The 67,580-nt window shown below is 44.6% G+C and overlaps 1 protein-coding gene across 2 annotated transcripts; it reads left to right on the top strand.

Annotated features, from left to right (window-relative positions):
* The first annotated feature begins 7,136 nt into the window (after positions 1–7,136).
* BANF2 (BANF family member 2) lies at positions 7,137–47,703 on the top strand. Of its 2 annotated transcripts, none has more exons than XM_059707548.1 (3): positions 7,137–7,217; positions 41,785–41,913; positions 46,636–47,703. In XM_059707548.1, exons 2-3 carry the CDS (start codon positions 41,788–41,790, stop codon positions 46,780–46,782), a joined length of 273 nt encoding a protein of 90 aa, XP_059563531.1. In that variant the 5' UTR covers positions 7,137–7,217; positions 41,785–41,787; the 3' UTR covers positions 46,783–47,703. The 2 variants fall into 2 exon arrangements, with proteins under 2 accessions (XP_059563531.1, XP_059563533.1); XM_059707550.1 differs by having other exon boundaries at positions 7,205–7,304.
* The last annotated feature ends 19,877 nt before the right edge of the window (positions 47,704–67,580 follow it).

Genomic DNA, 67,580 nt, shown 5'->3' with positions numbered 1-67,580 from the left:
ATAGTTAGGGTGGTGTAATGGAGGCTCCTGGGATCAGTTAGTAGGCTTTTGCAAAATTCCAGGCAAGATATGTTTGATGTGCTAGTAAATATTTAGCAATTGGCTATTGGAGGTGGGAGATTGCGGGGGGGGGGGGGGGGGATTCCTAATTTGTAGCATTTGCCAATTTCTGTGGTGTAAACACTTCCATCATAGTTGATTTCAAACACTAAGGTAAAGAGAAATTTGTAGGAATATAACATTATATACCATATAGATAATCTTACAAGTATTCTCAAGGGATATATGACAGTAAAATGTATTCAAATAACTTGGGGTGATAGGTTGAGTATTTATTATTTTTGTTTTTAACATAATCTATTTCATTGTAAATTTATATCATTAAATTTTAATTGAATTTAATACTCTTCTGAACCAGAGTGGAGAGAGAGAGAGAGAGAGAGAGAGAGAGAGAGAGAGAGAGAGAGAGAGAAGGGGGCAGGAGCACAACAGGGTTACAAAAATGAAATATTATACATGTTCATGTTGACATTTCTGCACACGTCTCAGCCTGTCTGACTTTGGACTTGGGGGTCAGTGGCTCTATCTGATGCATCATTATGTTCCCTGAACACATAGCTCAATGCCTTGATTCTGGTAAAAATTCACCTTAGGTTGGATCTCCTCCGATAAAGACCTTGAGAGAAAGATTTAAGTGAAGCCAGTTTATTTGGAAGGTGATCCCTGGAACCACCAGGAAAGAAGTCAAGACATGAGACAAGGAAGGAAAGACAGCCAACGAACAGTGCTGTTGGGGTCCAGCCCCAGCAGGTCCAAGGGTTCCCAAAGGTGTGGACAGAGTCGGCGAAGAATGAAGGACATGGAGACAGCGTTCAGTTGATCAGCAGCCTAGCCAGGTTCTCTAGCCAGGATCTCCAGTCAAGTTCTGTGTTTATTGTCTTGTTACATCTGTATTTATACCAGTTGATTTTAATCCTATCAATTTCTATTCCAAAGGTTAGGGCATTTCTTATCTCCATTCCAGGGAGTAAAGATTATGTAGCTTAAGCATGATTGTTTGTAGTTAAAATGATTAACTACCCGCCTGGCACTTAGTTAAGGGGTTTTATTCCCTCCCTAACTTCAGGGAAAAATCCCTACCTGGGGAAACAACCTTTCCCGGAGAGGTGACCTTGGTTAAAACACATAGTGCCAAGAAGGGGAGCAAACATATTAAGAACAGTATGCCATATACGCTAGGTCCCTTAAAACATATGCTGTGCAGATGTTTCTTTCCTGCAGCAACTGTGTCAAGCAGCAAGGATGGACCGGCTTCTGGCACAGTGCATCATCAACAAGTTCCACCGTGGACAGCTGAAGCCCAATCCATTGAGGAACTCTGGGAAACAGTGTCAAGTATGCCTCAGGGTTACCCAAACTGAGAAAAGAGGACGCCAGAGTACTTATTCACCAACTCGTATCCATCACTGGTCAAAGGCTGCTCCTGGCATTTCCAGCCCACACCCCAGAGAAAGCCGTAGGGAAGAAGGTTACTGGTAATTAAAATCAGAGGCTGCTGATATGCACAGGGATGGCAGAGGAGATGTGAGCAGAGCAACAACAGTATTGGTCCAAAACTCAGACATATTTCCTGAATGAATGAACAAATGAGTGCATGAATTCAAGGCCCTTTGAGCTCCTTTGAACACTAATTTATGGTTTAAAGGTTTTAAACAGAAATGCAGATCATTCTACTCTACAGCCAGCACATTTCTTGTATGCTTTTGAAAAATCTAGAGCAGAGGACCTATGATTTTCCAGACAATTTAAATTCTGCAGTATTGTTACTCAAAATCAGAGTAATGTTGTTATACACTTAAAGAAAAATCACTCTTTCAACATATGCAAATCGATCAATATAATATACCATATTAACAAAACAAAGGATAAAATCATATGATCTTATCAATAGATGCATAAAAAGTATTTGATATGATACAACATCTATTTATGATTAAAACACTCAACAAAAAGGATTTAGAAGGGAAGTACCACCTTAGCTGGTTTGGCTCAGTGGATAGCATGTCAGCCCATGGACTGAAGGGTCCTGGATTCAATTGCAGTCAAAGGCACATACCTCAGTTACAGGCTCAATCTCCAGCCCTCATCGGGGTTCTTGCAGGAGGCAACCAATCAATGTGTCTTTGTCACATCGATGTTTCTCTCTCTGTGTCTCTTCTCCTCCCTTCCACTCTCTCTAAAAATCAATGGGAAAATATCCTCAGGTGAGTATTAACAAAAAAATAAAAACATTTAAAAATAACTAACTACATAAATAAATAAAATGTCCATATTACCCAAAACATTATATAGATTTAATGCAATCCCCACCAAAATCCTAATGTCATTTTTTAAAGAACTAGAACCAAAAAATAATCAGATTTTCTTGGAACCACAAAAGACCCTAAATAACCAAAACAATCCTGAGAAAAAAGAATGAAGCCAGGGATATCACACTACTTGACTTCAAATTATACTACAGAACTACAATAATCAAAACAGCATGGTATTGGCAAAATAAACAGACACACAGACCAATGGAACAGAATTGAGAGCCCAGAAATAAAACCACATATATATGGGCAAATAATTTTTGACAAAGGAACCAAAAACACACAATGGAGAAAAGAAAGCCTGTTCAGTACATGTGCTAGGAAAACTGGAAAGCCACATGCAAAAGAATAAAACTAGATTACAGTTTGTCCTCATGTACAAAATTAGTTCAATAGATTTAGGATCAAAGACCTAAATATAAGATCTAAAATAATAAATTACATAGAGGAAAACATAGGTACTAAACTTATGGACGTTGGTAGTGAAGAACATTTTATGAATTTGACCCCAAAGACAAGGGAAGTAAAGGCAAAAATAAATGAACTATAAATAGGACTATATCAAACTAAAAGGCTTCTTCACAGCAAAAGGAACTGACAAGAAAACAAAAAGGCAACCAACCAAATGGGAGATGATATTTGCAAACAACAGCTCTAGCAGGGGTTTATATCCAAAATATATAAAGAACTCAAACAATTCAACACCAAATAAACAATCCAATTAAAAAATGGGCAAAGGGCATGAGCAGACACTTCTCTGAAGAAGACATACAAATGGACAACAGATATCTGAAAAGATGCTCAACTTACCTAGCTATTAGAGAAATGAATATCAAAACCACAAGGAGCTACCACCTCACACCTATTAGAATGGCTATTAGCAACAAGACAGGTAACAACAAATGTTGGAGAGGTTGTGGAGAGAAAAGGAAATTTCATTGACTGCTGGTGAGAATGCAAACTGGTACAGCCACTATGGAAACAGTATGGAGGTTCCTCAAAAGATTAAGAATAGAGTTACTATATGACCCAGCAATCCCTCTTCTGGGTATCTAGCTGAAAAACTCAACAACGTTTATTCGCAAGGATATATGCACCCTGTGTTCATTACAGCATTATTCACAGTGGTCAAGACAAGGAGACAGTCAAGTGTCCTTAAAATAGAGGATTGGATAAAGAAGATGTGGAACATATTTACTATGAAATACTACTCAGCCATAAGAAAAGATGAAATACTGCCACTTGTGACAACATGGATGGACCCTGAGAATAATACGCTAAGTGAAATCAGTCAGAAAAAGCTAAGAACCATATGATTTCCTCATATGGGATATAAAACTAAAACATATAGACACAGAAAACAGTATGGTGGTTACCAGATGGTAGGGGTAGTATAGGGTAAAAGGGGCCAAATTTGTGGTGACAGAAGATGATTTGACTTTGGGTGGTGGGCACACAATGCAATATACAGATCATGTATCATAGAAATATACACTTGAAACCTATATGATCTTATTAACCAATGTCTCCACAATAAGTTTAATTTAAAAAAAATAGGCCCAACAAAACTTTTTAAAAAATCTCTATAGATAGGTTATAGTAATTGCCAAAAGAAAAATAAAACTTACACAAAGAAGATTGGTGAACCCAAATTACCAATTGTTATGGTTGCTTGCTAATGGCAGCTCACTTTTAGCAAACCTAACATTTTAAAACCACTATTTCCATTTCATCTTGCCTCCCCTTCAGGAGCTTGAAATGATTTCCCGTCACATCAAATCTTCATTTCTCCCCCTGACTTTTGTGGCATTCATAGCCTGGTACTCCCCCTCCCCCTACAGTTTCCACCTATTCCCACCCATGCCCACTGTGTGCTTCTGCCCAAAGCACACTCTCCCCTACTGTGAGCCATCTCCCAAGGCCTGCCTTGGGTCATTCGTTCTGGAACCGAGCACTAAGTTTGCCAGGCACCCTCTTGCTGGTGGGGGCACAATGTTGGATTGAACTTGCTTTTTCTCTGTCCTTGAAGAACCCACAGAACTGCTTCCTCCACCAAGTCTCTGAATACATTTTCTCCCCATCACCTCATTCCTTTAGCAGTGGTTCTCAACCTTCTGGCCCTTTAAATCCAGTTCCTCATGTTGTGACCCAACCATAAAATTATTTTCGTTGCTACTTCATAACTGTAATGTTGCCACTGTTATGAATCGTCATGTAAATATCTGATATGCAGGATGGTCGTAGGCGACCCCTGTGAAAGGGTCATTCGACTGCCAAAGGGATCGCGACCCACAGGTTGAGAACCGCTGCTTTAGAGGCTGCTGCGACACAACTGGGCACCAGAGTTTGCTGGTAGATTCTGTGAGCAGGAATTGTAACCCCTCAATAATGATACACATTTGTAAAAGGTCTGAGTCTTGTGTTTTTCTTCTGAATTCCTTGTGATTTCCAGTTTCGCAATGAGCTGCTTTTAGCTTCAGGAACTCCTTTCTTGCGTCTGTCCTAAATCACTCCTACCTCACTGTGTACTCTGCTAAGTGTTCACAGAGTGTGTTAGTAAGTGCCTGGCTCTTCAAAATCATTATTCTACCCCCTCCTCTGGGTTCTTTCCTCCAGACTTAAAAACTGCAGCTCCTTAAAACTTTCTTTCTTTCTTTTTTTTTTAAACCTTTCTTCCATGTCTTTTCCTCAACCACTTAATCATCCTGTGCTCTTCTCAAACCCTGTTAATCGGCTTGAAAACATCATTAGTGAGAGTTTTTGAAGAGAATCTTTAAACCAGAAGCAAAAAAGAAAGTATAATAAAATCCGGAAAGGACTGGTGGGCGATTGAGTCCAGCTTTCTGCCTTTGGCCTGGCAGGCCCTACAACCAGCTAATAGATCAAGCAGACTGTCTCGGCTCACAAAACCCTCCAATCTCCAATCCGAATGTGTGCTGCAGAAAATTTCTATTTGGAGAGATTGAAAACTTAGTGGTAATCCCATTGACACTCTTCAGATTGCTGTTGGTCACTATGGTCAGAAAAATCCAGTCCTGCCCTGGCCAATTTGGCTCCACACTTAGAGTGTCGCCCTGAGGACTGAGGGGTGCTGGGTTCTATTCCCAGTCAAGGACATGTCCCTCAGTTGCAGCCTCTATCCCCAGCCTGGGTAGAGGGCGCAGGCAGGAGACAACCAATTGATACGTCTCTCTCACATTGATGTTTCCCTCTCTTCACCCCCCATAACTCCACTCTCTCTAAAAAAATCAATGGCGCCGAAACCGGTTTGGCTCAGTGGATAGAGCGTCGGCTTGCGGACTGAAGGGTCCCGGGTTCGATTCTGGTCAAGGGCATGTACGTGGGTTGCGGGCACATCCCCAGTAGGAGATGTGCAGGAGGCAGCTGATCGATGTTTCTCTCTCATCGATGTTTCTAACTGTCTATCTCTCTCCCTTCCTCTCTGTAAAATATCAATAAAATATATTTTAAAAAAATCAATGGGAAAACAATCAATGGAAAAAATATCATCAGGTGAGGATAAAAAAAAAAAAAAAAAAAAAGGAAAATCCAGGCCTGGGCAGAATTCAGTTAGCCAGCTTAATTTAGGCAACTTTCCTGCCTTCTTACAGTGCCATTTCATTGTGAGTTTACAGACATACAGAGTTGTTCTAGGAGTTATCTCAGGGGTGTGCACGTGTGTGTGTGTGTGTGTGTGTGTGTACATGCTTGTGTATGCATATGAGAGAGAGAGAGAGAGAGAGAGAGAGAGAGAGAGAGAGAGAGAGAGGGAGAGAGAGAGAAAGAGAGAGAGAGAGAGAGAGAGAGAGAGGTGGTGAAGTAGACTAATTCACACTCAAGTTTTACTGACTTAACATGCTATGCTCCTTAAACATTTTCACCAAAATGCCTCTAATGATAGGGGAGAGTGAAAGTGGATAATGAGGATGGAGATCTCTGGCTTCAACACCATCTGTATCAGGAAGGCATTAGGTATAAATTAAAGATCCATGTGAATTTTGCATTCTTCTCCAAAATATATCCACAAAGGCAGATTTTCTAAAAGCGGAAACCATTTCCTTGTTATTTTTATGACATAAGAGTGATGTATATGAACACATAACACAGATAATACAGGAAAATGTATCAAGGAAAATGTAGACAATCACCTGAAGTCCCAACTGCCCCATGGGATATATTTCACTTTTTCCTTTCTACATTAGTTCCTATTAATAAATACACATTGTTTGTTTTAATAGAAAATAAAGTGTGACCTTATTTCCCACTGTGTAAAAAGGTTCTGGCTATTTACCTGGTGGTGTCAGGTCCAGGCACTGGGGGTGGCCCACCTGATGACCAGTTCGAAAGCAGGGCCTCCGGTGTGACCCGCTCCAGAAGTCATGCACACTTCAACAGAGGAAGGAAGGGAGAAGGAAGGCAGAAGAACTTTCTGGAAATGTACTGGGTAGACACTTGAAGAGGAGATGGAGGTGCATTCCTGCCTCTGCTCAAGCTCTGAGCAGCCCCACCCTGGCCCTCAGCCCAGGGGCAGCCCTGGGCCCGGGATGTGAATAATGCTCAGGGGCCTCAAAGGCCTTTGAGCCCTTTGCAATGTGCTGGGTTTTCCCTGAATGACCCACCTAAAAACCTAGATTAATCTTCCTCGCAGAGAGGCCTCACTCTCCTTCAGCAGAGCACTGAGCACGCCAGGTCCTAAAAAGAAGTGTTTTCTTTCTTTCAGGCAGGAAAATTAATGAGCTCCATCTTTGGCATGGATTAGAAAATTCCACTGTGGCGCTGGCAGGGCTTCTTCCCAGGCAGCAGAACTTTAAAGAAACCCCACATTGAGAGCCACGAGGAACAAAGGTAAGGCTGATTGGCCTGATTTCATCGCTAACGGTCCGGAAAAGAAAGGAGGAAAAGAGACAGGAACAAAGCACCTGGCTGGAAGAGGTGTGCCCCGTCGGAGGGAGGTACTTTCCCTGGGCCCTTCTCAGAACCTCCATCTCTGTGGGCAGTACAATGCTCTCCTTATTCCCCGCGTCCTCACCACACGGTGGCTGACTTGGAGCCTTACCCAGCTCAGCGTCAGTGGCAAATGTTTGGACCCGTGGCTGCCAAGCACGTCTCGGGCAGATTCCTTCGGCCCCTGGGGTGGGTTCCCCCTTTCAGCAGAGGTGGGAACAAGTGGTGTTTGCCTCACAGGCTCTTGTTTTTGGAAAACAGTTGGCAGACTGACCTGAAGAAATAGTGTCACCTCGTTATCAATAAGTATTTGTTCATTCAGTAAACTAGTTTTGAGCACCAAGTATACTCCAGGGGCTGGAGATACAGCAGCAAACAAAATAGACATATACTTTCTGCACAAAATAATTTCAGGTACTAGTAACACAGGGAGATGAGATTGAAAATGATAGTGGGGAGGAAGCTATGTTAGCATGCTTAGGTTAAGCCTCCAGGGACACTGGAATGGAAATCTGCATTACCCAAAGGAACTAGCTGAGGGAAGATGTGGGTGGGCACAATAGTCTTCTAAGCAGAGGTAACAGCATGTGCAAAGGCCCTGAGGCAGGAACATGTTTGACAGTTTTTAGGAAACTGAGTGAAAGCTGGTGAGTAAGTAAAAGGTAAAGAAAGGCAGGGACCAGATTTATTTATTTATTTATTTATTTATTTATTTATTTATTTATTTATTTAAAATATATTTTATTGATTCTTCACAGAGAGGAAGGGAGAGAGATAGAGAGTTAGAAACATCGATGAGAGAGAAACATCGATCAGCTGCCTCCTGCACATCTCCCACCGGGGATGTGCCCGCAACCCAGGTATATGCCCTTGACCGGAATCAAACCCAGGACCCTTCAGTCCCCAGGCGGACTCTCTATCCACTGAGCCAAACCGGTTTCGGCCCAGATTTATTATGAGAAACATCACAACTAACAATGTAAAGTGTGTTCTAGTTGCAGAAGACTTTGAACACACGCTATCTCAATTTAGTCATTCCAGACAACCCTGTTACGTAAATAAGGAAAAGGGGCTCCAGGTCACAAAACTAGGAAGTGGTGGGACTCTGACCAAGGACTATGTTTGTATAACTCCAGAGGATGCTATCTGTGCCGCAGGGGATCCGTTCATGTCTTTGCCTAGAGTTTGTGCAATGCACAGCCCGTGTCACTGTACACAGTGACCTGACCCTCTGCCAGCTCAGTCTATTTTCTCCAAATTTCTGTGCCTTTCCTGTGCTAGAGGCTGTTGGGAATACAAAGAATAAGGATATTATTCCAGCCCTTGGAGAGCACATGATGTGGTTAAAGAGATATAATACAGTGAAACCTCAGTTCTCAAACTTACGTTGTTCCAGAAGGCTGTTTGTTTGAGAAGTGATTTGTTTGAAAACCGAATCATTTTTTCCCCATTAGAAATAATGTAAGTTGAATTAATCTGTTCCAGACCCCCAGATGATTCCCTGTTTTAACCTTTCTTATGTATAGTGCATGTCTAATGCACTGTTTAATCTATAAATAAACACTTTAAAAACAAAAAGGACATGAAATGTAAATGAAAATTTAACAAAAAGAAAAAGAAATTCAATTGCCTGTGATTGTTGTTTCATCAACATCAGCATTCTTGATGGCCTTCTTATATTTTAAAATTGTGCTAATTATCAATTTCGGCAGGCCATACTCAGTAGTCAGATCAGACACATGAACACCTCTATCATACGTTGCAATTATTTCTTTTTTAAGCTCTATCATTGTTCTCACAACTTTCCTTTCACTTTGCTGTTTTCACTAACCTTCTTAGGACCCATGGTGACTTACTGTAGGTATTCAATAATAATAAGCAGTAACAAAGCAAAAAAAAAAATATTCATAGCACAGTTTCCTAAGATGTTAATAACTAAAAGTTTATCGGAAACTGACTCGTACTCATGCATTCTCTCCTCTGTTGCCTGAGACGCAGAACTGATCATATAGGTATCAGCATGAAAAGGTTGTCAGGTTGGGAACAACTGAGGCATTTTTTCCATAAACAGTTTGGTCGAGAACTGAATTGTTCCAGATGGAGACGATGGAGAACTGAGGTTAGACTGTATGTGAGAAAAGGATGGTGATTTTAGACAATATTGATTTTGGGCAAAGACATTATGGATGACTTAGTAGGGGATGTGAGATTTGAGCCTGGTTTTGAATTTTAGATTGGTGGATGTACAAGAAAAAAATCCATAGGACTTCATCACACAAACATACAATAAAACCTGGAGTGTTGTAGACCACCACAGGTGCTTGCCTCCAGCAACTTGAGATTTTTTTAAAAACGAAAATTTGTTATTTTATTATATAAAAATAGAACCATACAGGTAAAATTTTGGCAAATCTAGGAAGAGAAAAAAATATCTATAACCTCATTCATGAAACACAACCACTTTTCACATTTTAGTATATTTCTGTCTGGATTTTTCCCCTAAGCAAGCAATGAGTGTGTGTATTTACATGTATATGTATGTAAATATATATGTGTGTTTATTATATGTCATATATACACATACCATAAAAACACACACAGATATATATAGTCTCACCTTTATTGAAGTATAATTTACCTGCTTTAAAATTGACACATTTTAGGTGTGTAGGTCAATGAGTTTTGACAAATGTGTGCATCAGGGTAGTCACTGCTGTGCTATAGATCTAGAACATCTTTACCCCACAAAATTCCCTTGTCCCATGGGCCTCGTCCTCCAGGCAATCACTGAACTTATTTCTTCAGCCTTAGCCTTTACAGTACTTTTGCCTGTTCCAGAACTTCATATAAATAGAATCAAAAGTATATGCTCATTTGTCTCAGGCCCCTGTTGCTCAGTCTGTTTTTGAGCTTTATCATGTTATCCTGTAGGAACCAGTCATTTGTTCCTTTTCATTGCTAATTAGTATTCCTGTATAAGAATATATAAGAATTTGTTTATTCATTCACCTATTAATGAACATTTGGATTCTTTCTGGTTTGGAGATGTTATGAATAAGGTAACTATGAACATTCTTGTATAATCATGGATATATTTTCATTTTTCTTAGGTAAGTACCTGGAAGTAGAATTGCTGGGTCATAGAGTAGAAGATCTGTATGTTTAACTTTATAGAAAAGTCCAAACAATTTTCCAAAGTGGTTGTACTGTTTCACAGTGTATGGGAGTTTAGCTTACTCCACAACCTCACTGACACACAGTACTGCTGCTCTTTTTTATTTTATCCATTTTTGTGAGTGTGCGGTGGTTTTAATTTGTATTGCCCTGATCATTAATGATGTTGGGCATTTTTCACAGGCAATTCAGAGTTGTAATTATGTGTATTCTCTGTTTTTTTTTAATTTACCCTTAATCTCACCATTCTTCCCTGTTACCCTCTAGTCTTCATGACCATTACATTTATAGCTCCTAATATTCCAACAAGGTAATTCTCTACAATTTATTTAATCATTCCTCTATTAGACATTTAAATTATTTCCAATTTCCCACAATTCTAAATAATGCTGAAATTGACACAAGTGCACAGATTTCTAAATAGTTATTTAGAAATATTTCTATATAAAACAGTATTTTAGATCAATTTATTTAAATTAATCACAAATGTAAAATGATTCGATCAGATGCATTTTTTGTGGCTTTGGGAGTGTAAAATATGAAGTGGACATGAGACTCTATCTTTGAAGGCACAAGCCTTTTACTCTCTTAGCTCTGCCTGAGCTCTGTCAAAATTGGTCCCATTCATGTATGTGATCCTTTTATTGAGAGAAGAGCTAATGGCTGTATTGTAGCCAGTTATTTTTTGAGTTCTGGGCAATGCTGAAAAGGTTAGTACTGCTATTGACATAATGCTCCACTACAATAGGCTTTACTCTCCTTCTAACCAAGTTGAAATGTGAGGAAAGAACTTTGGAGTGCTTTGCCCCCTAAGACTGATCTGTGAAAGTGTCTAGCCAAGTGGCAACTGGGTCCATTCAGTGGCAGTTTCAGAATTTCTGTACATGAAGGGTCTGCTTGAAGGGGGATGGGAACTTGATTTGAGGAGTATTTTTTTTAATATATTTTTATTGATTTCAGAGAGGAAGGGAGAGGGAGAAAGAAACCTCAATGACGAGAGAGAATCATTGATTCGCTGCCTCCTACATGCCTCACACTTGGCATGTGCCCTGACCGGAATCGAACCGTGACCTCCTGGTTCCTAGGTCGATGCTCAGCCACCGAGCCACACCTGCCGGGCTTGAGGAGTATTTTTATGCCCTGTGCAGTGTTGTCATTTGGATTGTATGCTTGTGTGGAGGGACTCTGAGAGGACAGCTGCTGCTGATGGGAAAGTATATGTGGGAGGCGTTGGGGGGACTATGGCTCATTTGAAGGCAATGGAAGAGTTGGATTAACTGTAGGTATGAGGCTGGGCACAGCCATGACTGGAGCAGGGCACCTAGGAAATCATATTAATCCGGTTAGGCCAGCAGAGACCCTCTTCAACAGCCCCCTGAACCTAACAAGAGTCATATTTTATATGGTGCCAGGTCCACCTGCATATTCTTATCTCAGGAGGAATTGTCCGGAGAGGTGGAAAGCAGGAGGGATTTGCATAGCAAATCAGTGCCCTGCGGGTACCACACACAGGCCCTCCTGTGCGGAAGGAAAGGGCTTTGGGCCAGGTTGCCAGGCTCCTTCTCCCCATTGCCTCCCTCTGACAGTATCTGCTGGGCTCCTGCATTTCCGCAAGGTGCCCTTCATGACACTTTAAAGGGGGACCAGCAGAACGCCTTCACCTGCCCAGAGACCTGACACTCATCAGCAGTTCCCAGACATTCCTAGTCATGCAAAGTGACGTTATTTGTCTCGCGCCTTCTAAACGTGACCTTATCAAGGACAAAAACCATTCCTTACTCATGAAGTCTTAGTGTGGGTGCCCCCAAAAGCAGACCCTGAAACAAGGACTCCGTGCAACTCATTTATTTGGGGGGCAATTCCAGAAAACCCAGGTGAGTCAGTGAGGAAGTGAGCCAGGAGAGGGAAGGCAGCAAGATAGGGTGTGCTATCAAGCCAGTTACTACTGTGGGCAGCTGAGACTTCAGCCTGTGAGGACCTCTGGGAGATGGTACTGGGCACACCTCTCCTTTACCACACTGAGTGGGAGGGAGCTGGGGTATTTATCCACCAACTGCCAACAGCCACCAGTTGAGGCTGTTCTTAGGGAGACTTTAGTTCCTGACCTTGCATCTGCACCACCTACAGTAGGGTGGGCTCCAGCAGCTGGAGATAGTCCCCTAGCAAAGAGACACAGTTACTGGCAGCAGGAAGTCAGGTTGCATTTGCACACTGAAGTGATAAAACCAAGAGGCTACAGGTAGGGGACAGACAACATCAGCTGTGCCCTCCCAACATGGCTCAGCCCTGGCAATGAGCAGATCCTCAATAAAGCAGGTTGGTTGAACTCAGGGAGCTCCGCTCCTATTAGTTCTCCAGCAACCTCAGAATACTGCTATCAGCTGGCAGTGCTATGTAGGATCAAACAACTGACATTGGGGTGGTTTCTCCTGACTGATGGCATCTTCCAGGAGCCCAACACCCCTTACGTATTCGAGCAATAGTTCTCAAAGTGTGTTCCCTGGACGAGCAGCAGCATCAGTTGGGAACTTGTTAGAAACGCAAACTCTTGGGACCTCCCCTAGAACTACTGCATCAGGAACTCTGGGGGTGAGGCTCAGGAATCTGCATTTTAACAAGCCTTCCAGGTGATTTGAATGAACCCTGAAGTTTGAAAACCACTATTTTAGACTAACTTTTAGGACAGTCTCCAAGCCCATTTGCTGTTTGGTTAGAATGCTTCTCACTCCCAACCTGAAGCACCAGAGAAAGGCAATGGAGCCTCTAGAAACCTTTTAGACTTTGGCCCTTTTTTATGAGTTTTTCTTTTTGGGGGGGAGGTCGGGGGCTTATTAAATATATGTTGTGCCTAATTACCAATGACCTCCAATGGAGAGCACAGACATATATACTATAGAAGATAACCTGAAAGGTGTCTGTTTTGGATTTGACTAAAAAGACAGACAGAGGGTGGGGATGATTTATGTTCCTGTTTGTTTTCCTGAGCTAATATTTAAATTCTTTTAGTTGCCCTCTGAACACACCAGGTGGGAGATAGGGGAAAAGCCAGGGGTCTGCCCTGGAGTTTTAAATCAATCATAGAAAATGTGCAAAGGAAAATGTTAAGGGTTAGGGTTACCCTCCTCAGTCAGTTTGTGTGGGGAAAGTGGGCTTGGTGTAACTGCACTGACCCAGGTCAGGCCGGGGTAGGAACATATGGCATTGGGGTGGTTTCTCCCAGGCTGACTGATGGTCTCTTTCAGGACAGGCACCTCTCGTTGCTCTCCAGCTGTGCCAGCGCAGAATAGTACCCAGATGTGTTCCTTTGTTCAGGAGGAGCTCTCAGTCCCCTGATACCAGCAGTGACAGCAGGCCTTGTGGGGGCCACCCCAGTGGTGTGACATCACAATGTAGTCCATTCAGGATCTTGGGGCTGACTTGCCCCTGGGCCCAGGATATAAGCTTACCCTCCTAGGGCTTATAGGGCCACGGCAACAGAGACAAGCACTAACCTACCAGGCACTCTTGGTGAGTATTTAGACTTCCTGAGAACCGTGGAAAGAAATGCAGCCAATGGTGGGCTGGCCCAGTGCTTTTCTGGTTGCAGGAAGTCATATTCTAATCACCTCCAGCGCCCGTTCTGCCACCTGCTCCAGCTCCCTAGACAAAGGTCAACTGTGCGTTTGATAGAGGCTCAGGGCAGGGAGGCCAGGCTCTCAGATAGGAAACCCACTGGAGCATCACTCTAAGTGCCAGCCGAGGTCACAGGCAGCCATTGGCCCAGCGAGGCTCCTCAGAGAGAGAGATAGAAACATCAATGATGAGAGATAATCATTGATTGGCTGCCTCCTGCATGCCCCCCACTGCAACCTAGGCATGTGCCCTGTCTGGGAATCGAACCTTGACCTCTTAGTTCATAGGTCAACACTCAACCTAGCGTTGTGGTGCTGCAAGGCATGCCGCAACCACCTCCCCTCCAAAACCGTGCATGACAGCCCCTTCTCTCCTACACTTTGCCTTCTCTCTTTGGCTGTTTTATATCCAGCTCCCATGGCCCCCAGTGTATCTAATCTCTTCCTTCCCTTTAGGGACAATGAAAGAGATCTGTGACCATGCTGGGAAATGGGCAGATGGATTAGAACACCAGCAGAGCAGGCAAAATGGAAGCAGGTGGGGGGGGGGGGGAGGGGGTAGAAGCAGGGCTGAAAGCCATCTTTCTGAGAGGATCCTGGCTCTTCCCAGCTGGGCCACCAGCCATTGGTTGAGAGAGGTCTGAGGGGACTGGGACAGGAGCACACAGGAGGCAGAGCCAGCCTCCCCCACATCATGCACTCCCACAGCCTACCTGTCCATCGGCTTCATGCATCCAGATGGGCCCTTCGCTGCCGGTGAGAACCAACAGGTCTGTGCAGCCGCAGCACACGTCCCACACAGGGGTGGTTTTTTGGAGGACCCAAGATTTTGAGCAGCTTCTGGCATTTTCTGAGTGTTTAAGGCAGGAAGCGAGGTAGATGGTGGGAGAAATGTTCTACCCTGAGGCTGTGCCATCCTCCTTGGTCTTATTGTGATGGCGGACACAGACCTGTACTTCACCCAGAGTCTGTCAAGCCTGCCGAGAACAGGTTAGCTCCACCGGTGATGATGCACATTTAAGAGGGGCATTAACCTAGAATTTATGTGCACTCCACATAGAGACCAGGATCCCCAACATGAGAGCGCTCTGAAGATAGAAGGGGAACAAGAGTGTGCCTGTGAAAGGGTCCAGGCAAACCAGGTGCCATCCATCAGCAGGGCTGGGACAGGATCCTTGTTGGGAGCTGGCCCACCAGATCTTTAAAGGCCGTTGGAAATCTCGGATTGCAGGACATGGGTCTTGATACCTTGCTAATCCTCCAAGTGCAAACCCAAATGGGTCAGACCTCCCAGGTGGCTGTGAACTTTGTGAGGAGGGGAAAACTGGAAAGAACTGTAGTGACCAGCTTCATGGACCTGCTGGGCCCCAGGTAGGAACCAGGAGGCTAGGGCAGGCTAAGGGGGGTGGTTTAAGGCCACAGAGACAATTTGCAGAATGAGTATTTGTTGAATGAATAAAGGAAAGAGTGATGGCCCAGGATTGGAACCAGCCTGAATGCTAATCAAACATCCCTTCGCCCACCTCTCTTCATTTCCCAAGATTTTCCTATCAAAATTGCATGCTTTGGCCAACATTTACTGAGCACCTATCGTACGCCAACTGTGTTCAGAGATTATTTCATGTAATCAGCCCCAGCGCATCAGGTGGCTGTCATCGTCCCCATTTCTCAGATGAGGATGCTCCAGATGTTCAGAAACGTGTGAGGATGCCACAAATACTAAATGTCAGTGTGGGTCTCTCTAACTCCAAGCAGAGAATGCACCTGCACCTGCTGCCTCCCAGCGTGTGCAAGGAAGCATTTTCCTATTGATGCTTCCTAAAGACAAACTGCCAGTGACTCCCCCACCTCCTCGGGGACTATTATTTAGCCCCTCCTTGATTTTTTTCCTGGCTGATGTTGGGCTTCCTGTGGGCCTGCCTGGTTCATTGCCCATGCCTCTCGCCCTGACTGACGGGAAAGATGGAGCGGCCGTTTCCACACCAACAGATGTTATGCGCCAAGGAAGAAAATATGCTAATCGAAATCAGCTTTGGCTAATTGTAGCAATTTCCCTTCTGCATGTTGCCCTGAAATAGTAGCCATACTCCGTTCTTTTTTCACATCAGGGAGCCCCAAATTGGCAGCATAAGTGAGGTTGCAAAGAAGTCAGTTAAACAGGCCTCTTTGCTGCCAGTTACCATGGATGAGGCCTTGAACGTGCCCTCTGGGTAAGACCCCGGTTTAGCTGCTCATGGACTTGGCATCTTGCTGTGGATAATTTGGACCCGCTGTTGGGCTGGAAGAGCCTCCTTTAATCCTGGAGGAAACTGGAACCTCCAGGGATTTAATGAAGTACCAAGGCCAAGAGCATATGGTTTGACCTTGAACCTTGGCTCACTTCTTTGTTCCATAGCCAGTGCTGGCCAATAGAGCTTCCTGCATTGACAGTGATGTTCTCATCTCCGCTGTCCCATGTGGTAGTTACATGTGGCTATTGAGCACTTGACGTGGCTAGTGGGACTGAGGAACTGCATTTTCAATTACACTTAATTTTAATTTTACTAATTCTAATTTTAAGTTTACTAAATTCTAATGTTAAGTTTGAGTTTAATGTAAAATAGCCTCATGTGGCTAGTGGCCAAAAACTGGATGGAACAGCTGTAGCCCTGATGACTTTTGTGACTTCATCTCTTGACTTCATGTCCCAATTCCAGCTTTCCTCCTTCCCTCTGTATTCACCGTCAGACTGGTTGTCTGTGCCTCAAACAGCAAGCAGTCCCTACTCAGGGCTTTGGCACTTGCTGTTCCTTCTGCCAGCAGCACCTTTTCCCCTCATCTTTTTACAGTTTGCCCCTGGTCAACATCAGGGCCTCATATCAAGTGTGTCTTTTCAGAGAAAGCTTTCTTATGTTGTTATCTAATATCGTTCATATCCCCTACTTGAAATTGTTTCTTATCTCTCTGTACCTATGGGCCAGAAATTTGGGCAGGGCTCAGCTCCATGTGACATCAGTGAGGGTCACTTGCTCAGTTGCATTCAACTGGGGGCTGGGCTGGACTAGGGGGTCTAAGGAGGCTTCCCTTAGTCATCTAGAATTCACGGGTCCTCTGGTGGCATCTCCATGTGGTCTCAGGATAGTTGGAATTTTTTGTATCTATCTTCTTATTGATTTCAGAGAGGAAGGGAGAAAGAGAGATAGAAACATCAATGATGAGAGATAATCATTGATTGACTGCCTCCTGCATGCCCCCCACTGGGGATAGAGCCTGCAACCTATGCATGTGCCCTGACTGGGAATCGAACCTCGACCTCCTAGTTCATAGGTAAACGCTCCACCACTGAGCCATGCCAGCCGGGCAATAGTTCGAATTTTTCTATGACAGCTGGCTTCTGTTGGTCCAAGCAAGCCACAGGTTGAGCCCAGATAAAAAAAGGGAATGGAAATTGCCCATGTCCTGATGGGTGGGGCAGGGTGCATGCAGGAGGAACTCGTGGTGGCCACCTTTGCAGACTATCAATAACCCTATAGTGGTGTTTCCCAAACTGGGATGAGTACATGAATCACCTGGGATCTTGTTACCATGAAGATCCTGATTCAGTAAGTCTTGGGTGTGGCCTGAGATTCTGCATTTTTAACAAGCTTCCAGGAGATTCGAAGACTGCAGGTCCACAACCACAATTGAAGTAGCGAGTCTGGATTAGGGTACGTAGTCAGGGCTGACCCTGTGTTTAGGTTTGGCCTCACAAATACCACCAGGGATACATCACTACACTGGGTTAAGCATTGCCCCGTCTTACCTCGGTCCATGTGATCAGTCCCTTCTTCCAGGCCTGAGGTGCTCACACCATACCATGGGGGACAACCCCACTCCATCTCCGAATGCTTCCCACACATTCTTCACCAAGCTCTACAACCCCTACCTCCTCTACTTTAACATTCGATGCTCATCATACCCCTTGTAAAATTGATGGGGTGGTGATTAGAAACCAAGCTGAATTAGAAACCAGACTCAAACTAGTTTAAAGGAAAAGTGATGTAGGCGGTGGGAACGGCACCAGGTGTCATGACTGGTGGGGTCAGACCAAACCTGGGTTCAGCAACTTCGGTACTTGGGTTCTGGCTAGGAAAGAATTCAGAGCCAAGACCCAAACTGTAAGAGAACATTTATTTGGTAAATCACAGAGGTAGAAGAAGTAATTCCTAGAAGAAATGAGCTTAGGAAATAAGTTATAGAAGTAAAGGAAGGGCCCTTAGAACTTGGGGGTAAGGAAGCTAACAGTAACATGCCTGGGGAAAGCAAGGGAACGGAAAAGGACAGGCACTGGCGCGCTCCCGAAAGGAGAGTGTCCTGGGTCCTCCATCCTAAGGGCTTTAAGGGTGGAGATTTTAGGGGAGGACCCAGAGAAAGATCTTAATAGAATATTCAGCAGTTTTCCAGGTATGACCTTTTAGGATTTGGTCTGTACTGATTGATTGGCCGGCACCAGGCCAGGGGGGTCATTATTCCATGCAGCTGGTCCTGACATTGGCCATAACTGGTTTTGCTGCTTCTCTGGACCTGGAGCTGAAATACATCTGAGGATTAGATGTTATCTCTGGGGAGGAAAGGTCAGGGGGTCCAAACCTCATGACCAGTGATAGGCTAGAAAGGAAAAGTCAAACTGGGGGTAAGGTCCCACCCTACAATTGATTGTCTATTGCTGGGCACCTGGGGCTTTCCATCTTGGTGACCTTCTGTACCTGGTCCATCGTCCTTGCTCTGCTCATGTCTGTCTAACTACCTACAACATCATAGCTTCAGGACTGGTTGTATCTGGGCCCTCAGGAATGTCATCAAGAATCTATTTGTCACCATCTTCATTATGTCTTTCTATCTCAGTCATGCTCTCCCCAAGTGGAGGAAAAAACAACCTCCTGTTTTGCAACCACAGCAAAATGAGAGACCATTTGTTTTCTAATTTTTCCAGCAAAAGTGCCCGAGTTCTCTCTGGTTGGCCTCGCTGGGGTCACATGCCCACAACAAACCAATCACTGTGGCCAGGGGGATGTATAACCTCATTGGGTAGGCCTGGGTCATGTGTATTCTCTTGGAGCCAGGTGGTAAGGCCCGCCCCACCCAAGCCACATGGAATGAGACAAGAAAGTTTTGATTCTCCATGTAAATCTGGAACTGAGGGAGAGCTAATGGGAAGCCAAGAAATCACCACAATTGGCCATGAGAACAAATGTTCTGTGATGGCTGGGAAAGCAGAGGGCAGAGGCCTTATCAGTTCCAGGAGGCTCACAGCTAACCAGGCCTCCTGTCTCCAGCACAGACTCAGAATGGAGGTACCATTGAGGTAAAGAACTTTAGCACCAGAAGAGACTTAAAAATTAGCCCAGGCATGATCCACTGAGCACTGGCACAATGGATGTTAACTGATGTTAAACGGCTATGTGGTCCAGGAAGCTTAGGAGACAATGGATTAGGGCAAGTCCATAGTACCCTCTCTGTGTAAGGCCTTGAATAAGCTGGCATACACTGTGAATCTCCAAGAATTGGCGGGGGGGGGAGGGGGAGGAAGATTAGAGGCTATTGTTCTGTTGACCACACTTTGGGAAATTATTAACCTAACTCCATCACACCCATTGTATAGAAGAAGCAACTGAGGCCAAGAAAGGGGAACTGGCTTGGGCAAGATTATGCAACTAGTCAATGTCAGGCTTATCCCCAACTGCTGTACTGTGACAGAGCTGATGCTGCAGAGAAGAAGCACCTTGACCTCAGGGCAGCTCTGTCTCAGTGCTGGTTGTTTTCTTCCCTTCGGAGGGTGTTTATTCTCCTTTCTCACGGTCATCCCTGAACAACTGCTCTTAGGCTTTGTGGCACGTCCTCTGTGAGGGTCTACAGGTGCCCAGAGTGCTGGCCCTGCCTGGGGCATGTCCCTAGCTGCTGCAGACCTGAAGGGAACTATGGAAATGCAGAAAGCCATGAGGGACTGGACTTACGAGCACACATTCACCTGACCTGCAAGATGACGCCACTGATGAGGTTGAGAGGCTTGATGTTTGGCCAAATGTGGAAGAGTCAGCAGCAGCCAGGGCGCTGAAAGTGTCAGGAAGGAGGGGCCAGAGGGAAATATATTTTTCCTGGAGACAGGCATGCTCTTTAAATCAAGACAGATGGTGCGTCAGGGCTGTAGCGTGCTGACGTCAGGTGATTGTTATAACAAAATCTTTTTTGAGGACCTTTCTAGACAGGACACTTCATACATGCTCCTTTTATGACACTTAGTGACCCATGGTTATAAAGAAGATAAACTGGACATCAGTTAGTTGGCAGAACTCACAAGTATTAGCTAAACACAAAGGATTCACGCTCTCCTTCTTGCCAAGTACACAATCTTGGATGTGTTATTAACTCTCTAAGCCTCAGTTTCTTCACCTGCTAAATGGGGCTAAAGTGAATTCCTGCCTCACAGCTTTGTTCTGAGAATTAAATAAGATAATGTCTGTGAAGTAACAACGTGCCTAACACATGCATAGTAATGACTACTTATGTGATGGAGGGAATGAAGAAGTTGGATCAGGTTCAAGTTCCCAGTTAGTAAGGGACAAAGCCAAGATAAAACACAGGCCTAGACAGCCCTGGCCAGGTGGCTCAGTTATTTGGAACGTCGTCCCATACATCAAAAGGCTGTGGGTTTGATTCCTGGTCGGGGCACATATCTAGTTTGCAGTTTCAATCCCCACCCAGGGCACATACAGGAGGCAACTGATCTTTGTTTCTCTCTCACATCTCTCTCTCTCTCTCTCTCTCTCTCTCTCTCTCTCTCTCTCTCTCAAAAATCAATGAAAACATATCCTTGAGTGGGAATTAAAAAATAAAATAAGCCCTAGCCAGTTTGGCTCAGTGAATAAAGCATCAGCACTTGGAATGAAGGGTCATGGGTTCGATTCCGGTCAAATGCATGTACCTTGGTTGCAGGCTTGGTCCCTAGCCCAGTCAGGGTACGTGTGAGAGGCAACCAATCATGTCTCTCTCACATCAATGTTTTTCTCTCTCTCTATTTCTCTCCTTCTCCCTTCCACTCTCTAAAAATCAACGGAAAAATATCCTTGGGTGAGGATTAACAAACAAAAATAATAATAATAAAATTAAAAATGCCCTGGCTTGGCTCTTACCTTCCCTACACTGTCACTCAGGCAAGCAGCATTCATGAGCAGATGTGATGCACAGAGAGGTGCAAAGGGCTTTTCCAAGTCCTCCTCTATATAAAAGGAGCGTTGGTATATGTATCTCTTTGGTCACTTCCAGGTGACTCCATCCGAAGGCCAGACAGAGAAAGAGATGTGGAGCAGGGTGGGGTGTGTGTACCTGACCCTTGAGAGCAGAGTCAGGGCCAAGTATGACTTGGGTGGGCATCCATCATCAGCTCTCAAGACCACCGCGGGGAAGAGACTGGCATGCACTGGAAATCAAGTGTTCACCAGCACGTGTTTTTTAATTTTTTAAATTGAGATATAACTGACACAACATTACATTAATTTCAGGTGTACAATATATAATTATTTGATATTTGTATATAATGTGAAATGATCACCACAATAAGGCTAGTTAACATCCATCACCATACACAGTTACAAATATTTTTTTCAAAAGATGAGAACTTTTAAGATCCAGTCTCTTAGCAACTTTCAAATATACAATACAGTATCATAACTATAGTCACCATGCTGTATATTACATTCCCATGACTTATTTATTTTACAACTGGAAGTTTGTACATTTTGACCACCTTCACTCACTTTTTTCCCACCTCCCACTCCCCACCCATCACTCTGGGAACCACCAATCTGTTTGCTGTATCTATGACCTTGGTTTGATTTTATTATTTAAATTTTTTAGATTCCACATATATGTGAGATTACATGTTATTTATTTTTCTTTGACTTATTTCACTTAGCATAATGCCTTCAAGGTCCATCCACATTGTCACAAATGGCAAGATTTCCTTCTCTTTTTTAAAGATTTTTTAAAATTTTATTTTAGAGAGAGACATCGATGTGAGAGCAAAACATCAATCGGCTGCCTCTTGCACACCCCCTACCAGATTGAGCCGGCAACCCAGACATGTGCCCTGATGGGGAATTAAACTAGCAACCTTTTGGTACATGGGACGATGCCCAACCAACTGAACCACACTGGCCAGGACAAGATTTCCACCTTTTTATGACTTGATATTTCCTTGTACATATATGCCACATTTTCTTTATCCATTCATCCATGTGTTGGCTATTATGAATAATGCTGCAATGAACAGGGGAGTGCATATATCTTTTCATGTTAGTATTTTAATATTGTTTGGATAACTAGAATTGCTAGATCATTTAGTAGTTCTATTTTTAGTTTTTTAGTAACCTCCATACTGTTTTCCATAGTGGCTGCACTAACATTTCTACCAACAGTGCATAAGGGTTCCCTTTTCTCCACATCCTTGCCCACTTGTTTTTCTTATCTTTTTTATAGTAGCCATTCTAACAGGTGTGAGTTGATATCTCATTATAGTTTTGATTTGCATTTCCTGATGATTAGAGATGTTCAGCATCAGTGGATGCTTTTGAGATGAAAATCCCAGTCAGGATTTAAGGGAAGGTGCTAGGAATAGTGCCTGGCCACCAAGTGGAAGATGGAGTGGAAGCAAGAATGGTGACCATCCATTTATAGATATCCCTGGGGAGATCAGAACATGTCCTTAGGAAACCATGTCCAAGGTTGAAGATGAGAACTACTCAAGCCAAGATGAGGGTTTCATAAGAGTTGAAACTTGACAACCGAGATTCCTAACCTGGGATTTTGGTCCATAGTTGCCTGAAACTTGAAGTCAAACTTTATATGTGCAAGTTGGTAATTTTTCTGGAAGGAAAGTCTATAGTAAGAGAGGCTAACTGGTGGTGTGGCTTTGTTTTGTTGGGTCCACGTTGTGTAATAGATATCTGAATCATTACCCAATATTTCAAAATTGGGAACTTGCAAATAAAGATAAAAATGTGGGGCTTCTCTTAAAATAACTCAAAAGATCTGGCCACCTGGGACCCACATTCCCAAGAGGCGGCTACGTACTTTTGGTAGGGTGTGAAAATCCAGGCAGCCACAGTCCATACCATTTTGTGACCTCCCTGATGAATGCCAAATGTCAGTCCTTGTTTATCATTGCCCTTGCACTGTCTTTCCTCACTGATTTATTTTTTTCACTTGTCTCAACTCTCTGGTTTTTGTGTTTGTAACCTCTAATCTGAACTTTTAATAGATTTCAAAAGGGTGTCTAATTTTGAAACAGGGACTGAGGCTAAGATCCCTTCCAGCTTAAACTCTTCCCTCACAATCCAGCATTGAGACAGACCCTTAGTAGGAGCAGAACACTGCCCTGCCCAGGCCAAGGAGCCCAGAATCTCTTCCCCCTAAGGAATGTGGATATACTCTGTGTCCATGAGAGTGCTTACCAATAAGCAGGCTTATCTTTTGATGGCTACAAAGCTCTAAAAGGTCTGCAGAAATTACTGAAATTCCTTCATCTAGTCTCCACAAGAGTCCTGTTTGTAGTAAAAATAGTTCATTATCTGCTCAGATGAGAATGCCATCAATGAAACCAATGCAATCTTTGGGAGATCCTTTCTTTATGCCCTTGAGAACCTGGCTTTTGAGCGTAGACAAATCAGAAAGAGAACACAACTTTTGCTGAGACCTCCTTTCTGAAGCCAGAGCCAACAACACTATGATTTCTATTTTTATTTTTTTAAGTCGTAGGTAGGTATTTGTGTTTGTAAAGATTGGGCAAGTCACTTAGAGCCTATTTCTGAATAAAGACCCACAGATGCATGGATGCATACCCTCATAACCTCACACCCAGAGACATGGCATGCAGATCTGAAGGGGTCCTTAGAAGGAACCGAACTGCTGTGCTGAGAACCAGCAGACAAGGGAAGGTGCATGAAATGTGAGAGCCGAAGGGATAAAGGAAAGCTCCATCTTGGACTAGGTGCTTTGTCTGCCAAAGAACAAGTAGACAACACATAGAATGTGGGCTTTACGTACCTTAGAATGGAATCAACGCAATGCTTAAAACACCACCCAGTTGCACAGTTCCACCTATACAATAAGATGCCCCTTGCTAGCTGACAGCCAATGCTGCAACCCCAGTTTGCACCTCGGTAGAGGAATTCAGTCCAGAGCTAGAAGGAGAGAAAATGATTGCTCAGAGCCCAGAAATCCAGTGGAAGTCTTTCCTGATGACTCAGTGTTTGAAAACACAGAGTTAGTCTGAGGTACACTTGTGTTTGAGGTGCAGCAATGCTCCAAGTCAGTTAATGTATCTTCTCTGTAAAATGGGAATAATCATGGAACCTTACCTCCTCACACAGATTAAATGAGATAACGCATGAGAAGTGCCTTGCCCAGTGCCTTAGGAAGCCTGGAGAAGCACTAACTGCTCTCTGGCTGGGTTTCCTGGTCACCGACTTTGAGAATCTAATTGAAGTACAGGTACAGATGCTCTTGGACCCTTGACGGGGTTATGTCCCGATAAACCCATAGTAAGTTGAAAATAAGGTATGTCGAAAATGCATTTACTACACCTAACCTACTGAAGATCATAGCTTAGCCTAGCCTACCTTAAACATGCTCAGAACACTTACATTAGCCCACAGTTGGGCAAAATCATCAAACACAATGAATACACTGTAGAGCATCAGTTGTGTACTCTTGTGATAGCATGCTGCCCAGAAGTTGCATCTGTCTGCTGCTGCCCAGCATCACCAGAGTATCCTACCTCATATCGCTAGTCTGGGAAAAGATAAAAATTCAAGTGTGGTGTCTACTGAATGCATATCACTTTTGCATCATCATATAAAGTCAAAAAATCATAAGTCAAACCATCACAAGTTGGGCCATTTGTAGTTCATTTGGGAGGGGATTCAGGTCACACAAGTAGGAGAGTGAGGAAGCAAGACAGAGAAGGGATGACTGTGATACGAGCAGGTTACTGCCACAGGCAACCGCGGACTGGTCCCTCAGGCCATCTGGGAGATGGTGTGGAACAAGTCTCAGAGTTTTATCCACAGGTGCTTGCAGTGGGGACTGTGAGCCCTGAGGAGATGTGGGCAGGCAGGGGTGGCATCTGCTGAAACTGCCCTTGTTCTTCTTCTGATTGTGATCTGCAGAGGAAAGAGCATGGTTTTGGAGCCACCCAGACCTCTGCTTACATCCCAACACTGCCTTTTATTAGGTAGGTGACCTTCTTTCCCCCCGTAGGCCTCAGTTTCCTCATCTCTCAAAATAGGAACAATTCCCTGGTGCTGCCAAGTCAATTTTGAGGATTACGTGTGATGATGGCCATAAAGAGGCAGGCACGTAGTAGGTGCCCAGCAAACGTAAACCCCCTTTGGTTCTGTTTTTCCACTTGCCTGCAATCCTTATTCTGTTCCTAGTCTCAAGGTAAGCCTCAGCTGGGGCTGGACGTGCTCTCCAGCTGAGCAGGGACATATTGACATCCAAACTAGTGTTTGCCTCTGAGGTGACTTTTGAGTGACAGGTTGTCCTACCACAATGATCTCTCTAGCTATGAATTATCATGGTGTTTCCTCTTTAGCTTTGAACTTCATGAGTCTGTGGCTCTCATTAGAATTACAGTAGGAGGCATACATGGCTTGCTTGAAGCGGGCCAAGCCAGGAGCAAAATCTCAGCAGGAAAAATGTCTGACTCCTGCAGCTCACTCAGTAGCTGGGGGCTGGGGTGTGGGCAGATCTGGGGGCTTCTGTCGAGTTAGATGGTAGGGAAGAGGGCTGTGAGAAAAAGTTCAGGATGACCAGTTTGACTGCATTTCAGGTAAACAATGAATAACTTTTTAAAGTATAAGTACGTCTTGTTAAGTACCTGGATATACTAAAAAGTTATTTATTGTTTATCTGAAATTCAAATTCAACTGGGCATCTTGTATTTTTATTTCCTAAATCTGCCCATGTTAGTCTAGACCAGTGGTTCTCAACCTTCTGGCCCCTTAAATACAGTTCCTCATGTTGTGACCCAACCATAAAATTATTTTCTTTGCTACTTCATAACTGTAATGTTGCTACTGTTATGAATCATAATGTAAATATCTGATATGCAGGATGGTCTTAGGCGACCCCTGTGAAAGGGTCGTTTGACCGCCAAAGGGGTCGTGACCCACAGGTTGAGAACCGCTGGTCTAGGGGAACAAACCCTCGTGTCAGACCTGCAGTCACCGAGGTGCAAAGAAGCGCTACCCGCCTCCAGATTGCATCCCTAGGGGCCTTATTCAGGGCTTGTAAACCCCCCATTAGTCATTTTTTCCCTTAAGACATTGATAACTACAGTGGAGACAGTCACAAATTCACTTGCGTTACACTTAGATGTGCAAAGAAAACACACTTGTTTATTCTTAGACAATGGAGTACAGGGAAACATAGGTAAGTCAGCAAAGTGTTAGGTCTCTGGCTAGTTTCCCTGTGACCAGGATTCAGATGTATGTGGCCCAGTTAGGGAGAGAGGAGAGAAGGAGGGCCGGGGAAGAAGCTGAGCAAGGCTTGTGCCAGCTGGGATCAGCTTCCCCCTGATCCCACAATAGCTCTGGAGTAGGATTGTGCCAGAGAGTTGGTCCCACCTAGAGACAAGGGGACCAGTTTTTGTATTTCAATATCAGGGGTCATTGGCTGCCCTCAGACAGGACCTGGGCCTCCTAACCTCCCAGGTGTCTCCAGGTGTGGCTGTTTCCATTGCCAATGGAAGCCAATACTCCCGGGAGAGCCATCACTGTGTTAATGAGCACCTTTAGCAGCTGGGAATGGGTGCACCAGCTGGTCCAAGGAAACTGGGCATGTCACCAATAACACCTACTATGCTCTCTCTCTCTGTAGTTTCACACCATATCCTTTCAGTGTGAGTAATCAGCTACCCAGGCCACTTTAAAGAGTCTCTTTTGGGAAATATGCCTCCTTATTGATCACTCTGTCCCTCCCTACCCTCCCTAAGGTGTTATGTGGCTGTTGATGTGGGGAGAAGTATCTATGCATCTTTATGGCAGTGGGGGGACAAGGCTTTAAACACTTGTGATGTCAACAAAATGATGATCTGATCTTTGTGGCAGTGTGCCTGCTCTGGTCTGCAGGGATAACCAGCCCCTGTTGGTCTTGTAGGGATATTTTGGCACCCACTGCTAAAGTCATTTGCCCTGATGATAAGGGACCACTCCATTCATGGGACCTCTCCCTTCTGACTCCAGGCTTCTGCTCACCCCTCAGCCCTCAAAGCATCTTCTGCCCAGTGCACAGGTTCATCTATCCAGCCATTGTTCCTGGCTACTGTACTACTGCCTGAAACACTTTGGAAGTGGTCTGCTTGTGTCATCTGGTAAGCCCAGTGAAGTGTTCCCATGGCACAGCAATGTTCTAGACCTTGCCCTCTAGAATCTGATGTGTCTTCCCACGTTGGGATTTTTGTCCCAGAGAGGGAAGGTTGAGACCCCTCCCCCTATTACTTACTTCCCAGACATCATCATCTCTCTTGTGGATAATGGGCAAGCTTTCAAGGGCAGAAGAGGTAAGCACTCCCTTCCTCTTTCTTCCTTTTGGGGAAACTCCTTCTGCTTCCCAAGATGACATTGCTTTTACCTTCTCTCTGGGGCTATAATGGCAGAGAAAGGAGAAATCAGAAAGCTCACCAATAAGGGAGTGTAAATCAAGGTGTTTAAAGATATATGTTATAGTAACCCCATAGCAGAAAAGTGGAAGCAACTCTAATGTGCGTCAATTGATGAATGATGATAAATGTGAAAAAAATTCTGGGGATGGGTTATATAACAATGTAAATATCCTCAACACTACCGAACTGCACACTTAAAAACTGTTAAGATGGCAAATACAAATGCCTTGTCTATGGAGGGTAACTAATGCATGCACCCACCCCCTAGATGACTTCTTTTTTATTTTGTTTTAATTTTTTAAATATTTTTAAGCCTCACTTAAGGGCAAGTTATTATTGATTTCTAGAGAAACAGGAAGGGGGAGAGAGAACAAAAAACAAACATCAATGTGAGAGAGAAAAATTGATCAGTGCCTTCCATATGTGTCCCAACCAGTGATCGAACCTCCAACCTAGGTATTGCCCTGACCAGGAATCCAAACCACAACCTTTTGGTGTGCTGGACAACACTCCAACCAACGGAACCGCCCTGCTAGAGTGATGACATTTTTAGATCAGCCCTTGATCCTTTGCAGAGAATGGGCGCAGAAGGAGAGGAAATATCTTCATGAAGGAAAGATGCAATCAGAAACAGCCCCAGCTAGAACTACTATCCAGGCAAAGGATATCCAGCATAGGTAGGATTTTAGGGAGAGGGGACACTTTTATCCAGGGGAAGAAGATTGGGAGGCTTAGAGGCATGGATGAGAAAGGTAGAGTGCAGACAAGCTGGGAGACAAGTGACTTCTTCAGGGGATCCTTGAAGTTGTCTTGGCTGCAGGCACAGTGATCTTAGCACAGGTCAATAATACCTTACTCAAAACCATTGGATCCAGATGTTTTGGGGGAATTTAAATTTTTTAATTTTCGAAAGGCAAAATGGTGCACATTCTCTATATTGCAGAACATCCCAGTGGAGTCTGGCTCAGCACCCTGTAAACAAACCTATTAATATTCCTGTGACAAATGTATAAATATTCACACTAAGTGGGATAATAAAGACTATAAATAGCCTCATGTCAGTTCAGGCCAGGTTTTGCTGCCAAATAGTTTTAAAAAAATATTCTGGTTTCCAGAACCTTTTGAATTAAAAAATGGCAGAATAGAAATTGTGGACCGGTATGAATTTTATACCATCTAAAGACTATAAATTAGCCACAACAAAAAAAGCACAAAATGTTAGAAGGGACCAGAACAATGGGTTGCAGCACATCCAGCATTTTACGTTTATAAATATGAAACAAAAGTGACTTGCCCAAGGTCACACTGCTGGGCATGGGCAGAGCTAAGATCAGGGTCAGGTCTCCTACCCCCAGCCCAGCATGCTCAGAAGAAATCTAGCAGTGACCTTCAGACCCAGATTGCCCTTGAGTGGAGTCTAGAATCATGAAGTCAACCCTCCTTCTCCTTTCTAGTTCTCTGAAGAGGTAACCTCTTGTCTTAGGAATGCCCCCTTATCTCTGGATGCCCAGTTCAATTGCATTTCAGATAAACAATGAATAACAGCCTTAAAGGGTCATGTGTAAGACAGCCACCAAAGATCTTATTTGTCATTATATACTTGGATCTAAGGGCAAGGAAGGCAAATATTACCTTTATTTTTGAATGATGGACATTATGGTCACTGAAAAATGATTTTTCCATCCCTGTTGCCTAAGCCTTGGGACTAATTTTGTCACAGGTCTCTGGGCAGAATGAAGATGCACAAAGTAGGCACACTTGTTGAATGAGTAAGTGCATGAAATTGGGGTGTTTTAATTGGAATTCTTTGTTTCAAAGAGCACAATCCCCACTTAAATGGAATTAAACAAGAGTGAGAAATACTGCCTAACATAATTGAAAAGTTCAGGGGTATATGCCTTCAGGCATGGCTAAATCCAGGCCTGCAAATGATTATTTGGGAATCTGTCTCCTTCCCTCTGATTTGCTTTCCTACGTGTTGCTTCCTTCTCAGGCAGGCTCTCAGGCACAGGTAATAGCAAAGATGGTCACCAGCAGTTCTGCACTCACATCCTACCAGCTCAGCATTCCTTCCAGAGAAAGACAGCCTTTGTACCAGTAATTCTAACAGAACTCCAAGACTTGGCCAAGGCTGCGTAGTGTACCATTTCTGAACCAATCATTGTACAGCAGCCAAAGTGATACTCTAGTTCAGTGGTCAGCAAACTGTGGCTTGGCAAACCGTGGCTCTTGAGCCACATGCGGCTCTTTGGCATCTTGAGTGTGGCTCTTCCACAAAATACCGGCTCTTCCACAAAATACCGGCTCTTCCATAAAATACCGACTTCTGCACATGGGCCACGAAGTTTCAATCGCACTGTACGTGCACGCCCTCACGTGTTATTTTGTGGAAGAGCCACACTCAAGGGGCCAAAGAGCCACACGTGGCTCGCGAGCCACGGTTTGCCGACCATGGCGTCTAGTTTCACTGTCCAGGCCTGAACATTGTTGTCCCCTGGAGTCAGGGTGTTGGGAAGATAGAGAATGAGGTTTGGGGAAAAGTGGTCCCTACAGGGGAGTGGGGGTGATGGTCCCAGAAGTAGAGAGTGTGGCTGCTCAGCAGGGTAGACAATAGACATCTCTTACAGGGTTGGATGCCAAAAGGTTTTTCCATGATATGGAAGGACACAGTAAGCTCATGTTTTAGAAGATAACAGTGTTAGAAGAAACAGAAATCAACTTGATCATATACCCATAGAGAATCAACACTAATAAAAGAGAAAAATGGTAATTGGCGTACGACGATACCCTTTTCATTGGCTAATCAGGGCTATATGCAAATTAACTGCCAAGATTGGCAGTTAACTGCCAACTAAGATTGGCAGTTAACTGCCAACTAAGATTGGCAGTTAACTGTCAACAAGATGGCGGTTAATTTGCATATGTAGGCACAATGCAGGGAGGTGAAAGGGAAAGCAGGAAGAAGCCCCCTGCCACTGACAGTGATTGGAAACCCAGGGGGGAGCTAAGAGCTGGGGGGCAGGGCATGATTGGAGAATCAGGTGCCTTTTCCGCCCTGGCCAGTGATAGCAGGAAGTAGGGGTGGAGCCAGTGATGGGAGCTGGGCACGGTCGAAGCTGGCAGTCCCAGGAGCTAGGGGCCCCTTGCCTGGGCCTAAAGCGAAGCCCACGATCACAGGGCCGCTGAAGCTGTGGGTCCCCGCTGCCCGGGCCGGACGCCTCAGCCAGAGGCATCCTGCAGGGGCAGGGGTGGAGCCCGCGCGATCGCGGCGCCCCCCCGCTGCCACTTCAGGTCCCTGCTGCCCGGGCCGGACGCCTAGGCCAGAGGCGTCAGGCCTGGGCAAGGGGCCGATCCTGCGATTGGAGGGTGATGGGGGTCAACGTCTGAGGGCTCCCAGTATGTGAGAGGGGGCAGGCTGGGCTGAGGGACACTCCCCCCCCCCCCCCCCCACACACCCAGTGCACGAATTTCGTGTACCAGGCCCCTAGTTGTTTGATAATAGGCTTGAGAAATAATGATTAAATATAATCCCAGTGAATCAGCTCACCTGTAGTGGTACTTAGTCTATTCAGACAGTATATTTATTACCCATTTGACATTCAGTTAACTCATTTGATCTACACAACCATCATGTGGGTGGGTGACATGATCCTCATTTTATAGATGAGGAAATTGAGTCTTTGGTCAGGAATCCTCTCAAGATCTCACTGTCAGATATTTCTACCTTCATTGCTGACTCCATCGCTTGAGCATTTCTTCTACCTATCTGCATTGCTGGTGACGTCCTTCTCTCAGATCTGCTATTCTCTTTGTTACATCCTCCTCACATAGGCTATCCATTGGTGGTGGGAAATTCTCATGAGAAAGTCATTCATAGGTGTACCAGGGTGTGGCTTGGCCAACCCCAGGACACTGTGATGAGCATGGGTGCCCTGAAAGTAATTCTGGTTGACTATACATACTGGAGCTCTATGTCTTGAGGCTATGCGCTTTCATTCAAAAAGGGAGGAAACCTTGCAGGGTCTCCTCAGATACTTAACAGCTTAAAGGGAAAACGGGATCCTCAGAGTCAGACCTCAATGTCATAGAAACACTACCTCCCTTTTTTTTATCCTTTCTCTATGAATGACTGGAGAGGGACAAGCCCTGGTCTTCTGAAGGGAGAAGGTGCAGCTTTGAGGGGTGGGGAGGAGGTACTGAGAGTCAAGAGTGGTGTTTGGCAGACAACATTCCTGATTGGTGAGAAGTGTGTACTTTCTTCACTCCCTCCTAGTCCAATGCCATCATCTCACCATCCTCTCACTGAAGGCCAAGGGCCTCTGTAGGGACAATCCTGAGATCATTCTCACCCTCATTCTCTTGCCTTCATTTCATGCCGCAAGGCTGCAGAGTTTTGAGGACATAGAATTGGATCCTAAGTTTTCCCATAAATCTGCTTGGTTTAGGAACTTTTTATCTTCTCCATATGTTTAGGGCTTTGAACATATAATAAGGCAGCTTTTAATAAAGGGTTGAGTATTTTGAGTACATGTATTTACGTTTTAAAGTAAAGGTAGAAAGAGAAAATGTAGGCATTGAACAGAAGTAATGAGAACTATGAAGGGAGGGAGGTTTTAATTCATGCTAGTTTCTCTATATGGTCATCATGTTTAGCTCAAAGCTCCCTAGTAGGCTGAGTAAAAAGAGAAATATGTTTACAAATTCTTTTTATCATAAAGGTAGACATATACCAATTTTGAAAGGTATACTTTTTTATTTGCATTAAATTCCAAAAGATTTATTATGTGTGACATTTTATAGAGCAAAAATAAGGACAGCAATATTCTCAATAATGTTAACACATGTGCAGATAACACACCCCTTGCAACCTACCCCTTGTTACCACCTCAGTAAAAGTTGAGGGCAAAACATGAAGTTTGACTATTAACATCTCAATCCTGGGTCAATCCCATCTATGCCAAAATATACAGCAAGCATGAAAATATGATAATATCTCATTTTCTCAACAAGAAGACCCCCCAAAATGCTTGGCCATTTGAATAGAAATGTTTAGGGGTATAAATAGTCTACTTATACCATTTTATTTCATGATTTCATTACATACATTTAAAATCACATATAAAATAATATATTTAGAAATATGGCATTTTTTCCATTGATATTTCAATAAAGCAATAGTATGCTCACTATATTCATGTATTGTCCACATCAGTGTCTTCATCATTGTGGTCACTTTTTGAATCACCTTGTAAGGTTTTCCGAGCATAATGACTTCAATTCCAACTAATGGTTGCTGTTGAGAGATGTCATTTTTTTTTTAATTTGTGTATAATATCCTCACTGAAAATTGTATCCCAAGCCCCAAATACCCATTTGTGTGGCATTAGATCAGTCCCCTCACTCCCACCCCACGTATCTAACAGGGCATATTTGTGATGCCTCCACATAAAGACCTATTGTGTAGATTTTAAAAATGATCTTTAAACGAAGTCAAACATTTGCAACTAGGAGGTCATTCCTTTGGGAACCATGATTAAATTCCATTGACTCTTTTATTCCTTGTTTAAACAGGTGATTTCTCTAAGCATCTAAAACCAGACTTGACTGAGGTTATTTCCTGCCAATGTGCTCCCTCCACCCTGCTCTCCCAACAGGGCTTTGTGGTTCAAAATAAAGTAATTGAGAGTACACCTTCTAACACAGGAATCTATTACAAGGCTCTTTAAGACATTTGCAGTAGTTTTGCCACATGGTGACCAAGGGCTTAATCCGCCCATAGCACAGCCCACCTGGAAGCCCACCCAGGGAACGCTGAGTGATTTAGAAGGGGGACGCTCCTCTGGGAAACGTGGAGCCAGCGGTGCTTTGCTCAGTACATGATCTTGAGCAGGTCAGTGTAATTCTTGGGCCTTCATTTTCTTATGGGTAAAATGATGGGTTTAGGCCAGATCTGAGAGGTTTGGGGGAGTATAAGGGGGCTGTGGAGATGACTTTGTGTTTGAGGGGAGGAGGAGCCTCTCTGTTGCCATCACTTCATTCCCCAGCCAAGAGTAATTCTGCTTTGATCTATTTTATTCAAAGGGACTCCAGGTAAAATTCCCTTTGAAGTAAAGATCCATATTTTTTTTAAATTAAAAAGAAAAGGGGTGTGTAGGCTGGTATTGAGGTATGCATGCTCTGGAGTTCTCTGACTTCAAAGCCATCAGGGGTCATAGTTACATCTTCTTATTGATGGTTAATGAGGATAAGATGTGCTTCGGTGATTGGGGGTGAGAGTGGGGGGAGACACTGCCTGTGAGTTGCTGAGCATATGCCATCTGGTGACTCAGATGTTAGAGAGCCCACCAGAAAGTCCCACTGAGCTGGAGTCCCAACATCCTAGAAAGCCTACTCATAGTTTTATGAGAGAGAAGCAAATGGCAAAGAAGCAGTGGCTTTCAAAACTTTGCAGCATATTGAATCTCCTGGAGAGTTTTTTTAAATCCCAATGTCCAGGCCACATGCTATGCTAATTAAATCAAACCTTGGTAGAGGGACCCAAGCATCTGTAATTTGTAAATCTCCCAATGTGAGTCTAATGTTCTGTCAAGTTTAAGTAACACTGTGGAAAACAGTATGGAGGTTTCTCAAAAGATTAAATACAGAATTAATTACCTTATGATCCCCAAATCCCACTTCAGGGTATATACCCCAAAGACTTAAAGCAGGACCTTGAAGAGATATTTGTACACCCGTGTTCATAACCACTTTACTCACAATAGCCAAAAGCTGGAAACAACCCAAGTGCCCACTGGTGGATGAATGGATAAACAAAATGAGGTGAACTTCCTTAAAAAGGAAGAAAATTCTAACCCATGATTCAACATGATTGACCTTTGAGGCCATTAGGCTGAGTGAAATAAGTCAGTCACTAAAGGACAAATATGAGTTACCTACAGAAGTCAACTTCCTAGAGACAGAAAGTAGAATGGTGGTTGCCAGAAGCTGGGGGAGGTGAGAATGGAGAGTCATTTAATGGGGACAGAGGCTCAGTTTTGCAAGATGAATAGAGTTCCGTAGATTGTTGCACAACACTGTAAATACGCTCAACACTACTGAACTGTAAGCTGAAAAATAGTTAAGATGGTAAATTTTATGCTATGTGTACAGTAGTCTGCCCTTATCTGCAGGCTTGCTTTCCACAGTTTGTTACCCACAGCTGACCAGGTTCCAAAAATATTAAACAGAAAATTCCAGAAATAAACAATTTATAACTTTTAAATTGTGCACCGTTCTGAGTAGTGTGATGAAATCTTGTGCTATCCTGCTCCATCCCACGTGGGACGTGAGTCATCCCTTTGTCCAGTGTCTCCACACTGTCATGCTCCCACCCACCCATTAGTCATTTAAGCAGCCCTCTTGGTTACCAGATTGACCGTTGGTAGGTATTGCAGTGCCTGTGTTCAAATAACCCTTATTTTACTTAATAATGGCCCCAAAGTACCAATGATGCTGAAAATTCAGAGGTGCCAAAAAGAAGTGGTAAATGCTTCCTTTAGGTGAAAAGGTATGTTCGTGTAGGAAAAATATAGTATATCAGTGATTTTCAACCTTTTTCATCTCACGGCACACATAAATTCATTACTAAAATTCTGCGGCACACCAAAAAATACATATTTTTTGCCAAACTGACCAAAAAAAAAAAATAGGTACCATTTTGATTCATTCATACTGGATAGCTATTCTGGTGTTGGCTATTGTCATTTTTTAATTTGACAATCTAAGGGAAAATATGTCAGTGCCCATGACTAAATAGTCAGGTATTGCATGATTTAAAATTTCTTGTGGCACACCAGTTGAAAATCGCAATAAAACTAGTATATTCAGTACTATCCACGGTTTCAAGCATCCACTGGGGGTCTTGGAATGTATTCCCCACAAATAAGAGGAAACTACTCTACTTTAAGTGTAAAATAATACAATTAAATATAAAGTAACATAAAAGAGTAAGTGGCATCAGGTAACACCTTGCTACTCAATCTGTGATCTGTGGGCTCTCAGCATTGGCATCTTCTCAGAAACTTGTTAGAAATGCAGCATCTCAGGCCCCACCCCAGGCCTGCTGTATCAAAACCTGCTCTTTGAGAGAGAGAGAGAGAGAGAGAGAGAGAGAGAGAGAGAGAGAAACATTGATGAGAGAGAAATATCATTGATCAGCTACCTCCTGCACCCCCCACCCCCACCCCCAACTGGGGATCGAGCCCAAACCTGGCTGGGAATCTGATCAGCAACTTCCTGGTTCACGGGTTGATGTTCAACCACTGAGCCACCCAAGAACCCCAAGGTGGTCTGTGCACACATTAAACTTTGAAAAGCACTAGTTGTGATGGACTGAATATTGGAGTAGGGTTAGAAGACATAGTGGACATGGTCTTTAGGTTGTTTACCTACCCAGCATTGCTGGGGTCCAACCCCAGCAGGTCCAGGGGTTCCCAAAGGTGTAGACAGAGTTGGCGAAGAAGGAATGACACGGAGATAGCGTTCAGTTGATCAGCAGCCTACCCAGGATCTCTAGCCAGGATCTCCAGCCAAGTTCTGTTTAGGATCTCCAGCAAAGTTCTGGTGTTTATTGTCTTGTTACATCTGTATTTATACCAGTTGATTTTAATCCTGTCAATTTCTATTGCAAAGGTTAGGGTGTTTCTTATCTCCATTCCAGGGAGTAAAGATTATGTAGCTTAAGCGTGATTGTTCATAGTTAAAGTGATTAATTACCCACCTGGCACTTAGTTAAGGGGTTTTATCCCCTCCCTAACTTCAGGGAAAAATCCCTACCTGGGGAAACAACCTTTCTCTGAGAGGTGACCTTCGTTAAAACACATAGCACTAAGGGGAGCAAACATATTAAGAACAGTATGCTATATACGCCAGGTCCCTTGAAACATATGCTGTGCAGATGTTTCTTTCCTGCAGCGACTGTATCAAGCAGCAAGGATGGACTGGCTTCCGGCACAGCATCAACCTCATCTCCTCCTACTTCTTACAGAAGCTTACATTCTCTGAGCAGCCACACGCTTACAAGGCTGACTTCATCCACACCCCATTGAGTTCCACTCCCCTGGACAGTATTACTGGTTTATGGGTAGATGTGTTGCCTGGTTCTGGCCAATGAAACTAAGAGAAGTTCTACAGAAGACGCTCTGGGCACACCAAGAAGAAATGGCCTCTCCTTCCTTTGAAAGTCTCCATGTCTGCATCTTGGGGCCCTGGGGGCAGCTAGGCTGGTCCTTGATAACATAGAGCACTGTCTGACAGAATCCTGGGTCCACCTCACCAGTCGATTTCTGTTTATGTGAGATTAGAAATGTACTTATTGTTTAACTGCTTGAATAAAAGTTTCTGTTATTTGTAGCCAAGGGTTTATCAGCCTTGACACTATGGACATGGGGGCCGGATAATTCTTTGGGGATAGGGGCTTTTGTGTGCATTAGAGAATGTTTGGCAACAACCCTGGCCTCTACCCATTAGATTCCAACCACACTTTCCCTTCCCTCAGTTGAAACAACCAAAAGTGTCCCTAGACACATTGCCAAATGTTGTGTGTGTGTGTGTGTGGGGGGGGGGGGTACCATAGTTTAGAACTATGGTTCTCAGACAAAGATGTCCTAATTATTGCAAATACCTTTTATTTAGTGGGTCTTTAGCAGGGTAAAATCACTGCCCATCCTCCAGAGTTTTCCAAGGATCAAAGTGAGATCAGGTGTGTGAGAAAAGCAAACAAATGCAATGTGTTGCTAGTAATTACCTGTCTTTGATGCTGTTGGTAAACTGATAACGATGTTGTAGTTTCCATTTATTCTTATAATAGGCCGAGATGTTTAACTTAACAGATGGCCAAAGTGGATAGTCAATGGAATTTTCCCTCAGCAGAGTTGGGGAGCCCTGCCAGCATGCTCGCACTCTTCCTCCTACTCAGAAATCCCAATCTCTTACGTGCCCTCCCTGAGCTGAGCCAACAATCCTGGTTCATTGGCCACAAGGTGATGGGTGTTTCAGAGTTCATCCATTAACACATTTTCATAAATTAAGAGCAATCTTCATATTTAGCTGCAAGAGAGAGAAATTGATGACCTCTGTATAACAGTGTATTTGTAGCTCACACATTCGTGTGTTTGAGACCCACAGAGACAGGGGACCCTGGACAACCTCTCTTGCCTTATGTTTCCTTTCCTAGAATCAGCCAACATGTTAAAACCACTTTCCTTAGGAACCTGCTGACTCCTAAAAATCAGTGCCTTCAGATCCACTGCTGCTTTTCATTTTAAAATTTTTAAAAATTTATTTTTAGAGAGAGAGGAAGGGAGAGGGAGAGAGAGAAACATCAATGAGAGAGAAACATCATCAATCAGCTGCCCCCACTGACTATTGAGCCCAGAACCTGGGCATGTGCCTTGAGCAGGGATTGAACCCAAAATATTTTGGTGGGATGATGCCCAACCAACTAAACCACACCGACCAGGGCCAGGTCCAGTTTAATTTCATCTGAAGTGTCACAAAACGTTTGGGGGCAGAAAGGCTTACAGGGGAAGCTGGATTTTACAGAAAGGTCCGGAGGAGAACTGAGAGCGTGGAGACAGGCATGGGGACCAGCACTGTGAAAGAGAGACATTTGAAAGCAATGGATGCATCAGTCATTTATATCATCATTGCTGCTGGGACTGGAGTTCAGTGGGAAGCAAAGGCCATTAGAGGCAGTCATGGCCCTTGAAACCTCATGATCTCCTAGGGAATATGTGGTAGATGCTGAGTTGCTCTCCTAACTTCATCTGGTATTGTGGCATAGGGTAACTGTCTCCAGTAACATGACAACTACCCTGATTTTGTGTCCCATCTCCACCCTATGTGCTCTGCAGGTAACATACTCACTTTCTGAACCAGAGGTAGGACACTTATATTAGGCCATAGATTACGTTTTAGAGCCTGGCATATGATGGTTCGGATTGAAGAAGGCATTTGTTGGTAGCTTCTATGCAAAAACAGTGCTTTTCTTTGGGAAGAGGGGTAGGGACAGGCTCACTGGCTGCTGTGTTTAGTGGTTGAGCGTCGACCCATGAACCAGGAGGTCACAGTTTGATTCCCAGTCAGGGTATGTGCCCTGGTTTCAGGCTCAATCCCCAGGGGGTGGGTGGGCAGAGGGCATCATTGATGTTTCTATATCTTTCCCTTCCTCTTTCTGAAATCAATAAAAACATATTTTTAAAGAAAGGAAAAACAAACATAACAGGCCCTGCTATAGCCCTATTATTTCCACGAAGAGTCAAGCTGAGGATTGAGCCAATATGTAGAAAAAGGTTGAGTCAACAGTGTTGCAGGGAAATCAAGCTGGAGTCTTGATCAAATTTCATGTGATTCACCTCTGGACTTTTGGGTAGCTTATGCTAATAAAGCCGCCTACTGTGTAAGCTAGTTTGAACTGGATTTTTTGTTGCTTGTATCATAAACTAAGAGGATGTGACAATGAGAAAACCTTAAATGTGGATTGGCTGAGAAGAGATGTTCATGTAGAAAGCATCAGGGACGTCTTTACTCCAACTAGGAAGACAGAGATCCTGGTTTAGCGAAATGGCTGGTATGGAGGCGGGGGGCTGTTGTATTCTGGGATACAGACCTTCTGAGTATGAGACACGACACCTAGAGATCTGGAAATATTCAGGATGTTGACTACCTTCAGTAGTCTTCATTAAGGTCCTAGAAGACATATTTCGGGGGAAGGTGGCCTATTTGAGAGTGGAGAGAGATGAAAATACAGTGGGGCCTTGACTTACGAGTGTCCCGACTAACGAGTTTTTTGAGATACCAGCTGTCTCTTGGCTGATTTTTTGCATTGAGTTGATAGAGTAATTTGAGTTAACAAGCTCCTTAACGAGCTCGGTCTTGGAACGAATTAAACTCGTAAGTCAAGGCCGCACTGTACAGCTTTGCTAAGAGAGGGCCTTACTGCCTATAGTCTGCAATGGAAAGTGACTGGACGTTGATAAGCAAGTCCTGCTGGATTGGAAAGCTGATTTTTCTGGTTAAAGTTAGAACACAGGCAACAAGTTGGGCGACTTATCAAAAAAAAAAAAAGACTGGGGCCCCAGAAAAATATTGCTCCAGTTACCACATCCCTTCTGAGCATCTTAAGGACCTCAAGTTCAAAGGGGACAATTGACTTATTGTGAAGATGCAGCTGGGATACAGCTGGGGCAAGGAACAAATGGGGGTAGTTCCCCACTTCAGAGATGAAGGAATATGCCACTCATCTGAGGATCTGAGGAGCGGGTCAGTGGGCAAGACACAGAGGCCAGCTGCCAGATGAAAGATACTGAGTTCAGTATCTCAGCTAGAACTACCAGCTCAGGAACTTAGAAGAAATCCATTCAATTATTAGGGGATCTAAATTGTCAAAGAAAGTAGCCAATCTCTGAACTTTCACCTACAAGAAGTTGGGTGTTAAAACTATGATTCTCCTTGGAAGGCATCAATCTCATACCCACTCAATGTTAACCAGGCAGTAGACAGAGGAGATACACTCAGACCCAGAACTGGGGGCTGCTATCTTGTCTGACTAAGGAACTTGCTTTACCATCAGGATAAGGAGTCCTCATGATTGCCTCAACATTGCATGTACTATTGACCAATGACAACTGAGTGTGTTCCCCATTCTCCCCTTCTCCAAATGGAGACTCCCCCTTCTGGATATGCTTAATGCCGGTATCCTGGGTTTTTCTTGGCCCAGCTGGCTAGGCTGATGGTGGTGAACTTCAGAATTTAGTTCATATGTTAGCATTCCATGAGTAGCTACTTTCAGACATGATGCTATGATGCATCTTCCAGAAAATAATGAATTGAAAGGGTGAAGGGAAGGGTGGGTATTTCTGATGATTATGCAAAGGAAGGAAAGTATATGAATGTTAGTTCATCAAATGGGTGGACCATAGTGGAATGTTATAGTTACTGCTCTAATAACCATCTCCCCAACTCTGAATAATAATCCTGATTTTGTTCAGGGAACTATGCTTGAACTCACAGCTTACACATGGCTTAGAGAAAGCCAATTCCACTCCCAGGTTGAGGACTGGGGCATAGAGCTGTCACTAAGCTTACACAGGGATTCCATGCAGACCTTCGAGACTGAATGAGGCTCTGCTTGGAACTCCTCTTTCTTTTTGGGGTGTCACTGTTGGGAAACATAAGTGCTGGAGCAGCCATTTCACCACATGAGGGGAAACTACCACAACTGAAGCAAACACAAAGAGGAAAAATGGAAAGAATCAGAGAAATGGAGCTGTGACCTTATATTGTCTTCTTTAATATTTGATCCAGCTTAAGAGTTTTCTGTTACTTGCAACCAAACAACCAACAATTATAGAGTGTGATAAATGCTCCATAAAATAAAAGTATGACAAAGTGCTGGGTGATTGAGAAGGTAGGATAATTAGCTAAGAGAAGTGATGTTTGTTTAAGCATTTAAGCCAGTGGTTCTCAACCTTGGCTGCACATTAGAATCACCTGGGAAGCTTTTTAAAATCCTGATTTCTGGGCCTCATCCTCTGGAAATTCTGTCTCTTTGTTATGGGGTGGGGCCACAACATTAGTAACAAAGAAACAGAATTTCCGGAGGATGAGGCCCAGAAATCAGAATTTTAAAAAGATTCCCAGGTGATTCTAATGTGCAGCCAAGGTTGAGAACCATTGAAGCAGTTCTTAGTTTCAAGCACATTCTTTTTGTGGAGTTTTATTGGACTCATCTGCAGCCATCATTAGCATATCTTAGTACATCCAGGTGGAAATAGATGTGCAAAGGCCTTCAGTGCTGGGCATTGCACCTGACATCTAAAAGCCCCAATAAATTTGGAAGGTGAAAGGTAACCTGCCATCTGTCCCTCCCTGTCTCTTGGTAGGCTGGGGGAGTTCCCCAATGTCCACTCACACTGTGAGCGGCCAGCCACTTCTTAACCGTTTTCCTTCACTGCTGTTGCAGAGAATGAATCACATGTCTCCCAGGTTGAGAGCTTTCCTCTCTGAACCCATTGGAGAAAAGGATGTTGTCTGCATAGATGGGATCAGCCATGAACTTGCAATCAATTTGGTCACCAAAGGTTTCAACAAGGTAATTCCTTTTTCCTTATTTCTCCAACTTCTCTTCCCAACCTCTCTTCCCTTAGTCCTGCCAGATGGTAGCCACTGCCACATGTGCCTATAAGTGGCCATGAGAGAGCAAAGCACCACATGCTTGGCAGGGCACCACATGCTTTTGTGCTACAGACCCCACCCACATGCTTGAGCAGCCTCAAGGACCAGTGGGCGATGGGAAAATTGAATCTCTTTGGCTCAGAGCAGCTGAGCCAGGCACGATTCATTTGGTGTTCAAACACCCAGGGGTCCACAGAAGTGAGCCAGCCGCCTGAGTCTGGGGCTGAACTGTTGGGATGGATGGTTTGGAGGCACTCCCCACATCCCTGAAGAGATCTGTGGGGTTTCACTTGCTCCATCAGGGCACCAGCCTCGTGATGGCAGGTGGAGTAACAGCAGCCCAGGGTCTGCACCAGAGTAAGAGGATGTGAGTTGTTCAAAGATGTCACTCACAACCCAAGAACGGCCTTAGGGATAGCTGATGGAATCTGAACATTCTTGTCTATATGCTAGTAATTGTTTCTAGGGTGCATTATAAGGCTGCTTGGAACTTTAGACAGAAAAGAAAGTGAGCACACACAGAGGTGGGCAGGAATTCACACAGAGCCTTGCACGCTCTGTCAAGCGAGGCACCACCAACAAACTGAAGTGCTGCTTACTCCCTTCAGTTTTCAACATCAGCCTCCACCACCAGGCAGGAGGACAGTGCAGAAACATCCAAGGAGGCTGGGAACTGCTGCGTGCACGGCTGACAAGCAGTTTGGTTCGCACCCGCACCGTGTGCAGCTGTTTCCAGGAGGCGTCTGAACTACCGGGCCTGTGGTTTTCGGATGGGCACACTGCTTTGCACCAGATGTTAAATACTCTAACACCCCAATCTAGCAGCCAATTTAATATCCAATAGGTGGTGTAGTTAGGAAGTTGGAGCTTCACCACTGAGGTACATTTGACTCTTTCCTCTCAGATAAAGGAGATAGCACCACCCAGCATGTAATAAAGTAGGCAAGTCTGCCTAGGAGAGACGTATTAAATTAAAAGTTCTTTTAAAAAAGAAATGATTGTCCCTCTTACTTTTCTATTGTGGTGTAGCATACTTAACATTGATATGCAGAGTTCAGCTCAATGAATTTTGTGACAGATATTTATACATCCATGGACCCACTACCTGGATCCAGTGGTCAGATGCCTCCAGAATTCCAGATGGTTCTCTTGTGCCTCTTCCAGATCAATGTCATCCTTCCCTCCCACACGTAACCAGTATTCTGGCTACTACCACCATTTATGTAGTGTTTCCATCATTGTGAGGTTTTGCTGTTGGTCAGCCATATTCACCATTTAAAAAAATAATTTTATTTACATATAGTAAATGTCACCTTTTTAGTACTCAGTTCTGCAAGTTTTGACAGGTGCATGCACTCATGTAGCTACTACCACAGTCAAGGCATAAAACAATCCTGTCACTCAAAAATGTGCCCCATGATCTTCATAGTCCCCACCCTCAGTCCCTGGCCACCACTGACTTGTTTGTTTTCTGTCCCCATAGTTTTGCCTTTTCCAGCGTCACTGTGTTTTTAATGAGAATTGCAGGTGGGTGATAGGCACGTTTCAGACAAGGGAATGGATGACTGAGAAATTCTCAGGCATCCGAGAACTTACTACCCAGAGTCGGGCTGCAGTGGTGACAGCTTTCTTGGCCTGTCTCATGGGTGCTGGTTCTTTCTGCACCCGTTCTCAGGACCTGCTGGGATGCAGACCATGAGGCTGCCCTTAGCCCTGAGCCCTGAGCACTCTCCCAAGACACCAAAGCACTGGAACCCAGGGCCCCGTGTGACTGCCTGGGTCACACACAAGGGAACCCAACCCCAGTGCATACACAAATATCACTACTGTTTAGCAAGACATTGGCAAACTGGAGGGTGGCCCAGACCCGCTCACTGTTCGGACTTGGAGTTGAGGGGAAGTGTGCCCGTGGGCCACCATCCTGCCACATGGACATGGCTGTCACAGGAAAGAATGAACATCCCTGGCTTCCAGTGGCCACTGTCCAGGTTGTAGGAGTGTGGGAGTATATGCTCAGGATTCCTGTCTCTACGTCATCATTCCTACGGCCAGATTTTCCTGAATTTGGCCCACGGAGGGAGTAGGGCAGTTTCTCTTCTCCAGGGTTAGGGGCTGACTTGCTGGAGCCAGGAGAGAAACTGAGCGGGCTTTTGGCAGGGCCATGACAGGAGTGCACGACTCTGGCTTCCCTTGGGAGCAGGGTGGAGCAAACCTTCCCACTGATGGAAGGTAGCAGGGTGAAACTAGAGACAGAAAATGGAGAAGGGAGCGTCAGGTTGCAACTTGGCTCTGGAGGCTGCAAGACGAGGCCCTTCTTCCTGCAGCATTCCTGGAAAGTTTGCCTCTGGCCCTGCGTACCATGCATTCCCTGGCTTCCTGGCTGCTGAGCCTGCTGGGGATATGGCGGCTCCGATTACCAGCCCGGTGGATGCTAGCAGCGAGGCCTTCAACATGGCAGAGGACTCCATAGATGCCAGGCCAGACTGTGGACAGTTGGGGTGTGCAAATATGGGGCTGAGGAAAATAGAGCCTTAACTTTTCGATTCTTAGTGACTTTATCTGGAGAATGGGATGGGGCACATGTGAGGATCAGAGGAATTAGAATGTGCCAGGGACCTGGAGCCCACCAAAGGTTCTCAGAAGTGCCACTTACTATCATCATCATCATCATCAATGTTCCCTCTCCTTAGACAAAACTCTGTTTCTTGATCCTGTTATATTCACATCTGCACCTCCCACACCTACTGCAGCAATTGGCTCAACTAACTAAATTCAATAAATTTTACTTTTTTTAAATGTTCAATTAAAAACATCTCAGTAAAACCCACCACTGAACATTCAAGAATCCTTATAAATTAAAACGATATCATTCTAAGCAACTATACTGCTTTTTAGGATTATATCAAATAGCGGTTTTAAATGTCCATAAAATCCTGGCTTTTTCTCTTTTCAACAACTGGACCGTGACTCGAAGGAAAAAGCCCAAACTCTGATGCTTGGGTATGCTTTATGACTGGGATTCAGCTTTTATTTAATTTCTTTTAAAAAATATGTTCCCTTTGGTCAAGATAAAGTTGGCTTTGTTTTACGGAACTGTAAACAGACACCGGGGTTTTTCCTGGAGATGTCCCAGAACTCGAGGGGTGGATACTGGTTCTCATCCATCCCAAGCTGAAGAGCCCCCAAACCACTCCGAGCGGTTGGCACTTAACATGACTTCAAATCTCCAGGCTTCACTGTTTGGGGGCTGGGCCAATCTTGTGATCATATGGTCTTTCTTTTTCTTTCTTTCTTCTTCTTCTTCTTTTTTTTTTTTACCCTCACCTGAGGATATTTTTTTCCATTGATTTTCAGACAGAGTGAAAGGGAGAGAGGAGGGGGCAGGAAGAGAAAGAGAGAGAAGTGACCCTTTGGTCCGCAGGCCAACGCTCTAACCACTGAGCAAAATCGGCCAGGGTGATTATATAGTCTTGGGTGCCCCTCTCTCCACGTGCTCCTTATTCCTCATCAGTCAGAGTGTGATTAAAATGGGGGAAAAATAAATGAAACATTGTGGGAGAAAGTAGTTAGAAAACTAAGAATGACATAGACTAGGAATCCTGGAATCTTTATTTTCCATGTGTTTTTCATCCTCAGAGACTCTTCAGAAGGGAAAGATGGGTGTGTTTTAAGCCTTCTGCTCCACCCACAGGGCTGTGCCTCCAGCAGGAAAAAGGAATTCAAACTATTCGAATGCTCTCCCATTGACCTCACTTAATTCCATTTGCAGGATGGGGCAGGGCCTACTATGTGCCTTCAAAGATGCAGAAACTAAGGCCCAGGTCTCTGGGTTCTCACGTAGAAGCAAATCGGTGCTAAGATGCCCTTCAGCTGCTAGTCCCATGAGTAGTGGCTCTAAATCTAGGGAGATTTTTCCCCCCCAAAGGGACACTTGGTAATGTCTAGGGATGGTTATGAGTGTCACAATTCAGGGGAGTGGGTATGTGCTCCTGGCATCTAGTTGGTGGAGGCCAGGGACACTGCACAGGACACCCTTCCAACACACACTTATCCCGTATATCAACAGTGCCAATGGCTGGAAACCCTTTGCTAGAATAATTGAGAAAGCAGCAGAGTGAAGAGCATTTCTAACACTGTGTGTGTGTGTGTGTGTGTGTGTGTGTGTGTGTGTCTGTGTCTGTGTGTGTGTGTGTAGGAGAGAAATATGAGCTCAGAGGCCGAAAGGGTATGCTAGCTAGGCTCTTGCTACTCAAAGTGTTGTCCTTGGACAACCATCAGCCAGGAGTGTTAGAAATGCAGGCTCTTGGGTCCCACCCCAGACTTGCTGAGTCAGAACCTGCCTTTTAACAAGATTCCAGGTGATTCATGTGCTCATGATTTATGAAGCTGAGAAGGACAGGCTCTGGTTCATCCCAGACCGGACAGCCTCCAACCCTGCCCCAAGGGATGGGCATTTAACTTGGCCTTACATCTCACCAAGGGCCTGTCCCCAAATCCCCATCGCCCACTCGGGGCTTCGGGACTGCCAGTCTCCCTCAAATATGACCTGCCCTTCCTTTGATGGGGGAGGAAGGGCACCCCTGGTCAAGTTTATTATAACCTTTCCCGTTTTCCTCCCTGCCCCGTCCCCTCTCCACAGGCCTACACCCTGCTGGGACAGTTTCTTCTGATGCACAAGAACGAAATGGAGTTTCAGAGATGGCTCATTTGTTGTTGTGGTGCCACGGAGCGTGAGGCCCAGGAGAGCACTAACTGCCTGAAGGAGTGGTGCTCCTGCTTCCTATGAACGTGTCCCTTGCTCAGCCGCCTGCGTAATGACATGTCCTGTACTTACGCCCAGGCTCAGAGTCGTTATTTTTGTTTTTAACTTTAATGATACATGCTTGTTTACAAAAGGTGATTCACGAATACAAAAAAGGACAAACACAAGAAAATGACCCAAAGACCACAACCTAGAAGTGACTATCAGTCCCCTTACATCCTGACAAATATCTCAGCATATATTTTATATAAAAGAATGAACAATTTTGCTTAAAAAAAATGGGAATTTCGTCAGTGTATTAGTTATCTATTGCTGCATAACAAATAAACCCTAAACATAGTAGCTGAAACAATAAGTTTATCTCACATAGTTTCTGAGGGTCAGGAATTATGTAACAGGTTGATTTCATTGACCAAGTCACATGGTCATACCTAACTCCAAAGGGGCAAGGATACTTCTGAACTCAGAAAAAGTGGAAATATATCATGACACCAATACTCAATCAAGGTCGTTATTTTTTTCCCTGAATGCCTCATGGCTGTTCTATTTCCTAAGTTTATAATATGACTGGGATATTTCTATTAAGGTCTTTTTTAACTCTCTAGCTTTGCTTCTTTAGCTCGCCCCCAAAAAGAGGCCAAAGAGAAGGATTCCAGGTGAGCCAACTGGTTGGCCCAAAGATTTGAATAGCTCTATCTACTGAGAGCTCAGGTTCTGACCGTCCAGAGCCTTTCCCCTGCTCCCTCCTGCACAGAGTAAATCTCCACTAAAATAGTCATGGGATTGGAAGTCACTCCATTTCTCAGACAGGACTGGTTGGCAGTAGGGAAAGGAGAGAGGGAAGTAGCTTTGTCCCTCACTCTATTTTCACATACCTAGCTCCCCAAAATCTCCCTCACAGACACTGGGAATGTTTCCCATCAGCTATTCACTCCCTTGTGTCAATTTTTGTCTTCTTCATAGATAAAGTTATTGCTCCAACTCTTCAATTCTCCCTGGATGCCCCACCTTTGTCATGAGATTTCCCAGTTCCTCCCACTAGAGGCAGAGTAACTCCCAGTCCCCGGATGTAGACTTGGCCAGTGTTGCATGCTTGAAATGACAGCATGTCAGTTCTGAGGCACATTTCCCCTTGCTCTACTGTGCCTCTGTCACCACCAAGAGAAGAGCTACAGCTACTTCCTTACCCAGGGTGAGCTACTCAACGGTGCTAAGCCTTGGTTTCCTCACCTGTGAAGTGGGGGCAATAAGGCAATTACCCTGCCTTGCAAGGGGAATGAACTGAAATAGTATCTGTTAGGTCTATGATGCATAGCAGGAACACTGTCCCTGTTCTTCAAATCTCCTCGAGCCGGACCTCCTCGGAGCTTGGTCATCATGTGGCATTCAGGAGAGAATTCACAGCTGCGAGTTGGAGGAGAGCCCAGCTCTCAGCTTATCCAATCTAGTTCTGTTCTGTCCCACGTGCAAGTACTGAACACTGTATGACTAGTAGGGACACAGTCTTTTTTTTTAAAAAAAAAAATATGTTTTTATTGATTTCAGAGAGGAATGGAGAGAAAGAGAGAGAGAGAAACATCAATGATGAGAGAGAATCATTGATCGGCTGCCTCCTGCATGCCCCCTAATGGAGATCAAGCCCACAACCTGGGCATGTGCCCTTGACTGGAATCGAACCTGGGACCCTTCAGTCCGCAGACCGACGCTCTATCCACTGAGCCAAATAGCTAGGGCAGTGGTTGGCAAACTCATTAGTCAACAGAGCCAAATATCAACAGTACAACAATTGAAATTTCTTTTGAGAGCCAAATTTTTTAAACTTAAACTATATAGGTAGGTACATTGTTATTAACTTAATTAGGGTACTCCTAAGGCTTAGGAAGAGCCACACTCAAAGAGCCGCATGTGGCTCGAGAGCTGCAGCTTGCCGACCACGGAGCTAGGGCAAGGGACACACTCTTTAATGGGTGTTTAGAAAAGGACAACTAATGAAAATCAGATTATTTCAGATTATTTCACAACTCGCAGCTGTGAATTCTCTCCTGAATGCCACATGATGACCAAGCTCCGAGGAGGTCCGGCTCGAGGAGATTTGAAGAACAGGGACAGTGTTCCTGCTATGCATCACAGACCTAACTGGGATCTTGTTAGTGTCACATTAGCCCATGGAGCCCCAATAGCATTTTCAAGGACACTCGGGAGGAGTGGGCTTGCATCATGCCCTCTGCTCAGTCTAAGGCTCATCTTCTACTCGGCAGGGCAGCTGTTTCAGTAATTTGGGAAAGAGTTGGTGCCTGAGAATATTTAAATTGTCATGGATTTGACCAGCATCTTAAACAGGAGCTGAGCCGTCTGCGAGGAAGGGGGACCAGATGTTGATCTGTAGTCTGGAAATAGTCATAAATCAATAAATGACTTTTATTCGAATTTATAGGGTGTCTAAGGAAGGGTTAGGTGCTATGGAAAAAGCAAGAGAAGCATGAGTTCCTCTAGCTCAGTGGTTCTCAACCTTAGCTGCACATTAGAATCACCTGGGAATCTTTTTAAAATCCTGATTTCTGGGCCTCATCCTCCGGAAATTCTGTTTCTTTGTTACTAATGTTGTGGCCCCGCCCCATAACAAAGAAACAGAATTCCCGGAGGATGAGGCCCAGAAATCAGGATTTTACAAAGATTCCCAGGTGATTCTAATGTGCAGCCAAGGTTGAGAACCATTGCTCTAGCTTCAAGGAGCTTACAACTTAATAAGAGGCGATTGGGAAAAGAGGGCAAAAAGCCAAGGTGTTAGGAGGTGTATCTTAGTTTGAGCGTCCCACCCTGAAGCAGACCCTGAGACGTGGTCTGAGGGATCATAGCTTGTTCAGGAGTGCTCCCAGGAAATGCTGGCAGGGGAGGGAGGAATGTGGCCGGGAGGGCAAAGCAGCCAATAAAAGTGTGTCATCGCTATTATCACTGTGGGCAACTGGACCTCAGTGCTGCCAGGAACTCCAGGAGCCAGTATAGACAGGCACTTAGTTACCCCACCCTGGGGTATCTAAACACCCCTCTTATCAGTCATTTGTTGAGCGCTGCTCCCATAGGAAGGTAATCCTTCAGCTCCTGAGCCTGCCACGTGGGTAAAATGAAACTCATTGAGAAAGCAGTCAGGCAGAGAAATCAGGCACTGGCAGCCACATGCATTGAAGGGGAGAGTGAGGGCACATGGCGAGCAGGGGGCCCACAGCTTCTGCCATGCTGGGTTTTGGAGTAGGACACGCTTGGCTTGGAAAACAGATCCACCCCTTACCACCCATTCTAAGACCTTTCAAAAGACACCCTGTTGGCCCAGCTGCCCAGCTGTAAAATGATGATGAGAATAGTATCTACTCAAGCATTAGGAAGATTAAAACTCTTGGCACCTGCTAAGAGCTTCATACAAGGGTAGCTCTAAAAACCTAGGTATTAAAATGTGTGGCACAGAGTGTGTATTGGTATGTCAATAAAGGAGAGCTGGGTATGGGTGGGAGTGGTCAGGGAAGGCTCCTAGGAAGAGGTGACATTTCAGCTTGGTGTTAAAAGGGGAAGGTCAGGGTTGAATAAGCTGAGGGTGGAGAAGTAGGAAGGGAAGAAGAAGGGAGACAGGCAGCGGGGAGAGAAGGAGCTTCAAGGGGAAAGACAAGCACAATTGGCCCAGAAAGAGTGAGTTGTGGGACCCTGTAGGAACAGGTAAGGGTTAGGACTGGAGTCTGTAGGGTAAGAGGCCTCCTCCCATTTCCCCAGATAGAAGCTGAGTGTGAGCTGGTAGCTGGCTCTGTTTGAGAAGCCAGTCTCTGCAGGGTCTCCATCCTGAAGAAGGTTAGTGCTCCGCAGCAGTCAGTGGGAGCTGGGACCCCCATCCATGTTGATAACCCAGAACCAGTTGGCTCTGCTCACCAAACCTTAGAAAGACCCTGCAGCAGCTGATTTTAAAAATACCCACAACCCTTTACTCCACCTCCTGTCCAGACCCTTCACATGACTCTACAGCTCCTCCTGCCAAGAGGTGGAGTTGCTCTCCCTTCCTCTTGAATCTGGACTAACCTTGTGACTTGCTTTGGCCAAAATAATATGGCAGATGTGACACTGTGATATCTGCGAGCCTAGGCTTCTCTTGCTCTCCTGACCACCACGTGAACAAACCCGGGCTACCTGCCAGGAGGATGAGAGGCACATGACCCAATTGTTCCCATTGCCTCAGCCAATAGCCAGCCGACCTCCATACATGTTAGTGAGGCCTTCCTGGACCAGCCAACCCGTCAGGTGACCTTGGATCTGTGAGTCCAGCTGAGATCAGCCATAGCTGGCCCAGGCCAGAAAAACCACCCAAATGACCCTCAGACTCATATAAATAAGTCTTATTATTCTAAGATACTATATTTTGGGGGACATTTGTCATGCAGCTATAGCTAACCGATAGAACTCCCATGTGAGGCCTGAGTGTGGAGTATCCCCATGTGTATAATGAGAACCTCCTACTTTACTTACTTTTTAGAAATCGCCCTGCGTGACATTTTTGTATATGGTAATGATGAGAGGGATCACCATGGCTCACACATGAAAATCAAGCAACTGTGGTGGGGAACGAGTGGGGAGAACAGTGCAACCTAAGCTTTGAACAGAGTGTTTCCTTTAAAGTGTGACTCAGGGTGGAAGTAGGTGGGACAAAACTATGACAATCTCAGAAGGTGAGACAAGAGATATCAATTGTGTGACCAGTTGTGGGTGGCCTGGGTGATTTATCCTTGGAAACCTCTAAAAGAAAGCTGACTCACGCCGATAAACCTAGCAAGTGTTTCTGGAAATATACATGTAATTTTTAAACATACATACAATTTTTAAATGTTTGCTGCTCTAAATCTTTACAAGCAGAAATATGAGCCGTTGATTCAGCACACACTATACCAGGAACTTTACCATTCCCCAAATCCTCCAGGTGTGAGTCTGGGGGTATTTTCTCTGCCTTACAGATGAGAAAACTGAGGACCAAAGAGGTTAAGTAGCATGGCCACAATGATTTGGCAAGTCGTTTCAATCTAGGCTGCCTGACATTAAATCTGTACCCACTGCCTGCAGAGCCACCTTGCAGGTGGTGGTAGAGGGTATATTTGGTGATTTAGAGGTGCTCTCAGGGACTCAAAGGTCATACTACCAGGGACAAACAGGCTTTAGAAGGGATAAGAAAGACCAATTCAAATGGTCATGGAAAGATGACTCTGATGCATTAAAAGGGAAAGCAGGTTACTTAAAAAGAATCACCCAACAAATATTTACTAGACACCTACTATGTGCCAGGTACAGTTCTAGGGGTAGCAGATAATAGAGCAGACAAAACCATTTTCCCTCAGAAACTGGCATTTTAATGGGGACAGGCAAAAAACAAAGGTTAATAATTAAAATATATATTAGTATTAATTTGGATGATCTGAAATTGCCTTTTAGGGGGGTCAAAAGTTACTAAATATAGATAATTTAATATGGTTCAACCTTATATGTTAGTTTCAGGATGAATGCTATAAAGAAAATAAAGCAAGAAAAAACGGGGGTCAAAAGAAGTGAGGAATAGCTAAGATTTGGAAAAAGCCTAAGTGCCCATCAGTAGATAAATGGATTAAAAACTGGTACATCTACACAATGGAATACTATGCTGCTGTAAAAAAAAGAAGGAATTCTTACCATTTGCAACATCATGGATGGACCTGGAGAGCATTATGCTAAGCAAAATAAGCCAGTCAAAGAAAGATAAATATCACATGATCTCACTCATTTGTGGAATATAATGAACAACATAAACTGATGAACAAAAACAGATCCAGAGACAGAGAAGCATCTATCAGACCATCAAACCTCAGAGGGAAGGTAAGGGAGGGTGGGGGTAAGGGGGAGAGATCAACCAAAGGACTTGTATGCATGCATATAAGCCTAACCAATGGACACAGACACCAGGGGGGTAAGGGCATGAGTGGGGGAGTGGGGGGAGCAATGGGGGGGATAAGGACATATATGTAATACCTTAATCAATAAAGAAAAAAATCCTCTGGTGAGGATCAACAAAAATACATACATACATACATACATACATACATACATAAAGTGAGGAGAGGGGAAATTTAAATAGGGTAGCTAGGGGAGGCCTCATTACAGAGGCAAAGTAGAGTCCAGAAAGAGATGAGGCTGAGAGTCATGGGAAGATTGGGAGAAGACAATTCCAGGCAGAGGCAGCAGCCAGTGCAAAGGCCCTGAGGGAGGTTGTGCCTGATGAGTTCAGGAGTGAAGTGAGCCAGGCAGAGGGCAGTAGGAAATGAGACCAGAGAGAAAATGACGGGGGTCAGAAAAGGGTGTAGGGCCTTGTGGGACATCAGCAGGACTCTGGCTTTTCCTCAGGAAAATTATTAGAGAATCATGTGATCAGCCATACATTTGAGAAGCATCACTGCTGTGTTTAGAAGAGTCTCGCCCTAACTGGTTTGGCTCAGTGGATAGAGCATCGGCCTGCGGACTGAAGGGTCCCAGGTTCGATTCTGGTCAAGGGCACGTACCTTGATTGCGGGCACATCCCCAGTGGGGGGTGTGCAGGCGATGTTTCTAACCCTCTATCCCTCTCCCTTCCTCTCTGTAAAAAATCAATAAAAAATATATTTTAAAAAAAAAAGAAGAAGAGTCTCAAGAGGCAAGGGTGAGACCAGTTAGGAGCCTAGCAATAATTCAGGTAAGAGATGACAGTGGGCCAAACCAGGGTCTATTTTGAATGTAGCGCCACTGGGAGTGAGCCCTGGGCACTCCCTGTTTAGATGGCAGAGGGATAGCAGAGAGCTACAGAGACTGGGTGGGGGCGCACTGGAGTAGGGAGGGAGGAGGCAACTGTGTCCATGCTGCTGTTAGAGCAGCTGCGTGATAGGGCAGCAGCAGTGAGGACTGGGAATGGATGTTGGACAGTATTTTTGCAGCCCAGAGAGAGGGAAAGTCTGGTGATAGGGGAGAGAGGGAAGCATTGCAGGCACTGTGCTCCTGGGTGGGTGATAGGACACAGGAGGACGGACTGGCCTTGGCTAGGAGCACACACAACGCTCCCATAGTGGACCATTGGAGGGAAGTAGGCCAGGGAAGTAGGCTGTCGTGGGGGTGGGAGAGGAGGGAATTTGCCTTCTGTTGGCCTCTGCTTTCTCAGTGCAATAGGAAACAAGATGGCAGGCTGTGAGTGAGAATGGGGGTGTAGTTGTCTAGGACAGTGGAAGGATAGGTGGATTTTATAGAGAGAAAGACTCATTTGTATAAACAATATAAACAGATAGTAGATTAGAGAGATGATATAGATGACAGATATCTAATCTGAATAGATCCTAGCTATCTAATAGGTATATGCATAGAAAAAAGTCTGGACAGAGAGAGGAACATCAAACTGTCAGCAATGGTTATCCTTGGAGAGTGGGGTCCCTTTCACTTTCGCCTTTATACAGTAGTCCACCATGTGAACTTTTTAGCAGCAATACTTTTATAAATGTGAAAAAAAAAGACATTTACATTTTGGAATACAAAGAATTAGAGCTCTAGAGACAAGTGGATTGGGGCTCCTCAGACAGCGTTCTGTGCAGCCAACACCCCATCCTCCCCCGGGTTCTCCCATAGGACAGGTCTCACAGCATGACTGTCCCTCTGGACAGAGGGGAAGAGCCTCTGAGATTTCTCCCACTTGAGACTTTGGACCTCCCTTCTCACTGCCTCCACGCTCTCATTCTCCCCTTACGTTCTGAAGGCCAAGTACACCTTGGAAAAATGGAAGAGAGTAATTGTCTTTATAGACCCATTTTGCACGTTTCTACCAGATTCTTCGTAGCTATGCATTGGTTTCCCCTCCCTGGTCAATTCTCTGGTTTGTTTTCAGAAGAAACCTTGTTGCACAAATGATGCTGTTTTATTGCTTGGCCTGTCTAGTCACTGGATCTTTCTGGACCAGACTGAGCAGCCGCTGTGGCCAGGACACTGGGCAGAGAGTTAGAAGACCTGGATGATGCCACTAAGTTGGTCTGGGACCATGGAAGAATCACTTGACTCATCTGTGAAATAAAGAAAATACCTGATTTGCCTTCTCTCAACTTTGCTTTGAAGAGAACTCAAAAATAGAAAGGCATTTTAAATGGAAAAGGAGGTGGCGTGCCCTACAGCAATGTAATGTGTAGTTACTGTGTTTTTTATTTTGGACAGCAGCTACAGATGGCTAATGGCGGCAGTAGCTCCTCAGGTCTCATTGTTTGCACGCATTAGCTGTACTGGCTAGGTTGTGACAAACAACAGCAAAAAAACCCCAAGAACTCGGTGGCTTAAAGGAACAAAGCATCATATCTCACTCACATCACTGCCCACCCCAGGTCTGCTGGGGATGGGATGATCGAGCAGCCCTCATCTTGACTGTCTGAAAGTTGCTTCAGCATAAAGAGAGCCCAGGGGTGCCTCACACAGGCAATTACATGCTCTGGCTCAGAAGTAACATGTCATTTTTACTAGCAAACCATTGGTCAGAACTAGTTATATTGTCCCACCCAACCCCAAGGGACCAGGCAGTGCCGTCTGCTGGAAGTGGGGGGAGGGGAAAATTGGGACAAACATCACAAATCACTGCCATGGAGGCAGGGGTGAGACTCACCAGAAAGTCCCTGAGAACACTCTGTTCCATACCATACTTGTCACTTTGTCTTTTTGCAAATGTATCGCCATCACTGAAATATTGGAGACTATATAGGAGAAAATAACTCCCCCCAAAAAACTAACAGCCAATATTTCATTGTATTTCTTCCCAGTCATTCTTCAGGTATGCATTTGTTAACAGCTTTATTGGAATAGATTTCACACATCATAAAATTCACCCTTCACCCTTTTAAATTGTACAATTCAGTGGTTTTTATTCTATATAGAGTTGTGCAACCATCACCACTGTTTAATTTCAGAATATTTTCATCACACCCCCAAAACCCCATTAGCAGTTACTCCCCAGCCCATCCCAGCCCCTGACAACCACTAGTCTACTTTCTGTCTCTATGGATCTGCCTATTCTGGACAGTTCATATAAAGGGAATCATACAACATGTGGTCTTTTGTGACTGGCCCCTTTCATTTAGCATTATGTGTTCAGGGCTCATTCATATGATAGTGTAATAGGCAGTTAGACAGACATGAGCAGAGCAAGGACGGTGGGCCAGGGACAGAAGGTCACGAAATACCCTGGGTGCCTAGCAAGAGGCAAAACTGGAAAAATAAGGACCTCACCCCCAGTGTAACCTTTCCTCCCCTAGCACATCGCTGGTCATGCAGATTAGATCCTCTGACCTTTCATACCAGTGGTCACGTGGTTTAGACCCTCTGACTTTTCATATTGCTGGTCATAGTGTTAGGACCGTCCTCAGCCATTTCCTTCCCTGGCATATTGCTAGTCATATTTAGACCCCCTTAGAGGTGGAATGAACAAAGGGGCCAGAGAATAGCCCCAAGCCCCCAGGACAATGAGGTTCTTACTGGTATGAAATACACCTTGGCCTCAGGTGTGTTTCAGCTCCAAACCCAGAAAAGCAGCAAAACCAGACAGGTGACACCATGGCTGACTCAGGACCAGCTGCATTGACTGATGATCTCCCCTCCCCCCACCAACCAATCAGTAGAGACCACGACCCTGAAAGGACACACCTGGAAAGCTGATGAATGTTCTATTGCAGTGGTTCCCAACCTTGGCTGCACATTAGAGTCACCTGGGAACCTTTTTAAAATCCTGATTTCTGGGCCTCATCCTCCGGAAATTCTGTTTCTTTGTTATGGGGTGGGACCACAACATTAGGAACAAAGAAACAGAATTTCCGGAGGATGAGGCCCAGAAATCAGGATTTTAAAAAGATTCCCAGGTGATTCTAATGTGCAGCCAAGGTTGAGAACCACTGTTCTATTGGGATCCTCCCCTGAAACCTCCAGATAAATACCCTCAAGGTGGAGGACCCAGTGTGGCTCTCTCTATGGAGCATGCTCCTGCCTTTCCCTACCCCTACCCCTAGTGCATTTTCCTTGTCTCTCTCTCTCTCTCTCTCTCTCTCTCTCTCTCTCTCTCTTTCTCCCCCCCCCGCGCCCCCCCTCCAAGCTCCAAAGACCCTTCTTTTGTTTCTGTAACTTGTTTCCTGTGCCCATTTCTTCTACAGCTCACTGCTTCTACCTCTGTGACTTTCTAAATAAACTTTCTCCTGTAGTTTGAGTCTTGACGCTGAATTCTTTCTTAGCCAGAACTCAAGTACCTAGGTTGCTGAACCGAGGTCTGACACCTGGTGCATTTCGCTGCCAACAATAGCATGCACATGTGTACATTTTTAAAAAGCTAATTGAGATCCTATCCAACATTAGTTACCCTGTTTACTTATATGTTTTAAACATTTTTCTCTCCTTATTAAATTGTTGAAAAATAGGTTGAACAATTATAAAAATTCATCAAATTTATGTGCAATAATGTGTTGAATTGTGCCCCTAGATTATGGACTTTTAAGTGGTTGCTAGTTTCTTTTTCACCATTATAAACAAGGTTTCTATGAGCAGCTCTATACATTTTTTATGGAATGAATGAATGAATGAAGCCTTAAGTATAAATCCTCACAACATTTGCCATTCTTCCCTTAGGAAAGCTGCCTAGAAATGGATTTAACTAGTTGGGGGGAAAAAAACAACAAAAAAACACACACAGGTATTTCTAAGGCTTTTGATTCTTACTGCAACTGCTTTGTAGAAAGATTGAGCCAATTTGCTGAATGTGGTTTTGAGTTAGTCCAATCACATCTCATTTATTTCACTCAGTAAAACCAAATTTCTTTGGGCCCAAAGAGGCACTGCACTAGGCCCTTTCCCTCTCTACTCACCTCTTCTCCCCAGTTAGTCCTTCAACTCGCCACACCTACTCACTGGCAGAGAGGCCAGTGGCCTTTGCACTTTCTCAGTGAGGCCCTCACATTAAACCCCAGCATTCCCTACCCCCTACCCCAGCTTTATTTTTATTTTTCTCCATAGCACATATCACCTTCTAATATACTACATGATTTGCTTATTTTACTTATTACTTCAACCCCCTAAAATGAACCTTTAGAGCCTGATCCAGTAAGGCAGGCGCTCAATAAATATCCCTTGAATATAGTTGACAGATAGTGCTCAGAGCTCTCCTTATAAAATCGATCTTCCCCACTTCGATCTTCCCCCTAGACATCAGCGGCAGATTCTGGTCTTTGCACAGGTCCTAGTCGGCTGTTCTTTCTTGACTCAGCTCCGGAGCAAACTGGACAGGTAGCTGCCCTGAGCGCTGTTTGTTCTGCCCTGTGGTGAAACCTGGAAGAGGCGGCGCCTCTTGTGACTGGGTTTCCAGGAGTGCAAACTTTCCCAGGACCCCCACAGAGCCGCCCACCAGTGACCCACCCAGTCTCTGGCCTCTGAGCTGCCCATCAGGTTCCTGTGAACCCTCCAGGCAGCAGGCTCCCATACCCAAACATGGACAGCAGCCCACCGTCCCCGCTGAGCAGGCGGTTTCCTGCACAGACAAGGGGCGGGAGAGGAAGAAACTCTGGGAAGCCGGGAAACCCCTTCTCTGGCCAGGATGGCAAAGCAGCAGGGAGTCCCTCAGGAGCCTCCCATTGTGGGACATTTCCGGCCATGCTCCTGGAGTTTCCAGTTCAGGCAGAGGATCAACATTCCCAAACCCATTCAGCAATGTTTTTAAATAGTTCAGAAGTGAATGGTCAAATAATGTCCCATAATTAAGGCTTACAGGATTGGGTCCTCAGCAAAGGAAGGAATTTCAGAAAATTCCCAACCCCAGAGCCACTCCTAGGTCACCTCTACCAGCAAGAGGGCCCAACTTGAGGGTCCATGGACTTTCCCTCCTGATTTGCCCCATAAATTCACTGCCCACCTGGGCCCCTGGGGACAGGGCCACTGTGAGGGACCATTCAATCCTGGCTCGGAACATTTCTGGAATTCCTCCTTCAGAATGGCCACTAACGCCCAGAAAGTTCTTTTAAATATTATCAACATTGCAAATCTCTGTCTTCTGAAAGTCCATTTGAATTTTGGAAAGAATGAATTTAGAGCAAAGTCTTATGAATATGATGGATCATGTTCTCTAAAAAAATATTATTTTTGGTTTTAAAGTATAATGTACCCACAGAAAGGTGAACAAATTATAAATAAGTGGCTTGGAAGTTTTCAGAAATGAAATGACGCCAGGTAATCATCACTCAAAGCAAGAATAGAATATTACCAGCAGCCAGGAGGCCCCTTAGAACCCTCAGACAGGCTCACCTACCTCCCCAAGGGTACCTGCTGTCCTGACATCTAGCAGCAGAGATTGCTTAGCCTGTTGAACTTGATACAATGGGAGCCTGCCATATGTACACTTCTGTGCCTGGCTCTTACCACATTATGTTTGTGAGACTCTTGTATGACATTGCAGGCAGCAATTCATCCTTTCTCATAGCTGCATTCTATTCCATTGCATGAATTGACTAATCGCTTTGCTGACTATCACAGACAGAGCTGTTGAGAACATTCTTGTATGTGTCTCTAGGTGGATGTATTATCATTTATCTTGGGAATTGCTGGCTAATAAGGGTGAAGATACATTTAACTTTCCCAGATACTGCCCAACACATTCCAAGTGGGCTACTGTAATTCAGGTGATTCTCAAGGGTTTGGGGACTGGGGAGGAGCATGGAGTGCCTCTCTTGGTGGCATTTTAGAATCCCTGTAAATAATCCGTCAAACTCCCCATCTCCCCCTTAACCCCGGATTCCTGGGTGCCCATCAAGGGAAGCCTGGCCTCTGGTTAAGAAAATTTGTCTGACAAATTAGCAATTACAAAATAGCCATGGGAATGTAAAGTACAGCATATGGAATAGTCAGTAATATTGTAATAACTACATGGTGCCAGGTGGGTACTAGACCTATTGGGGGGGATCACTTTGTAATTTACATAAATGTCTAACCATTATGCTATACACTTGAAACTAATATAATATTCAACTGTAATTGAAAAAAATTTTTTTCATTAAAAAAAATATCTGATGGGGAGGGTGCTGCCTCCTTCAGGAGTGTTATGAGCCCCTGTCCTAACATCCCAGTGATGGTGACAAGTGACAGCCCTTTTGGGGACATTGCCAATGGCTTAGCATAGAAGCGATTACACTTCCTGGACCCCAAAGGTGCAGTCTCTGCTTCCCTCACCCTCATGTCCAGCTCATCATTAGTCCTGTCAACACTAACTCCAAAATGCATCTGCAACCTTCCCACTTCCTTAGCTCCATGCCATAGCATAGGTCTTGTCTGGAAGATGACAACCGCTTCCCCACCAATCCACCGCTTCCACACCTGCCCCCACGGCCTATTCTCTGCCTGGAAGGATCCTTTAAAAACAATGTTGGATGATGACAGCACATCCTTAAAACTGCAGTGCCCTCTCATTGCACTTAGAAGACACCCAAACTCACTGGGATGGCAGGTCCCACATGACTGGCTCCTGTTTCCCTTTTGGACCTTGTTTGTCTTTCTCTCCCTGTGTCTTCATCGAAACTTCTTTCTGGCCCAAGCTGGTTTGGCTCAGTGGATAGAGTGTAGGCCTGTGGATTGAATGGTCCCGGGTTCAATTCGGCTCAAGGACATATGCCGGTTGCAGGCTCGATCCCCAATAGGTGTGCAGGAGGCAGCCAATCAATGATTCTCTCTCATCGTCGATGTTTCTATCTCTCCCTTTCTTTCTCTCTGAAATCAATAGAAATATATTTTTAAAAAAAAATTTTTTTTCTGGCACTGGCCAGTGTAGTTCAGTTGCTTGAGTGTCGTCCCATGCACCAACAGGTCACTGGTTCGATTCCTGGTCAGGGTGCATGCCTGGGTTGCAAGCTTGATCCCCGGTAGGGGGTATGCAGGAGGTGTCTACAGGGTCTAGGCAGAGGATCAATGTTTCTCTCTCTCCCTCTCCCTTTCTTTCTCTCTAAAATCAATAAAAACAATAAGAAAACTTTCCATTCCTTTCTTTAGTCCAGTTAGTTCCTGCCTCAGGCTCTTGCACATTTTCTTCCCTCCACCTACAATGCCTTTCCCACTGATATTTGAGTTCAAACAAACATCACCTCTTCAAAAAGGCCATTTCTGACCATTCAATCTAAAGTCATCTCATCCCCCTGTCATATCACCCTGTTTATGTTCTTCCTAGTGCTTATCACCTTCTAGAAAGATCTTCATTTACTTCTGAAATGCCTGTCTCCCCAGCACTAGCAAGTAGTAAGGTCCCCAGCACCTTCACAGGTGACCAATGTACTGCAAGAACTCCACAAGTATTTGTGGAGAGACTTCTAGCACGCTTCCAGCAGCAGCAGGGCCCAATCCTCTTGGTCCCCTACCTTTCACTGGCTCACACAGCCTGTGGTGGTATCCTCACCACTGCTTATGGGCCACCTTTCTCAGGCGGGTCCATGAATGCATGCGGGTACATGGGCTTTCTCCAGCTCAGCTGCAGCCACAGGGGAGGGGAGTTCTGCTCACTCAAGGATTTGTGCAGCACGACTGTAGAGGCTGGGGTGCTGTTCCACTCCTGTGTCTGTCACGGACCTGGGGCTGCTTTGTTTCACAACAAGGAAACTGAGGCACACGGACATTAACGAGACATCTTTGAGTACCTATGTGCCCAGCACAGTGCTAGGCACTAGAGTTAAGGAGTTCACAGTCCCTACCTCAAGGAACTCACAGTTTAGTGGGGGAAGAAAAATAACCAGACAAATGCAATGCTATTGGGTTCAGGGATTGCAAACGTGTATACAGGGTCAGATGCTGTGAGATGCCCCAGCCTATCTCCCCTGGTCCACCTCTGGGCTCATCTGTGGCTGCAGCAGACACCCCTTAGACACACTGAAGCTCTCTGCTCCTCTAAAACTTGCTATGTCACACATTTGGCAAACTGAGAGTGAGGGGATTGTGTGGCTCCAGGGGTGGCCCACAACTAATGAGGCTGACAGCTGGTGGCTAAATACCCTGGCTTTCCCATTCGCTTTGGGGCCATTCTAAGGCATGTTCTACAGTGTCTCCCAGAGGTGCCCAGTGAGACAGAGCCCCATTTATCCATAGGTAGCCCACTCATCAACGTGCCCAGTACTGGCTTCCTGTCCTCCTTGTTTACTTCTCCAACCCCTCCCTGTGCTACTTGGATTCACCTCCCAATAAACTACCTGCAGCACACAAGTTCTAATCTCAGCATCCAGTGTGGGAGGAACTGAGACAGCTGGGTGTCATCAATAGGAAGCAGTGGGGAGTGTGGAAAACTGGAGCCCTTGGGCCCCTGTGAGGAGCAGCCAACACTCGGCTCAGGCTAGTGGTGGTCATTTGGCCATCTCCTTCAGCTTTTCTAGAGTTGGCAGAAATCCAGATTTCCATATGATGTCTCCCAACTTTTATGTTGTCACAAATTCGAAAGTTTAAAAAATATTGTGTACAATAAACATGTCAGTGACTGTAATCTGCCTTACAGCCAGGAATTTGCTACACATAAACAAAATGTGTCCAGGGAGCCCAGGGACCCCAGCCAGGAGGATGGAGGAAGGGGATGAAGCTTTCTGAAAGGTGGGATCCCTGAGTGGGGTCTTGAGAAGGATACAGCTAAGAGAAGCACGTGGGGAAATAAGAGGAAGAGAATGTCAGGCAGGAGAAGTAACAGGCTAAGTCATGTTTGGAGAATAAAAAGAGAGCCTTAGAGCTTTGAGAGGTGACATTTCTGGATGCAGGGAACATGCAGGGGTGAGGGCAGAGTCCCTGGATTGTCCATAAATACCAGAGTGATCAATGGCAGTCTACTCTATCCCAAACATGGTATTAAGCACTTGCGTGCATTTTTCTTTGCATCTTCAGAGCAGATATTGGGATTATTGTTTACTTTGTATATGAAGAAAATGAGGCACAGAGAGGTTATTTGCCAAAAATCACAAAGCCAGTAAGTAGAAGAGCCTTATTAGAGCTAGGCAGGGTGAAGCCAGATTAATAAATACCTTGTGTTATCTTTTATCTTTACATTTTTTTCGCTGACCATGATGATGGCAAACACCAGAGGGTTTAAGCAGGAGGTTCATGTCACTATGACCACAGCATGGGGGAGGAAGAGAGAGGAAAGACAGGATTGAAAGTGATTGCAGGAATTTGGGTAAGAAATGGTAGGGTCTCAGTGGAGACTGTTTAAATAGGAAATCAAGGAGAGAGACTTAGGAAATATCCTGTAAGCCCCTCTCCCCCAAGGACTTGGGTGCTAATTGAAATTTGGGGGTGAGAGAGAGGCTTATAGGGGAAGCTGATAAATTCTGTTTTGGACACGTTGAATTGGAGGTGTCCTTGCAACATCTGAGGGACAACATCTTGTAAGCAGATGGCCCTGTGGACCGGGAAGTCAGGAAGAGAACTGGGGCTGGTGATGTCACTTTGAGGGTCACAGGGTGAAGATACGGGTAGGGGAGAGTTGGTTGATCAAGGATGGTGGGAAGAAGTAAAAAGCTGGGACAGAATCAGGTGAGAGGGTGCAGATGGACTCACGGTGGACACCAAGAAGGGGACTCAGAGGAAAGGGAGGGAACCGGAAAAGAAAGGTTCCATGGCTCATTTAGAGAGGAGAAAGTTTCCAAAAGACAGTGTCAGTTCTTCAGAGGCTGAGCAAGAAAACAACCCAAAGTGCCGTGAGATTTGGCAACAAGGATGCAGCTGGTAAGCTTAGTGAAGGTCCTTCAGTGGGGCAGACTGGACTGCACTGCACTAGGAGTGAGCAGGAGGCCAAGACATGGGACAGTGAGCCCAGAAACAATTAAAATGAGCAGGGACCAGAAGCCGGTGTATCTACACAGTACCCCGCCTAGCCCAGGGCCCCTTGGCAGACCTTCAGCTTTCAGTTTAATGCCATGTTTAATGGATGTTTACAATCGTGTTTGGCTATGAATAATTTCCTTCATTTGACTAGCTTTGGAGAGAAATACTCCTCTCCATTCTTTTACCATTTTCTTGAAGAGTTTTTACAATTGCTTACAAAGCAGTCATTCACACACATCATCTCTCTTGATCCAGGCTTGAATTTCAGCCTTGAGTTCTTATGATAGTTTTAACCCTCCTGAGAGGGGATGTGGGCAGGGGCCTTATCTGTCATCTTTTTATGTCATGTGAAGTAATCTAGAATAGCATGTGGTCACTGATAATCAATACCCAAGTGTTAGGGTCAGTGGAGCTATTAGGTTCTCTGTCACAGGCTGTGTTGCACCAAGATCAATGGGACATCTCCACATGAGGCCTGGGAGAGCCACCACATGCTGCATTGCTCAGATCTGACCCAGTGTCTGCTATTAGCTCCTTCAGAAGAAGTCAAGGTGTTAGAAAATTCAATGCAGTAACTCATGTCTTCACTCACTGATATGTCTATGCAGGCCAGCAGAGCAGACACCAGGAAGGGCCCTCTAATCAAGCTGTCATGAAGGAAAAATGCATTTATCTAAATGTCCTCCTTTGGAGACATTCCTCAGTATTGGTGTTGACCTCTCTATTACCAATCGCCTAGGGATGCCTTAATATAGATTCATTCATTCATTCATCCATCCAACAAATATTTATTGAGAACTGTTGCATATTTTTTTAAATGACCACAAATTATTTTATATTTCTTCCATCAAGAATTGGCATGTAGATTCCCTTGTAAATACTTTGACCAACAGAGTATGGTAGAAGCTCTGTTGTGTGACATCTGAGGCTTCACAGCTCTAGTCCAGTTCCCTGAAAGGCTAAGCCACCATATAAAGAATCTGATGACCCTGTGGTTGCCAGGCTGGGTTCTAGCCAATATCCTCAACTGAGCCCAGACTCCTAACCATTCCAGCCCGGGCATGAGACATGGGAAAGAGGAAGACCTCTTGGAAGTGGATACTCCAGCTCCAGCCCAGCACTTTGAGTCACCCCAGTCACTCCAATCTTCCCTGCTGAGGTCCCAGACATCGCAAAACAGAAACAAGGTATTCCTGTTGGGCCCTCTCCAAATCTGTGGGCATAATAAAATGGTTGTTGTTTTATGTCTCTAGATTTGGGAAGATCATGCACAGTAGATAGCTGGGACAAGAACTTGCTATGTATTAAGTGCTATTCCAGGCACTATAGATCATCAATAAGCAAGATAGGCAAAGCCTAGTCCTGGATAAAACTAATGCTCCTCCTGAGGACAACAGATAACGTAAATAAACAAACACTCAGGCAGTGACTTGATTTAGACACATAAAACCAGGGAATGTAATAGTGACTGTCAGGCTACCTTGGGAGGTGGTAGCGTTGGAAGATCTATCTGAGGAGATGATGTTTGGCCTGAAACCTGAATGATAACAGAAGGATGAGGAGAACAACAAGGACAAGGACACTAAGGATGCTGGAGAAACAGACAGCAGCCAGTGAGATGGAAAGTGGTGAGGAAGGGAATGAGTGGAGGAGATGAGGCCAAAGAGGCAGGCGAGGTTTTGCAGGGTGTTGTGGAACAAGGCAAGAAGGCTAGATAGTATCCTAAGAGCAAGGGCAGTGGTGTGGTTTGAACATTACAAAGATGGCTCTGGCTGCTGTGCAGGGAATGAATTGCAAAAGAACAAGGGAGGAAGCAGAGATACCAGTGAGGAACCTTGGGTGGTATTCCCGGCCAGAGATGGTGGTAGCTGGGACAAGGAGGTCATAGTAGAGATGTCCTGAAGCAGATAGAATGAGGCAATGTTCTTGAGGTAAGGCTGACAGTTCCCATGAACGGATTGATTGTAGAAAGTGAGAGACAGGGAAGAATCAAGGCTCATTCCTAGGTTTCCCTGTGTCAAATAATTTGGGGTTGTATTCTAGGCATTGTAAATGCCATTTTGTAGAGACTCCAGATTCTGTTATATTCCTCTGAAGAGTGTTAATGCTTGTTTGTATGTTTGTTTACTTGTTCTATAAAGCAATGAACTTACTAGACGAAAACTGCCAACTGGCTTTAGACAGCAGTTTAAATCTCAGTTCAGTTCTCTCAGCCTTGGCTGGGCTGTTGTAAATTGCCCCACACATGCCAGGTCCAGCAGTCAGCAGAGGTTTGGACAGAATTAATGCTCAGAATGTGGGACTTGTCTTCTCTGGTCCTCACCTTCCTGGGGTTCTTCTTGCACTTTCCAATAACTGTAGTAGCCCAAACTCTGTCTTCTCATTCTTCAAGCCATAAAAATTGCAGGTCTTCTATTGGAGTTTTAGCTACCATATAGTTAAGGCAGAGAACTGCCCTCAGAATAAAAGCCATAAAAATAAAAAATGGAAAACTCCTTATGTCAATCCTTTATGACCAAATGCAAAGCCACCCTCCTATTTTTGCCTGCTTTTGGTCACTCTCCAGTATATTGAGGCAGTTCTTTTTTTAAAAAAAAAATTAAACTTTTAATTTTGAGATAATTATCAAATTACATTCATTTGTAAGAAATAACATAGGGATAACCCTTTTCTCAGTTTCCCCCCAATGGTAACATCTTGAAAAACTACATAGTACAACATTACAATCAGCATATTGATATTAATTTAGTCAAGATATAGAATATTTCCATCACCATAAGGATCACTCATTGTTACCCTTATATGGCACACCCAATTCCCTCCCAGCTCCACCCCTTTCTTAACTTCTGGTCTCCACTGATCTGTTGTCCATTTCTTTTTCTTTTTTTTTAAAATTAAATCTTTATTGTTCAGATTATTACATTTGTTCCTCTTTTCCCCCCCCATAACTCCCTTCCTCCCAGTTCCCACCCCACCCTCCGCCCTCACTCCCCACCCACTGTCCTGATCCATAGGTGCACGATTTTTGTCCAGTCTCTTCCCAAATCTCCCACATCCCTTTCCCCGCCAAGAATAGTCAGTCCATTCCCTTTCTATGTCCCTGATTCTATTATAATCACCAGTTCATTCTGTTCATCAGATTATTTATTCACTTGATTCTTAGATTCACTTGTTGATAGATGCATATTTGTTGTTCATAATTTGTATCTTTACCTTTTTCTTCTTCTTCCTCTTCTTAAAGGATACCTTTCAGCATTTCATATAATACTGGTTTGGTGGTGATGAACTCCTTTAGCTTTTCCTTATCTGTGAAGCTCTTTATCTGACCTTCAGTTCTGAATGATAGCTTTGCTGGATAAAGTAATCTTGGTTGTAGGTTCTTGGTATTCATCACTTTGAATATTTCTTGCCACTCCCTTCTGGCCTGCAAAGTTTCTGTTGAGAAATCCGCTGACAGTCGTATTGGTATTCCCTTGTAGGTAACTGAGTTTCTTTCTCTTGCTGCTTTTAAGATTCCCTCTTTGTCTTTTGCTCTTGGCATTTTAATGATGATATGTCTTGGTGTAGTCTTCTTTGGATTCCTTTTGTTTGGGGTTCTCTGCACTTCCTGGACTTGGAAGTCTATTTCTTTCACCAGGTAGGGGAAGTTTTCTGTCATTATTTCTTCAAATAGGTTTTCAATATCTTGCTCTCTCTCTCATCTTCTGGCACCCCTATAATTCTGATGTTGGTACGCTTGAAGCTGTCCCGGAGGCTCCTTACACTATCCTCGTATTTTCGGATTCTTTTTTCATTTTGCTTTCCCGGTTAGGTGTTTTTTGCTTCTTCGCATTTCAAATCTTTGACTTGATTCTTGCGCTCCTCTGGTCTGCTGTTGGGAGTCTGTATAATATTCTTTATTTCAGTCAGTGTACGCTTAATTTCTAGTTGGTTCTTTATCACAACATCGAGGGTCTCATTAGATT

This window comes from Myotis daubentonii, chromosome 8 (genome assembly GCF_963259705.1).
Source record: "Myotis daubentonii chromosome 8, mMyoDau2.1, whole genome shotgun sequence".
NCBI lineage: Eukaryota > Metazoa > Chordata > Mammalia > Chiroptera > Vespertilionidae > Myotis > Myotis daubentonii.
Note: the sequence above shows the minus strand (reverse complement) of the source record. Positions and strands in the feature narration are given on the sequence as shown.

Bases quoted from the DNA above. Each gene is read 5' to 3' on its own strand.
- BANF2 (XM_059707548.1), top strand. From the start codon at position 41,788: ATGAATCACATGTCTCCCAGGTTGAGAGCTTTCCTCTCTGAACCCATT. The intron at 41,914-46,635 runs GTAATTCCTTTT...CCCTCTCCACAG, and splicing joins TCACCAAAGGTTTCAACAAG to GCCTACACCCTGCTGGGACA.